The sequence below is a fragment of the Rhineura floridana genome, chromosome 4 (genome assembly GCF_030035675.1).
Source record: "Rhineura floridana isolate rRhiFlo1 chromosome 4, rRhiFlo1.hap2, whole genome shotgun sequence".
NCBI classification, from domain to species: Eukaryota; Metazoa; Chordata; class Lepidosauria; order Squamata; family Rhineuridae; genus Rhineura; species Rhineura floridana.
Window position 1 is genome coordinate 5088817 of NC_084483.1, and position 72089 is coordinate 5160905.

General features: G+C 41.7%; 1 protein-coding gene across 1 annotated transcript; it reads right to left on the reverse strand.

The window, feature by feature from the left end:
• Window positions 1-24136: 24136 nt before the first annotated feature.
• LOC133382819 (cysteine-rich venom protein helothermine-like) lies at window positions 24137-54001 on the reverse strand. Its single transcript, XM_061622297.1, has 8 exons — window positions 53982-54001; window positions 36677-36738; window positions 34272-34391; window positions 32855-32942; window positions 31384-31532; window positions 29697-29794; window positions 27078-27166; window positions 24137-24486 (listed from the first exon to the last, which is right to left on the reverse strand). Exons 2-8 carry the CDS (start codon window positions 36734-36736, stop codon window positions 24362-24364), a joined length of 729 nt encoding a protein of 242 aa, XP_061478281.1. The 5' UTR covers window positions 36737-36738; window positions 53982-54001; the 3' UTR covers window positions 24137-24361.
• Window positions 54002-72089: the final 18088 nt, after the last annotated feature.

Genomic DNA, 72089 nt, shown 5'->3' on the forward strand with positions numbered 1-72089 from the left:
TCCCAGCTCGGGTCTCCTGGGTGTCAAGGGCCAGCTAAAGATCACCCCACAGTGAGTGGCTCAGGGATTACATGCCCTGCCACCTGTGCAGCCGTGGGCAAGCTGTATAGTCCCAAGCAGCCCAGTTGCCCCCCAGCTGGCAGTTCAACTTGAAGGCAGTCCATTTCCATTTGCTACTGAGTACACAAGATTAGGATTGCAACCATAGATGGTTTTGTGATGGGCCATTGGCCGCTTTGTGTTTAAGGTATCACAAGGCCGTTTCGTGTTTTTGCTGCAAAAGACTAGCAGAGCTGCCCCTCTGAGAATTCATTAACTTTGAAAGTGAACACATAGGAAATGTATAAATTGGGAAACAAACAAAAACAACCCCCCCCAAAAAAACTTAAACCTTACCTTGTTGTTTGAGTAAGACTGGAAGTACTTTCTTTGTAGCTTTCAGGAGGTTATGGAAGTCAATTGGCAAAGGTACGCTTATATACCTCCCCTCTTTCCTGCTTTGCAGAATGACTCAGTATCCAACAGTAAATTATACGCATGCAATTTTGATCAGACAGAAGTTTGGATTTGTCATATGTTCTTTTAAAAAAGTATTATTTTCTGTAAAATACCCTCAATTTCCTGTGCAACAACAAAGCTTTGCTTATTAATGTGTTGATTTGTGCCAGCCAATGTCTTATGAAGGATTAATACTTGTGCCTCTTATTTATCTTGGGGCTTCATTTTAGTACCCATAGATCCGAAGTCCCAATTCTTTCAACGCCGCTTTGTTCAGACTGTGTTTGCAACTGTAACCTCAAGCTTGCATTCAGTGTAGCAGTAAAGTGAATGTTGCATCAGCACAAGGATTTTTTCTAGTGCAGCAGAATATTCTTCCCCTGTCTGCCCCCTAAATCTATTCTGCAGTCTTCTGGGATGATGCGCGCGGGGGGGGGGGAGTACAATAATTTAGTTGAATACTGCCCAGTGATTCTACTGTTGGTTTTCCTTAAACTTTATTTACTTATATAGTGCCATCAATGAACAAAAACCAGTAAAAAACATCCCTGCTGCAAAGGCTCACAATCTAACTCAAAATAAAAGGGGAAGATAGAGGGAAGAAAAGGGATTAAAACAGGTAACAAGCAAGACAGACACTTCAGCTACACATACTCTGGATAATATCTTATGCAACTGTATATATGAACAGAGTGAAGTACGTGACCAAGAACTGCTCAGAGAAAGCTGAATGTTAGCTCCCTATTTCATTGTAATGAAATATTAAGATATGTGTACTGTGTGTGTATGAGACAACTATGAACACTGATATGCCTACCTTTACTCTTGATTTAAAGGATCTGAGGATTTTTAATATTTAATGTGTTATCATTCATGGATGAATCTTTTCTAAGGAAGCATTGTGCCACAGGTTCTATCCTTGACTTTGCTATAAAGGTATATGTTCCTGTAACAGCCACACTAGAAGAATTTTCTAAAAGAAACCCTGCATATAAATACATATTTATTGATGAAGGATATAAAGTAAACTTAAAATTCTGCTAACAGTAGAGACTGCTAACAGTCTGGAATCACATATTTTTCAAGAGGAAGTGGAAGAAAAACACAATTTGATGTAGCAAAGCCCTAGATCAGTGGTTCTCAAACTTCTTTGGTTTGCGGCGCACTGTAAAACATATAACAATTTTCCGGCGCATTTTGTGTACAAAATTAAAAATATATTAATATACTTTAAACTATGAATAACAATAAACTATAGAAAACTATCTTACCCTATACAGATGGCTTTCTTCTCATTTTTAAAATATACTTTCACAATATTTGAGGCACACCTAGCCACCTCTTAGGGCGCACCAGTGTGCCTGGGCGCACCGTTTGAGAATCACTGCCCTAGATGATCTGGATGGTCTTCCAAAAAAGTATTATAAAATCTTTGTCGCAGAATTAATACAGAACTGCTGACTATTGCTTCCCTTCCCCCACAATATGATGCAAAGACATTCTGGGTACTTAACTTGGGTAAGGATAATGAAGAGTGATTAGATCACAGTTGCATCATGGAGCAAATTCAGTGTAGGTACTTGTCTTTATTATGAGTGTCTTAAGACTCCCAGCATCCCATCACAGCACTGATGCTGCAATTATCTACATCACCTTCTGATATCGTTCTCTTCTGAAATGATCTATGACGCCTCAGTTCTCCAGCACTCCTACGAAGTGCAGAGTTTAGTGTATTGCCATTTCTCAGGCATGAAAGTGGTGCTTCAGTCCTGACTTGGGAGTAAGCCCCATTGAACAAAGCGAGTCTTACGCCTCAGTAGACAAGCCAATGGTCTGGATAGATTGCAACCCTAGAACTCTTCAGAGCAGTTTTACATATGTGTCCTTGATGTTTGCAGGTCAGGGGGGGAGGGGTTGTAAACGACAAAGAATGCCCTTAGTCTGCAATGCGTTATTTATGAATGCTTTTTAATCCAAGACAGAAAGTGGAAAGGCATCAAATTTAAATCACACATACATTTTAATTCAGTGTAGAATGTAAGAGATGCAACAATCCCAAGCCCTTTAAGAGTAATTGTAGATAATATGCCATTCAGATACTTAGCAATTGTGTGGATGGCTTTTGAAAAGTAAATTGGCAATGCAGGGATCCCTGGCAATGCAGAGTCCCTGGTGCAGGAAGGGGGCTTTCACTTTTTGCTCCTTTCGTACTGTCCTAGGTTGGGTCCCTGGTGCCTACTGCTAGGAAGAAATATCCATATTTCAGTCAACGGAAGCAGATGTGGGTGACCTGATCCAGATCAGGCCTGCAGTGTGGGAGGGGGAGGGTTAAAGTCTTCTAGCCTGCTCCTGCCCTCCAAGCCCTGATATGGTTGGACTTCCAGCCCCTGCCATTTACTTTTTTCGAAAACTATTCATGCAGTTTCTAACTGTGTGAATTTCATCTTGTCTTGTTAGGTCTGAAGTTTGCAGTAAGTATCCTTTGCAGTATTCATCGATTCTATATGATCTGAAGGCACATGAAGCCAGCTCCCTGCTGAAGCTAAGCAGGGTCAGGTCTGGTCAGTGCCTGGATGGGAGACCGCCTGGGAACCATATATAAGCTGCCTTGGGTTTCTATCATGAAAAGAAAGGCGGGGTATAAATGCCATAAATAAATAAATATATACATGAGAGGGACATATAAGATACTGCTACTATCAAAAAGGTTTCTTCCTGTGTAGGGAGGACTGCACTGATGCATTAGTCTATTAAAATCCCTTAACTCCTTAATCTTTCACTGCAGAAGTTGAAGTGATAGGAAATCTTCCAGATTAGAAAGTCTGACCCATTGCCTTCCCCTCCATTTGCTGATTCTTGCTGGCTTGTAACTATTTATGCATTGATGCTACTCAATATCATCCCTGGAAATACCAATTACGGCACACCAACTGGCATCCCAATCTTCAGTTATTTTTTATATGGGGACAGAATTGCTGCACATATCTTTTGTTGAATATGCTTCTGTAATCATTTGCTTAGGTTGAGTAGGGCTTCATTGGTGTGTGAGAATATATCAGGAAAAGGAAAATATATTGAATAATATTGCTTTACAAGCAGAGGTGTAGTTGTCTGGGGTCTCACGGGGTCTCAGATCCCTTACTTTTTGGGGAGCTGGATCCCTACGTCTCCAGCATCCTATGAGCCAATCAGCATGAAAGGGGAGTACGGTAGCCAGTCAGAATCATCTTCTAACATGCTTCCTTGTCCTTTCCTGCTGATTGGAGCCAAAGGGTGAAAGGAGGTGAATCAGCCACTGAGAAGACTCTTCTCAATAGCTAACACACTCCTCTTTCATGTTGATTGGCTCCTAGGGACGTCTCTTGTTGCGGGAGAAGACATGTGCAGGAAGGACTGAGGAGTGTGGCGATGACAATGGAGGGCAAGCAAGCGAGTGAGGGGGCATGGCATGACTATCGTGAAGGGATCCTGCACTTCTGAATTTGCAACTACACTACTGGTTACAAGTAATCTCTGGATTGTTACAAGCTGTAATGTTCAAAATCAAAACAGCATATCATTACTCTCTTGCTACTGAAAATATTTTTTGAAAAGCGCTGGGCCAATTATATGTCACTATACATTTCCAAATTCCAAGAATTGGCTTGATGTTCTGTCTTTCATTTTGATTTTCTAATGAAACATGGGTTTTTGGAAAATGTTTAGTAGATGGGACTGGATTTAAATGTCCTCTGTGCTATGGAGTCATTGGAACGGTTGGGGATCCAATTTGCACACAGGCCTTCATCCTTCCTTCTTTTTTAAAAAAAATCCATCCCACTTAGGGGGAATGGGGATTTATTGCACAAATAAAGTACAATCATGGCCGTTTGTACCATATTAAATCCCTAGCTGGTGAGTCCATGAATTGGCCCATTGTCCATGAACCAGCCCATTGTGAACTGAGTCCATAAAGTGGTCCATTGTGTTACTTTTGGCTATGACATATATTAGTAATAGTCTTTTTTAGTGTCTCCATAAATGTTTCCAAAAAGGACTCTTCCCGATGCACTTGCATCTGAAAATTGGGGCCACTTAAGGATTTACATAACTATTCCCTCACCAGAAAGTAATGTTTAAAATTCAGATACCGATATGCATCCCAGATTTGTGAGTGGTTCAAAATTCTGTGTGTGCTCAGGTTGTTATGTTTGAAAAGCTTAAACAAAAATCTATATTTGGAATTTTTTTAAAAAATCTGTCACTTCTCTTTTATGTGGGATGCTAACTTAATGCTATTAGACCATTTTTCCCCCACGGACCACTTGAAAATTGCTGATGGTCTTGGTGGACCATTTCATGTTTTTTCTGCCTGTTGTAGCAATTGTAATGTGCCATGCTAGATGCTGTATGATTTTTAATATTATTTTTATGGCTTCTTTTCTTTCTTATTTTATTGTATTACCATCTGTATTCCACGGAATTCAAATTGTAATACAACGTAATGCAATAGGAGAAATAAAACAAGTACAAATCCAGTTAAAAATCAATATGGGTATTTAATGCAGACATGTTGCAGACCACTGAATGAGGCTCGTGGAGCACTAGCAGACTAGTGGTCCACGAACCACAGTTTGGGAACTCCTGCTATAAACGATATCCCTTCTCCTTTGCCCACCAGAGTGGCAACTCAGTTTGGGTTGCACACTGGTAGAAAGCAGTATAGTATAGAATGATCCTAACCCTCTCACCTGCCTGTGAATAAGGGTTCCTAAGATGGGTCTGATAGCAGGGGAAAATAATGAAATAAAGCATTTAGTATCCAAGCAACCTCTCTTGTACACAGTGTTGATGGCTGAAATTTTCACAGAGTTTTGCAAAGGAGAGGGGCCCACTTGAGACACTGCAAAGTGGCTTTAAACTGGCCCCCCAAAAGATGGTGAATGACCACGGTAGATTTGGCAGCAAACCAATCTGCTTCACTTGGAGCTTTTAGAGGATGATTAGCTGTTTTATTTGAGTCCTTGATTACACCCTTGTGTTCCTGGGCGGAAAAACTGATCCGATGACCGTTTGCAATAAGAAGCTGTGAAGTTTGGCTGTATTGGACCAGCATATGTGGCATGATCCAGAAAAAGATAGGCATGGGCAAGTTCCATTGAAGCCGATGGAAGAAGTTAGAGCCTGGCTACAAGTTACATTTTTCACTGGAGGTGTAGTTTGCAGTTTGGTGCTGGTTCCATTTTCATTTCAATGAACTGGCAGCTGGTTACAGTCTGTTGTAGATAGTGCTTTATTATCTTGTTTTTCCTGTTTTGACCTTTTCCATTGCTGAAAAATAACATTATTGTTTTTGTTTTTTATAATGATGCCTGCAAGTTTCTAAATACGCATGTAAATAACCCAGGTAATTACCCATCAAGAAGGTATCTTGCTTTAGGGTTATTGTCCATCTGAGGAAAGGAGATGAAAGTTCCTCCCCCATGCAATGAAATGAGGCTTGTGCAGCTGAACCCCCCCCAGCTCAGCTATGTGATGTAATTTTGAAAGTTGTAAACTGAACCCAATTTACTTTTGAGCTGTGTGTGCTGCAGTCTGCTGAGTTCTTGACCTTAAAGTTAACCTGCTTGAAGATAACCAACTTATTTTGCTTCCCTCCCTCCCTCCCCCACAGTTAATTTTTAGTGTGCTGGTGGTGAGATACTCTGCCTGGCTGAGGCAATAGACTGGTAAAGAAGTGAGAGTTTGGCTAGAGTCCTCTGGCTAAAGCTTCCTCTGCCTTGATCCTGGCCACTGCCCTGGCCCTTGCTGGTACTTGCTGCACCCTTCCCTGGGAAGCGAGATTTGCCATGCCGTGCCGGCGCAACCCTCAGGGAGCCTCGCCCAGGAAGAGAAGCCCCGACAGAGCTCAGGACTGCAAGCAGTGCGTGGAGCTCCTGGGTGGTGAAGTGGTAGCTGGGCAGGCACTGCTCGCAGTCCTGAGCTCTGTCGGGGCTTCTCTTCCTGGGCGAGGAAAACAAGATAATAAAGCACTATCTACAACAGACTGTAACCAGCTGCCAGTTCATTGAAATGAAAATGGAACCGGCACCAAACTGCAAACTACACCTCCAGTGAAAAATGTAACTTGTAGCCAGGCTACCACTTCACCACCCAGGAGCTCCACGCTGTCCTTTACGGGTCCATGCCATGCATGAGGCAGCAGCATGCCCCCTGGGGAGTCGGACATCCTCCCCGCAGCCTGGGCAGGTGGACCAGCTCACTAACAACAAAGACCGTGTGGAGGTGGAGAGATGCAACTTGGCTGATGACATTATACGTTTCCGAGAAAAGGAGTGTCTCTCCTAAGACCACGTCTGCTGTGGTAACTGTGTGCATCATTTGAAGACAAAGAAAACATTATTTTTGTTGCAATTTTTTTTTACTTTGTTCTTGTTGTGTTGTATTTTTACTGTGTATTTTTTACTGGTTATTTCTTATGTAAATATTTTTTGTAATATGTTTTCATATGTTCACCATTTTTTAAAAATATATTTTAATATGTTGCTGTTTGGGGGCCTTTTAGCCAAAAAGTGGTATATAAATAAACTATAAACTAAAAAAAACTACACTAAAATGATTCTCTTAATACAGGCAAGGCCAAGATGGTGCTCTTGAGACATTGTTGGACTCCAACTCCCATCAGCCTCAGCTAGAATGGGAAATGATGAGGGACGATGGGAGTTGGAGTTCAACAAGATGGCGGGGGTACCACATTGGCTACCTCTGCTCTAGCTAGACTTCTGCTGCAGCTGTGATCTACTGAATGTCCCAAATGGTAGAAGAAGAAAGAAAGGATTGCTGCTCAGGCATGCTGGTACAATGAAGCAGCTCTTACTAAGCATTTAGTGGAATGACTTCGATCAGTAACACGTGATTTATAAAAAGTTCAAACCAGACAGCAGGGCTAGATATAAAGGAATTTGAGAAGCTCTAAGACCAATAAGTATATTTTAGGGTCATGCAAGAAGGCACCTTTATTGCAGTGCTGTTCCTAGTACAATGGTTTGATCTCCTGCTATATTGCTGATGCCCCGGGGCTTTAGTGGAAGTGCTGGGACAGTCAGGTATAGAAAGCAAGATAAATACTATATTTTTATAAAGGAAATGGTGAAAGAAATTGATGAAGGAGAAACCAAACTGAAACCTATTACATCGTAAATATATCGGAGATGATGATTGTGCATTCCTCTTTGAACACTATTTATACATTATGGATTTGAATCTGCTAGTGCTAGTTGTGACTATCCCCCATCAGAAGCAATGACTTGAGTTAGACACAACTAAGAGTCTAGCTGTTGTTGAGAATTCTTAAGTTCCTTGAAGACAGCCTGAGAAAGCTGTCATAGGAAGAGGTCATAGACAAAAATATAAGGAAGTTTCCTGTGACAGTCTGTTCTTTAATCTCTGATTATCTTAGCTGTCCTTTAGTGGCTAATTCAAAGATATGTTACCTGCAAACCTTTGTAACTCCTGAAAACCTCAACCAATGTTTTGTGCTAATTTGTGCTACAAAATCTGATTTTTGTGCCACCTCCAGATGTGTACTTGACATCTTCTAGGTACTAGGGTTGACTGGTCAGAAGCATCCAAAACCACTAAGGGTGGGCTCTAGTGATGTCATATCATCAAGGCCTAGTTATGTCAAAGGGGTGGTCCCTAGTGATGTCACAGGGTGGCCCCTAGTGATGTCATTAATCATGATACATTAAGCATCAACCACAGTTGCTTGGAGCATAACACTCAAAAACAATTCTCTGATTGAAAATTAAGATAGAAATCTTAGCTAAATGAGGGTGCTTCCAGGTCCAGCTAAAGTTATAAGATCATTCCTTCTCACCTGCTTAGGGATCCTGGGTAGGGAACATTTAATCTAGCCTACTTACTTCTGGCAAGAAGGGTTTAAGTGCCCTCAGGCCAGCCCAGTCACCAGAAGGCCATTGTAGGAAGAAAGCCTACTGTTGTGGAGATGTTAGATGGGAGCACTCAGGTGTAAAGATGGATGCCCCTGAAGGCTACAATTCTAAGTTAACTTATTAAGGGACTAAACCCCATAGAACTCAGCAGGACTTACTTCTGAGTAGATATGGTTATGAATGTGCTGTTGGTAAGGCTTGATTAGGGATCCTCTGAAAAGATATCCACATCAAAGCAGAGTTGGCAACTCCCTGCCTGGAATGTTCTGCTTGCCTTTTAACATGGCTGCTCCAAACTTCTTTAGAGACAAACTTCTTTGAGAAATGAGTTAAGAAGATTCTATTTCTTATCTTGATTCTTGCATTAATTCCTTTTCGCTGGGATTTGTAAACCGCTTGGAGGTTTCTGTTGCAATACGAAGCAGTATATAAATTAAGCAAATGAACAAGCTTCTCTGCCCATTTCTGCCTACTATGTCGGCTGCTATAAACTCACTTTGACGGCCAACCCAACCAACAGGGTGCATCATCAGTGGGTTTAAGGAGGTTGAGCTGAGCACATGGAATCACTATTGTTGTTTCTATGGATGTAAATGAAATGCAAATAAAAAAAGAAAAGACAGTGATGATTTCCTAAATGCAATACCACACCAAGCACAACAAGATTCCTACAAGTAAGGCAGAAAACTCAGCATCCCACAACCAGTCAGGATTCATAACCAAAACTAAAAAAAAAAAAGTCCTGACAGCCAGTTAGCCAAGGTCACAGAAATCCCCATGCAGCACAACCTGACCTAGAGGCTATAGTTAGTGCAGAATACTGTGGCGTGATTGCTGACATGAGACCGTATCAGCACATAATACCTCTGCTCTGAAATCTCTACTGGTTGCCGATTTGCTACCAGGCCAAGTTCAAGGAGTGTTTTCCATGTTACGGTTTGTACATAATACTTGTAAGAAAGAGATCCTTTACCGTGGCAGCACCTATGGTTTGGAACTTCCTGCCTATTGACGTTAAGCAGACATCTTCATCGTACTCTTTTTGGCACCTGCTAAAAATATTTTTGTTTAGGCAAGCTTACCCAGGCATGTAGAAGCTATTATGCTTTTTATCTGTTTTTAACTCATTGTTGGTTTTATTAGTTTGAATGTTTTTAAATACCTGTCTCTTTTTGCCAATAACTTCTTTGTTTTAATTCCTTCTGTGAACCACTTTGAGATCTTTTACAATAAAGTGGTATACAAATGTTGTGAATAAAATACATACATAAATTTCAGAGTCACCGTGCCCCTTGGGTCTCTTTCCTCTTGTAGGAACAAAGAAACCTGCCTTATACCAAGTCAGGCCATTTGCTACCCTCTAGCTCAGTACTGGTGACATGGACTAGCACTGACTCTCCAGGCAATAGTCTTTTCCAGATATTGGATTTTGGACCTTTGATTGCAAAAGCATGTGCACTAACACTGAGCTATAGCCCTTCCCCTGTTTAAAAAATATCTTTTAAAATTGTTCTTTTCAATTCACTAATGAATGCAGAGCACACATAGGGCAGATCCACACCATTCATTTAAAGTACATTCAACACACATTTGAAGCACATGAATCCCATCACAGAATCATGGGTACTATAGTTTGTTAAGGGTGGTGGGAACTATAACTGTGAGGGGGAAACTATCCTTTCCAGGATTCTTTGCAGGAAGTCATGTTCTTTAAATGCGAGTTGGATGTGCTCTAAATGTATTGTGTGGATCCACTTCATAAACTTTGCCTTCATGTAAATAATTTTAATTAATTTTTTTAAATGGCAATCAGCTACAAAGTTTACTGGGTGACCATGGTCTACTCACCATCTCTTAGCCTACTCTGCCCCTCAGGATGAAAACAACAGAGGGGGACCATGACCACCCCAAGGAAGAAGGGCACACCTAAAATATACACTTCTTTTACATTTCTGTTCAAAAATGATTTGAAAGATAAAATTTATAAAATCTGATTTTTGTAAGTAATTTAAAAAACCCTGTATTTACACTTTTATTATAACTGAAATTGTTTACAGTAAACTGCCTACCAAGATCCTGCTGTGATTTTTTTGTTCTACATCTCCTGACATGCACACACAGAGAAAGCTATAAACCAGGAAAAGAGAACAGTTTTCTGACCTTTCAATGGTTTGCAGCTATTGCCTGGAGGTCAACAAATCCCTTGTCAATCACAACCCTACCTTCACTTGTTTGCTAAAAACCTGAAAGGGCAGGGTTAGAGCAGCCAGCTACAAGCTCATTTAACAGAAGTTGTGGGGGGACACTGACGTTTTCGTGTATATTTCTTGAACCAGACCACCTAGAAACTTGTTTTTTTTAAAAAATGAAAGCTGAGAGTCCAGAGATTAAGGTGACTCGCCCAGAGACCCAGAGAGGAGCCCAAACATCTGGAGTCTCCAGGCAAAAACTGGAGACCTGGCAACCCTAGTTCCAGAGTCTTGGGGCAGCCACTGAGAAGGCCCTCTCCCATGTTCCCACCAGACACACCTGTGAGGGAAATGAAAGCTGGGACTCTGGAGATTGGGATGACTCACCTAGACACCTGAAGAGGACCCAAAAAATCTGAAGTCTGCAGGAGAAAGCCGAAAACCTGACAACTCTAGTAGATACTGAAGTAAGTGGCTACATGAATTGTCTGGACCCAGCTAGCTCCATAGATAGAAACTTTCAGAGTTGGCATAAAGGTAGTGTGCTTGAAAATGCACAGTTGGCAGAAACTCATTCATCACATTAGAAAGGCCGCTTTTACCGGATTTGTAATCAGCAATGCCATGTCATCGGTGTAAAGGCTTAGTAAATGAGTGTCATCTCTTATGGAGATCCCAGAGATGGCATTGTTGCTCCTGAGATGTTGTGTCAGGGGTTTTATGGCTATTAAAAATAGGAGAGGAGAGAGGGGATGCTCTTGTTTTGTACCCCTACAAATAGAAATTAAATTTGAATCAATTCCATTTATTCTGACAGATGCAAAGGAGGTATTATATTCCAATTCCAAAATTTATTGCATGGTCTTAGGCCGTCGCAGACGAACAATCATTTTCATACATCTATTAAAACATACATACATCAAATATACAAACCACTTAACATGCTTAAAATAATGCAGGATATGACAGTAATACCTAGCTATCCGTCTATCCAGCACGTACCTTGTAAGGCCTAGCCTGAAATTACCCTGTCTGGTTTGCCATGTCTGAGTGTTTTACCCATAACTTTCGCGCTGCTAGGGCATAATGAGCTACCCTGTATGTGACCATATAATCATTATCAGCTAGAAGGAAGGGGATAAGACTATCGACCTGGGGATCATCCTGTAGTTTAATCATGTCTCCTAAAAAATTGTCCCTAGGATGAACATATAGGGAACATTCAAGCAGATAGTGGGGCAAATCTTCTACCACTCTGGCTCCACAGATGCAAAGGCGTTGTTCCCACGGGATCTGTTGATAACGTCCTGACAGAACTGAAGTTGGCATTGTCTGGAGCCTGAGCGCTGTAAAGGCCTGCCTCAGCTTAACTGGAATGGAGTAGGTCAGATAACTGGCCCTCAAATGGTCACGCTTAAATAAGGTGAACCTCTTAGAGAACCTGGAGTTGTCAATCGCTAATCTGTCCATCCATTCTGAATGACGGAGAATAGATTCCCAGTGCTTCTGTCTACTCTGGGTGGGAGTGGTTGAAACAGGGATATGATATCTTTGAAGAACTCTCGTTCGTTTGTTACTCCAGAAAGAATCTGATGTGGCTGACATATGACAGGCCTTCAGGATTACCTTTGCTGGTGCATTAGCTATCGCTCCCCAGAAAGTAATCAGTGTATTATGGACATGCGCACTTATAGGAGGTAAACCAGTTTCTGCACGCAAGAACGCCGCTGGCGTACCCATGGGTAGCCGCAGGAGTTTTTTAAGAAAGCCATTTTGAATACCCTCGATAGTGGATAGAAGCGAGTCTTCCCAACCCCATACTGCTGCCCCATAGAGAATCTGATTCAGCACCTTACTTTGAAACACTTTTAGTGCCGGGGCCACAAGGTTACCCCCCTTGGTCCTATAAAATTTAAGAATGGCACCGGCTATTCTTATTGCTGTGGATTTCATTGACACCAGCTGCTGTTTCCAAGAAAGCGTGTCCTGGAACTGAATCCCTAGATATTTGAAGGAACGACACTGTTCAATTGGGTGCTCCCCAATGGACCATTTACAAGGACAATGTCGTTTCCCAAAGACCATAATCTTTGTTTTTGTGTAATTAATCTGTAGATACTCCCTGTTGCAATAATCATTTAAACGCGTCAGTAGTCTCCTTAGACCTATTCGTGTGAGTGATAGCAGAACCATATCGTCAGCATATAGGAGCATTGATTTTGTCTATGATTGATAATATTGTGAGGTCAAAATTCATTCTATGTGCAGTTTCATTTTAAAAAGTCCAATTTACACAATCAAACACTTTTAAAATGTCGAGATGAAAAGCAAGGGGTAATTTATTATCTTTACAATGTTTAATCAAATTTAAAATGCGTCAAATAGGGTCAGCAATTTGATTCATTAGAATGAAGCCTGATTGGTCAGGATGGATTAATTTTGTGATAATTGCATTCATTTGTTTAGTTAAAATAGCTGTAAAATTTTATAATCAGAGTTCAATAATGAAATTGTTCTGTATGATTCCACATATAGAGGATTTTTAAAAGGTTTTGGTAAAACCACTATCTTGGAATATTTCCAGGTTTCCAGAAAGGCATCACCACCTAATATTTCATTAAATAAACGCACCGACCTTGGAGTGAGAAGCTCCTTATAATGTTTATAAAACTCATTAGTGTACCGATCTGGTCCTGGAGATTTATTGGTCTTTAAGTTGCTTATGATGTCATCAATTTCTTCAGACTGAATAGGGGCTATCAGTGCTGCTCTCTCCTCCCCTGTTAGAGCTGCCAATTGCACATTTGATAAATAGTCCTGCCTCTATCCTTATATAGTTTGCTATAAAAATTAGTAAATTCTCTATTAATTGCCTTAGCTTCCCATATTAGTCCCCCCTCTTTTTGTTGTAGTTTGTGTACCACCCTTTTGGGTTTTTTTTTCCTTCATCCAATTCGCCAATAATCTGGAGCCTTTATTTGCATATTCATAAAAATGTTGTTTCTCATATAGCAGACTGACCATTGTTTTGTTTACCTCTAGTAAACCCAATTCCTGTCCTTTTATTTCCATGGAGTGTAGTATTTTTCTAGATCCCGTTCTCCCATATTCAGCTGTCAATATTTCTCTTTTGCTATAGTGTCTGTCTGTGACCTGCTTATTTTTTAAATATTGGCTAATTCTTTTATACAGATGCCGCACACCACTGCCTTCATGGCCTCCCACTGGGTAGTGATGGAGGTGTCTGGGGTTTCATTTTCTGTGAAATAATTTTTTAAAGTGTCTTTTATAGTATTTGCGCTGCCTGGGGTGGTAAGAAAGGTTGGGCTAAACCTCCAAACTGGTGAGTTTCGTTGAGTGCTCAAGACAGGATGCTATGACAGGGGCATGATTGGTGATTCTGATAGCCCCTACGGTGGCACTTGCCACCCATGTCAGTAATGTCTCTGATACTAGGATGCTATCCAGGTGTGTCTGAGTTTGATGGGTCATTGAAGAAAAAGTGAAACTATGGTCCTGGGTGCAGTTCCACCCAAACTTCTTTTAGTCCAGATTTATGCAGCATTTGTAGAATTGTAGTTTTTTCTTTAATGTTTTATGTTTGCCTTTAATAATTGATTTTTGCAGTTTGGATTTAACAAGCAATTCTGGCATGGGGAGAAGGAAATGCTGGGATCATTCTCGAACGATCAAGAGAAGTGAAAGAACTGTCTCCCTCCCACACTCTTGCTCTCTCTATTGCCTATGAACTCTGGCTCTCTCTTAAGTGTTCTGTTGGGTTTAGGGGAGAACCCACTAAAAAAATATGTTGCGAGAAGCAGATGACTGTTCAGTATAAAGAGAATATACCTGCAGTGGTGCTCACCATTGGCTCCGAAAGCTTAAGAAGAAGAATGCCAGATTGCATCTTAAAAACAGCTGAAGCTTTCAGAGCTAGCAGTCAAGAGTGTCACCTAGTGGCTAAAGCAGGAACAATGGAGTCTCTCCCTGTTGAGGGAGCATTCCTACAGGAAGTGACACACACACAAAGGTTTCAGAGTGCTCTCAGTGAGAATGTGGTCTGCTGCAACTTTGAACAAGTTTTAGGGGGATTTTCCTGGGACGGTGTAAAAGCCAGAACAGATCGGAACAGGCCGGAATGGGCCCTTCATAAAAGAAATTGATGCCAAAAACACTGAGATGTGTTAGAGACACTTGAGAACAACATTTAGGAACAAAAACCATTCTGATAGGATTTTTATTAACCCTTTAACAACCAAAATGCCCTCCGGAACGGAATGAAACAGCCTGGAACGGCGACTTCCCAGCGAGCCACACCTCCAAAATTCACCAGTCCCACATGACTACATGGGATTCATGCAGTAAGCCACAAAACCTCCACGCAAACCACGTTCCAATACCTGTTCCAGGCTATAATATGCTTTTACGTAAAACAGCCCGGAACGGCTACTTCCCAATGATCCAGACCTACCAAATTCACCAACCACACATGTTGCTGCCTCTCCTTGTGTTGGGAAATGGGAGATAACACAGGATGACCCAGGAACCTCTGGGGTGATCAGCAATACCTTTTCTTGCTGTTTGTAGGTCCACTAAGCAGGACTATTGATGCTGCTACCAGGTTGTGAATGGCTGGTGAATTGGGGAGAAAGACAGAAAGAGAGATTGGAGGGGCAAGTTGGCTGGCAGAAGGGGGAGAAAAATAGAGTTTGCCTTCTGTGAAATAGATGTGCTATCACAGGAAAAAACTGGGTTCAAAGAAGTGCTCTTATGTGCTTGGGCTCAGACTCCACCTCTGCCATGTATTCAAGTTCTGGGCCAAACCTCACCAGTTTGCTTTCTGTGAAATGAGTTTCTGACATAACTACTTTCAAAATCAAGGTTATTAATGTCTGGAACCTGTGGGAGGGACTCCCACTCATTGGGCAGAGCGCATGAGGTGGAGGCAGAAGAACTTTCCAGTCAAAAGGCTCTCAGGCAAGAAGGCTGGAGAACAGGACCTTGGACAGCCACTGCCAGTCTGAGAGCCAAACTAGATGAGATACCAATCATGCAATAAGCAATTGCACAATGAGGTTTGCAACACTAAATTGAAGGTGCAGGGCAGCTGATCCCTAGTGGGGTCCTGACATGGGTGCTTCAGTCCCTGCACCTGCTATTTACACTGGGGAATAATAATAATAATAATAATAATAATAATAATAATAATAATAATAATAATAATAATAATAATAATAATAGACTCATACAGTTATGCATGACTGGTGCATTTGTTTGACTTGGCTGGTTCAGATGTTGTTCTGGGCTCTGTTCAGAAAGATGTATTGTTGCATGGAACGTGGTTTGCGTGGAAGTTTTGTGACTTTTTGCATGCATCCCATCGAGTCATGTTGGACTGGTGAATTTGGTGGGTCTGGCTCATTGGGAAGTCGCCGTTCCGGGCTGTTTTACGTAAAAGCATATTATAGCCCAGAATGGGTATCAGAACGTGGTTTTCGTGGAAGTTTTGTGTCTTATTGCATGCATCCCATGTAGTCATGTGGGACTGGTGAATTTTGGAGGTGTGGCTCACTGGGAAGTCGCTGTTCCAGGCTGTTTCATTCTGTTCCGGGCTGTTTCATTCTGTTCTGGAGGGCATTTTGGTTGTTAAAGGGTTAATAAAAATCCTATCGGAATGGTTTTTGTTCCTAAATGTTGTTCTCAAGTGTCTCTAACACATCCCAGTGTTTTTGGCATCAATTTCTTTTATGAATGGCCCATTCCGGCCTGTTCTGTTCCGTTCCGGCTTTTACACCATCCCGATTTTCCTCCCTCCAAAACCATAGACAGAAACGTGAAGGCTCCCAAAACCCAGAAAAATGGGGGGAACAGTCCCCCAATTTTCCTTGAAACATTTGTAGTTTTCTTCTCAAAAAATTGGGAAAAAACTGAAAAAAACTGGTTTTCCTGAATTTTTCTGGCCTTCATACTTCTTACCATAGTTTCATCAAGAACACCTTAAACAACTGAGGGGGGGGGACAAAACCCTTCTGGGGTTATTAATTTGTGGGTCCAGTCACGCTTTGTTCTTACCCTGCCAATACAGGAAAGCTAAGTGGATTCTCTAAATCAGGGTTCAAATTTGCCCACAATTTAATTATTTGATTTATATCCCGCCCTTTCTCCCAGTAGGAGCCAAGAGCGGCAATTAACAACTAGAGATGGGGGAGAAACATGATTCACTTTGCATTTAAAGCTAAATTTGCACTTTCTGAAACAATATGAGAACCAAGCCATAGGCATTCTTAAAAATTCACACTTGAATTTTGCAATGCACTTCTCCAAGCAAACATTTGAGGAAGCCTGGCCTCAGGCTTCCTCAGGGATTAATGGGAAATGCCTGAATCTCATATAATAAATGCTTGGAGTGGCTTGGGTTTGCTTAGCACAGAAAGAAGAAGTATGCAAACAGCATGACTGAGAACCACTGTGTACCCAGAAAGCAGAATTGGTTAGAGAAAGATTTACAATAGTGGAAGGTTTTACAGTAAGAAGTGGAGTCATCAGATTATGCTGAAAAATGTGTTTGTGACTTGTGACTGGTACCTTAACTCATTTTATGGAGACCCCACCTTAAATTATGGGTGTGGTTCTTGTAAGGGAATATTTACATTGTTGTGATAAAAACCACAGGATCAGGATTGCAACTAAAACAAAGCACTCAGTTTATTGGCGTAAAACACTTCATTTAGAGCATACAGAAGATAATGATACTTGCAGAAAATTAAACAACTTAAAGCTTAATACTTAATGTATGAGGATTCTTACCTTACTTCCATGTGGGTCCCAAGCACATTCCAAACTCCAGTGTGTTCAAAGCCACCTTGAGAGCCCTTCCTCCTTTCAAGGTTAGGACTCTTCTCTTCAGTAGGCACACCCACAGATAGGCTTAGCTCATCCCCAGGGCATGCTGTCTTAAACCTCCTTCCTCTCTTTTCTGTTTTTTCCCTCTTTGGCAACGCTTGCTATCCAGTTTTACCCAGCTGAAATCTCTCCTCTTATTCATCACAGGTGACTCCCTGTTCCCTTATTCCTGCTTTAGTCCCTATCTTACTCCTTTCCCTTGTCACTTTCCCCAGTTTTTATGTGCTTACTACCTGGCGCTCTCCTTGTTCCTTGTTTAGGGTGTGTTTGTTAACTCCTCCTTGAAAGGCCTTCTTTCTGGTCTTGTTCTTGGCCTTTGGATTTTCCTTCCTGTTGGACAATTAAGGGAAAGCTTTTTAACTGGCTGCTATACAAAGGACTAACTAAGCAACTGGAAAATAATTGTGGAAAGCAATTGGATTTTTTTTACTAATTACTGGATTGATTTTTCTGTCCACAAACCCTGAAAAGGCCTCATGCTGAGCTGCACATATTGGAAAAATCAGAAATTAGGCCTGCATTATAGCCTAGGTGGACAGCAAGCTAGATAGCTAGATAACTTTAGTGTACACAGCAATATTTCTATTTCTCTAGGCTGTTTTCATCCTTTGCCATCAAGCACTCATGAAAAAGAAGAAAAAATAGCCACTATGATTGTGAGCATAGTGAGTGCTTTAAAAGAGTAAAGGGTAGCCATTTTTCAGACCACTATTGTTGTTGTTGTTGTTGTTTATAATAATAATAATAATATTTATATCCCACCGTTTCTCCCAGTAGGAGCCCAGGGCGGCAAACAAAAGCACTAAAAACAATTTTAACACATCATAAAATCAGACTTTAAAATATATTACAACAAAACCACCATTAAAAACATATTAAAACAAAACATCTTTAAAAACATTTTAAAAAAGCTTTAAAACATCTATTTTTAAAAAAGGGTTAAAACATATTAAAAAGCATTTCCAACGCAGTTGTAATGTATGTCTTTATTTCACCCTTTAGCAATAAGCACCCAATCCAGCTCTACTCATTATAATAACTGCAGAATAAGCAAACATTTACTTCTTACTGCAGGCAAGCAAACGTGCTTCTTTATTGCTGGCTGGGTAGAGAACACAAATGAAAATGAAAAGCAGAGAAAAGCAAAGTCCAAGAGGTGGAGTCTAAGTGTAGCCCATAATATAAAGTTCTAATATTTAAATCTTCAAGGGCATGTCACTATAAGGGCTATTTTTTCCCCACTTAAGTAATTATAGAGTGATTGTGATCATGAAAAATCCATCCTTGGTCAGGGGAAATCTTGAGTGAGCAGCTTTGGAGGCTCTTCCAAATGAGGCTTTTGTTGTGCACTCGCCCTGCCTTATGCACTGAATTTTTCAGAGGGTCCTATTCTTAAATTGCCCCTCTTCTTAAAACAAGCTGTCATTCTTTAAATGGAAGTTGCCATTGTCTGTCACAAATTAAAAATTAAAAAGACAATTTCCCCTGAAAATCTGGGGGAGGAAGCAAAGCACAGTTCTGGGGTGTGGGTGCCCCCATTTGCCCTCCCCCCAGCTGCAGGCCTGGTTCCACATTTGTTTTAGCTCCATGGTTGTTGTTGTTGTTGTTATTATTATTATTATTATTATTAGACTTTTATACCGCCCGACTAGCAGAAGCTCTCTGGGCGGTGAACAACAAAAATACTGTTGTTGTCTTATTGCCATCTCATTAGGCTGAGAGCATAACTTTTCCTTCTAATGTTATCACCCAGGATGACAAGGTCTCACATAACAGTCAGTGAAAATGAGCACAAAGTTCCAAGCAGCTTGCACAGAAATGGCATAGGGCTGAACTTTTCATGCATTTTGGTCCATTATGGCTGCTCTGCTGTGCACTTGAAGTTTGCTGTAGTTGCTGGTTCTGCCAGCCTAGCAGGGTCCAGATTAACAGGGGTAGTGTATGGCCCACAGGTCGTGGGTCAGCCACTCCTGCCTAACTTCAATATCCCTTCTCCAAAGCACTGGGATTAGAGAACTCTTCTTCTTGTTAGGTTTAATGGCGAATGAAGGCCAAGGTAGAGAGTCTTGGTGAAAGCATCCCCTCTTATTACAAGCTACAGTTGTCAATAACAATGAAGCTATCTTTCCCGCTTCTCTTTGCTCTGCATTTTCCTTATAGGGTATGGTAAATTTAGAGACACTTGGACTGCAATCCAACACACATTTACCTGAAAGTAAATCCCACTGAACTCAGTGGAGCTTACTTCTGTGGAGATATGTATTGGATTGCAGCCTTAGTTTCATCTTCTGTAGACACAATGTCTGCTGCAGTGGTTTTTTCCATGTCTGAGTCCCTGAAGTGCATGAGGTGGGGGGCGATCCCTGTGTCAACCTAGGGTGTCTTGCAGATATACACATTTTGCCTAAGGCCAGCACAGAGTTCTTCTGAGTCCCTCTCTGATTCAACTCAGGCTCTGGGCCACTATATACAGTATACCCTCTACTTTGTAGGTATCAAACCTATTGAACGAAATAGGTCCTATGGTTTCCAGGCTGGACGTTCTAGCCAAAGTTCCTGTAATATGAAAGAATTCTGATAAAATTAGCTGAGGAAACCTTCCTACAGTTCCAGTACTCAGAGCTTGGAAGTAACTGGCTACAAGTAATGAATTACTTGTAATTCATTACTTTTTTCAGTAACAAGTGGATAATTCCTTTACATTTTGATTGTAATTGAACTAGGAGTAATTTCACTACTTTCGCGAATTGTAATGTTTCCAGAATTACTTTTGGGCATTACTTTGGGGGGGGGAGCAGGGGAAGTCTTCTGCTCCTCTGATTTGTGGATGAAAATCACGTGCCTCAAACTGGGCTCCTGTGCAGTGTCGCTCTGTCCTCATGCTCTGTGGATGGGTAGGAGGCGACGAGGGAGGAGGCGGAGAGTGAGACAGGTTGGAGTGGAGAAAACAATTATTTAAAAAAATGGATAGTGGTGGTAAAGAATGGAGTGGAGAGAAAAAGGATCCGGAGGTCAAGAACGTGGATAAAGGAGGAGAAGGAGGCAGCAGCAGAATGGAGATAAAGAACTGTGGAGGTGAAAGATGACAACATGTGTATGTGTGTGTGTGTGAATACTGTGTTTGCACTTGGCACACAAAGTGGCCTCCACCACCCTCTGTGGCTACTGTGCTGCATTTGTAATATTTTAACATTTTTGCATCTCAGGGGAAAATGTTTGCTTGAATGAGTGTCCCTTAGTTGGTGGCAGGGCAGGGTCTGGGAAAGTGAGACAGATTATGCTTGCTGGCTGAGTGGGTTTTTTTTGCAAAGATCTGAGTAGTGGCCTCAGCCTCCCTCCCCACCACCCTTACTAGTGGAGAGACCAGCATTGCTATCTTATGAATAAAAATAATTATTCTACTACCTCTGTATGTGTTTGTTTATTTTTAATGTTGTTTTAGGCTACTTAGATGTGCACCAGCCAAGGCCAGCACCTTGTAGGCGTAACTGAAATGTAATTGTAGTGATTACTTTGGAGGAAAAGTAAAGTACAGGAATACCCCGCATTAACATACGCAATGGGTGCAGAGCGAGTACGTAAACTGAAAATGTACTTAAAGTGAAGCACTACCTTTTTTCACTTATCAATGCATATACTGCACTGCAAACGTCATATACGGGCATAACTGATGTAAATAACGCATTTATAACTAAAATAAACACAGTAGGCCTTATTTTAACAAAAAGTTTGTAGTTGGAAGCTGATTGGGTGGTGGCGTCATGCCGTTAAGTGTCTGTTATTGTGAAGCGAGCGTATGTAAACAGGGGAATGGTGCTATTGTAAATATGTCCGTACTCGTGAGTGTCCGTAAAGTGAAGGTCCGTATAGCGGGGTATTCTTGTAATCAGTTACTTTCAGAGCAATTGTAATTGTAACAGTAATTACTACGTTTTTGGGCCATGTAACTGTAACTGTAATTTATTAGTTTTTAAGAGTAATCTTCCAAGCTCTGAGAATACTGAATTTACTACCAGCACATGCAAAAGGAGGCTGCCTATTATTTTAAATTTCCCAAACTGTTCTGGGTTGCTTGGGGCATTCTGGGAAATTTACAGTGGTGGGTGGGTATCTTGAAAGATGCAACTGCTTCTGCTGAATAAGCTAGCAACCAGAGGATTCCTCCCAAAATGTTCAGCTTCCTTTCAAAATGGAAGTTTCTACTGCTTGTAGTTGTGGAGAGAGAGAGAAGCAAACTCCTTACTCCCAGGTATGGTCTGAACTGAAGGCACACGAGACCACCACCTTGCTGAAGCTAAGTAAGTCTGAATCTGGCCAGTACTGGGATGAGATACTGCCTGGGAATCCCATGTATGCCTCTTAGGGTTTCCAAATAAAGAAAGGTGGGAACGAAATGGAAGTTGATAAATAAATACATAATAGAGGAAACATGCTGGTCCTTCCAGACTGTCACTATTTTATGAGAAGGATTCAAGTGCATACTGGACATTTAGGTTTGTGTAATTAAAGTGGATTAAAACACTGTAGTTCTAGCACAAAAAAAACATTAAAAAGACTTTTTGTGGTTAGAAATATGACAGGCAACTAACTGCACTGAAAAGTGTGGGAGGACCGAATAATTAATGGAAGATGTGTAAACGCCTCTCAGGCAAATTGGGATGAGTGGTCATTGTCATATTACCACACAGTAAACAAATCAGAATGAACGCTCAGTAAAGACTGTACATAGTCCGACCACTATGTAAGCTCTGTGGAAGCAAATCATGATGAATCAACATATATATTCAAGATCCTACTTAACTGTAATACAAGTAAATAGCAAAACATATTAGACTCTGGCTGTTCAGCCGTAATTCCTTAACGCCCTTGGGTATCCTCATCATAAGATTTCTGCACTTAGGCTAGTTTAAACTCCATTCAGAAGTTCAGTTGAAGGCGTTGTACAGCATCCCCTAGGTCCTTGGTGTGGAAGAATAGTTCTTGCTTCATGGGACACATATTTCATATCACTGCTGAGTCTCATGTGATTTTCCAGAGTACATGTCACATTTTCAAGACAACAAACCAGTTGAATTTCATGCTGACAGTACCATGTGAAGGATCAGGCTTCTTGCATGCCACTACAAGCCACCTGAAGGACACTGGGAAGAGACCATGGACGGTATATGGGGACTGAAATAGTGCTTCCATTGATATAGTAAATTCTTCCGAGACTCTGAAGAGCCCTACAATTGTTCACAGATTATGATGTTCCATTTTAAAGCTTTGAGTTGCAGCTATGAGTTGAACCTCAGCATGGGACTAAATATAATACTTGCAGAGCTGCGGGGCAGTTTTGGAAACACCTTCACCATTCTCAGTATAAACATAGCTTTTCTTCAAGAGCAGTTCTGTTTGTATGGACATCAGGAACTCTGGGATAATTAGATTTCCCCAGGGCTGGGCATCTGGAATGGTGTAGCAATGTTCTAGGTTCCAGGGAAAGGGAAAGGAGAAGAGTGGTAGGATGAGAGAAAGGGTGGGGGAGAAGGAGACGAGAAAAGGGATCAGAGGCACAGACTTCTCTCTGATTGCCACAGAAGCGTTTGCAGCAGATGCAGGAACAATAAAGATGTTTTGGAGGGGTTCATGGACTGCAGAGTTCTCCAAAGTCTAATAATTGTTTGACTCCATCCAACTGGGTGTGGTATCTGTCCATCACTACAAATGATTCATTGTGTAAAGGAGTTGTTAATAAACCAACAGGCATCCCTTACCAGGAACCCTTAGCAGTGCCACATGCATCATGAAGTGATGGGAGTAGGAGGGCTAGGCAGGCCCAGTGATATGACTAGTGGTAATCTGTGGTTTAGCCACACCATGGCCCATGGCTGTGCCCCAGGAGCCTGCAGGCTACAGGGAGAACCTCCCTCCTCTGGTCTGTGTCTGAGCTATAAATTATGAGACCTGGCCCAAGCCTTGACATCACCACACTGACTCAAACTTCCCTCCCCTCACCCTTGTAGCACTCACTCTTTACTCTGGACAAAGGTTGCCGCTGGTGGATGGGGCTGGGATTGGCTTAAGCATTGTGGGGGTTTTGCCTTCCCCATAGCACTGTTCTTTGTGGCATGTTGAGTTATGTCTAATGATAACGTTGTCATAATTTTCTGGTAGCTGCTGGAGACACTGGAGAGGATCCATAGCTCAGGACTCTGGGGGTGGTTCCCTGTTCACCTTTGGGATCCCTCTTAAGGGTTTTTGTGTGTGTTGCTTCAAGGCTTCGAACCAGCTTTGGCACTGGAATGCCTCTGACATGCAAGATGGCCCATGGAACTGGGCCAGGCTGGACTAGGGCTCTTCTCCCTCCCACTAACATTTCCCAGCATGCAGGCTGGGTAGCATCTGTTTGTAGTTAGGCTGTCTGATACTCGGATTCTAGCTCTGTGCTAAGCCAAACAGTATAAGCTGCAATCAATGACATTCTGGCCATTTTAAACCATTTCCAGTCCTAGTATGATTGTTGCTCTCCATGCTAAGGGCACAATAGTCAAACTGCAATTTGCTACATTTTGTAGTTAAAGACAATAAGAAGGTTAATAAGAAAGAAAAGCTTTATTAGTTTGACTACCGATCACAAGGAGAGAGGAAAAATCTAATGTAAAACTCATTTTTGTAATAATTAGAAATAATTACTTGCATCTGTTAGAAACAATTTGCTTACAAAATGGTTTTGTCTGTAGTAGTATACAATCTTTGTTCAGTGACAATCAAAAATATATGATAGTCTAATTTAGTAAAGGATGTTACACTTTTAATACAAACAGATGTCTGGCGTCAGGAAGTGAATCTGGAGCCTTATTGAATTTCTGTGGTACATGTGCAACTAGCCTTACAGTCTTGCATTATAGGTTTGCCGCAGCCCCATTGATTCTTTAAGTCCGCACAGTTTGTATATTTATCATTTTCCTTGCATGGATTGGCTAAAAATGAAATAGAGAGAGAGTCACATATAGGAGAAAATGAAAACAAAACAAAAACAGTTCATTAGAAGACCCTTGCTAGATCAGAATGAAAGTCCAGCGTCCTGTTTTCCAGTGTAGCAAGGTTTGGGGCCAAACTGATGTTTCTGTGTAGCCTATAACCTGAGCATGAAGACCTAAGTACCGTCTCTCAAATCCAGAGCTTGGAAAAGTTACTTTTTTGAACTACAACTCCCATCAGCCCCAGCCAGCGGGCTGGGGCTGATGGGAGTTGTAGTTCAAAAAAGTAACTTTTCCAAGGTCTGCTCAGATCTCTAGAGAAAAGAATTAGGCAGGAACTAGTGACCTGGAAGCAGGGATGGAAAGCCTGTCATTTGCATTTCTCTCCATTCCTCATTTCCCCCCAGTCTGAAATTCAGTTTGGCAACATTTCCCACATCAGTTTGCAATGATGTAAAGAAGGTCCTTTTGTAAATTCATCAGTATTTGCATTTCTCCAAATATTATATGATTATTTTAATTTATTGCCAGCTCTTCACTTTAAGGTCTCATGGCAGGTTACAACAGTTTAAGATAGAACATTAAAAACAGTTTAAAACAAATTACAATTACAAAAGTAGTTTGGGCCCTAATACACGCACACACACACACGGCCAGGGTGAGGAGGAGCTTTATACAAAAGCTGTATAAAGAAGGTGACACATGTCCTTCTGCATGGAGGGAATGCCACAGCTTAGGAGCTGCCACAGAGAATTTAAATCACAATTTAAAAATTTAAACAGTATAAAACACATGCTAAAATGCCTGGGAAAAGAGGAAAGTCTTGACCTGGCACCGAAAAGGCAACAGTGTTGGCGCAAAATGCAGCGTCCAGATTGGTAACAGGGACCAGACGGTCCGAACATATAAAACCGATTCTGGCCTGCTTGCATTGGCTGCCTGTATGTTTCTGGCCTCAATTCAAGGTGCTGGTTTTGACCTATAAAGCCTTACACGGCTTGGGACCACAATACCTGATGGAACGCCTCTCCCAATACGAACCCACCCGTACACTACGCTCAACATCCAAGGCCCTCCTCCAGGTGCCTACTCCGAGGGAAGCTTGGAGGGTGGCAACAAGGGAGAGGGCCTTCTCAGTGGTGGCCCCCAAATTATGGAACGATCTCATTGACGAGGTGAACCTGGCGCCGACACTGTTACCTTTTCGGCACCAAGTCAAGACTTTCCTCTTCTCCCAGGCATTTTAGCATGTGTTTTACATTGTTTTTATATTGCTTTAAAGTTTAAAATTGTGTTTTAAATTCTTTTTAAAATATGTGTTTTAAATTGTATATTTGTTTTAATGTTTTTGATTGCTGTAAACCACCCAGAGAGCTTCGGCTATGGGGCTGTATACAAGTGCAATCAATCAATCAATCAATCAATCAGGGGAGGAATTTTACCAAAAGTGGTTTCCTGGGGAGGGGAAGGAAAGTTGAGAGTACCAAGTGAGACCAGAGCATTATAGTAGGACCCATGATAGGGGTGGGTAAGAAGTAAGGTGTACCAGAAGAGAAGGGAAAGGAGGGAGAAAAGGGAAAGTGGGGTATACCAAAATATCATTGGGGGCAGATAATAGGCATGTACCAAAGAGGAAATTGGGGGAGTGTCCCAAATAGCAGGGAAACACTGGGATATAGTGTCTCATTGGGGGAATCTGGGGGGAGGAGAGAGAAAAGACAGACGGAAAGTGGAAGGTACTAAAGATATCAGTCACGGAGCGGTGGAAAAAATACAGTGGGGAAAGAAAGGCAGTCTTCACACATTCAGAGGAGCCTCTTTTGCCTTGCAGGGTTTCTTGGGCAGGGGTTTGGCAATCAGAGTGAGCAGGGGCTCTGCCCATACTATATTAATATTTACATTTTACATAGTTATATGTATTGTTGTACGCATATATTTATGTGGTGGTTACTTTAGAAAACCTAGATTGTATGTGCATATAATCAGAGCTTGGAAAAGTTACTTTTTTGAACTACACCTCCCATCAGCCCAATCCAGTGGCCATGCTGGCTGGGGCTGATGGGAGTTGTAGTTCAAAAAAGTAACTTTTCCAAGCTCTGCATATAATATGCACGCAAAATCACATGTATAATGATGCAAGAATTGTTCAGTTTTAGCAGGGGGGAAAATAGCTTCTAATTAAGATTAACAAGCCAGATGGAAATTAGAAAAAAATCTGTGAAGATAAACATAGCATGGAGATTTTCAGAAAATACCATCCCTACATGAAATATACAAATTTGAAAACAGTCATCAAAGAGGTACATTCAGGAAGAAGCCAACATTGGCTGTGGGTCACTATTGCTTGTACACAATAGTGAATATATGTTTGTCACTTGTTGTGTCCTGTGTAATTTGTGTTTGTCCTGTGTAATGTGCAAAGTAGCCCTCCCAAATGGGAGACTGAAACAGAATGTGTGTGATTTGCCTATAACCAGTCAAGAGACAGCCAAGGTCAACTTAGTCTAATAGATGGTACGGGATAACATTATTTTCATTATTGGATAATTTCAAAAACCTCTCTAAGGGCACTTGATTTTTCTCAAACTTACTGCACAATCCATTGTTGCAATTATTCGGGCAGTCCCCACACGGTTGTCCTGTTGAATAGGGGGTGGCCATCTTGTCTGCATAGTTACCTCTGGAATGTTAAATGAAAATATGAAACACTAAATCAGCAGTCCGTATCTATTTATCAATTAGCAAAGATGATTTGTTGAGAGATGGCTTCATCAAATTGCTTCAGTTGCCCAATCTTTTACACTACTTTAAGCGTATTATGAAAAGAAAGGAAACCAGGAAGGGGCCAGTTGGGTAGGGAGGAGGAGGAGACCAAAAGGTGTGTTGGCCATATGGTCTGCAGCAAGTGTTCAGGACCTTTTTCAGCCCAAGGGCCACATTCCCATCTGGGCAACCTTCCAGGGGCCACATTACAGGGACGGAAAATGCCCAGGGCAAAAGCAGGAGGAACAATGAATGTAAAGGCTAGTATAAAATACCTGGATGAATGAGGTTCTCTCATTGTGACACATTTAAATGTTTCTTTATAATGTTATTTATTTAATTTTGAGAATTGCATTATTTTACTGATGTATGTATTGCTATATTTGTGTTTTTGTAAGCCGCCTTGAGGGCCTTTTGGCCGTAAGGCGGGGTATAAATTTAATAAATAAACAAACACACACACACACACACACACACACACACCTCTATCCTCCATCTAGGCATGCAAGAGGCATCACCAGATTTCAAGGACACATTCCAGCCAGGCAAAAACACTGGAGGAGGGTGTGAAACAAGACCAGTGAGGGGTGTGGCTGAGGAGAGTCCCAAGGGCCAGACAGAGAGCCAAGGAGGGCTGTGTTTGGACCCTGGAACTGAGGTCCCCCACCACTGGTCTGCAGAAAACCCCCACTCCCTGGCTAGGTTGTTTGGCGAGGCGTTGGTCAGACATTTGACCATCTCCCTTTGGTCCTCCTCTAGCTTATAAAAGGGAAGTCGAAGTCTTCTCAGAATCCTCAGTTCTTGCCAATCTCTCTCTGACTTGCCGTTGAACATTTGCTGTCCTTGGGGCTCAGGTATTTTTCTATGGAACATGGATCTATTGCTGGTCAACAGAGCTGGAAAAGAAGGTTTTGCTGGGTCATTAGACTGACCCCAGTGGCCCAGAAATGTTTGCCTACCAAGTCTTCTGAATGTTTGTTTTCCCCCTTCCAATGTTGGTTCTGCTGTACTATTTTCGGTTCCAATATGCATAATGTGGTGGCAGGGTTGGAGAAGCCCTCAGAATCTCTTTGGGGAGCCTCCTTCAGAGGCACTGGAGAACACCAAGCAGTCTAATTCAATTAAAGTTGTTGCCCGCTTTAAGCAAACATTGTATAATGGACTTTGTGGGTGTAAAGACATATGCCAAATATGGTTCTTTATACCTGCCTAAGCAGAAGGATTTGGTGCCTGCTCCATTCCATACATCCCCCCCCCAGTACCATATGAGAAACACTACCTAGTACCTAGGAGAGTCTAATGTATTAAGTCTACTAACTTGTCTTTACACCATCTTAAGACTAAGAACAAGGGCTGTGCATAGCCCCCCCGTTCTGACTTGCATTGGGAAACTAAAACGACCATATTTGCTGACATGTTAGCTCCTACAGAGGGGATCAACCCCAACAAATTGTAGACATATAGCTTTGGGATTTTTCATATTAGCCGTCTGTAAAGTTAAAATGTTTTAAAATTAAAATGGCTAAAACTTTTGTTTCTTTCCCATTCTGGCATGACATTTGGAGGTGCAGAAGCCCCTCAAGAGGGGATTAACTCTGCCAGATTGCAAACAGTGGGCTTGTGCTAGCCACCTTTAAAGTTTGCTTTTTTTATTTAAAAAGCTTCTTTAAAAAAATAATGCACTGATATATGTAATATAACACTGTATGCATACTGCTTGTACAATGTACTCACAAGACTTACTGACATACACACATTACAAGGTACTAATAAGGACAGACACAGAAAACAGGACACAGTTGTAAATAAACCTTGCTTAGAACCTGGAGCCAAAATTGTGTGTCTGTGTGTATGGAATACTAAGACACAGACAACAGACATTGATTGGGAAAGGATGGAAAACAAACAGGTCTAAGTCTGGTTAGGGTACCGTGAAGGAAACAAAACACCCGCTGAAAAAATGCCATCAGTGTTTTTTTTTTTAAAGAGAAAGAACTTATGTGCTGTTGGCTGGCAACATGCAGTTGCTCCCTCCCCAGCCACAAGGAACCATGTCATGGAGAAGCAACGCCCATGTGGCTGCAGCCAAGAAAGAAGGCGGAGGGGAGTGGGATGCGTTTCTAGATGCGCCAGAAAAGAATCCTTGTATTTTCACATTGACATAACATATTCATGGCATGAAGCAGAACCTGGCGGGTCACAGGCAGAGAGGCTGGAGGAAACTGGAAGAAGCAGGGTGGAATTTGGCATGTAGGGGTGGAGTCTGGCTGAATATGTTTTTCAGTCTCCCGTAATGATTTCTGAGCAAAGCACAATGCCATTGGTAAATTCTAGAAAATACAGTTTGTCTGACAATCCTAAGCTTAAACATTTATATCTCAGGAGTATGTGTGTGTATGTGGGAATAGCATTGCAAAGTGGCAGTAAATTCCTCAGTTAATACATACGCAGGGCAGTACTGGCAAACATAGAAGTACTTGAAGATTGGCTGGGCAGAACAGTAGGCAAGAGCACATCCCACTTCATTAGATTTGTACCAAACCACCTGCAGATACACAAATGAATATGAATGTGAACACACTGTATACTGGTGCACATCAAAGAAAACGTTAAGGAGAATTGGATTGGACAGTTATATAGACCCTGCACCTCCTCTCTGTCAGTGTTGCAGTTATGTTGCAGAGATCCTGTATTTTCCCAATATGCACAGTGCAATATTTTGTTTTCTCTAGCAACACGTGGTATTTTCCTCAGCACTGCTGCTGCCTTTGCAGAAGGCATGTGCTTGAATGATGGTTGGAGGCAGTGTGCTCCTCCTCCTGCAATGGCAATGCACATCCTTTTGCAAAATTGTATCTGTGTTTCAAACACCAGAGGTTTCAAGCATCAGAGCTGTCCTCCTGTAAGGCTGCCTCTGTTTCCATCTGTTACACATCTATGGGATATCGCTCTATCGTCACTGAAAAGGAACTTACACCAAGGAAGTTGAGGCAGTCTTTGACCGATCATATGGAAGGGTTCCCAAGTGCTCATATTAAGCTCTGTTCTAAATTCATAACTAATTGTCTCCATTTTCATCCCATTCTTCTGCCAAGGACCTTGATGCGTGTTGGCATGTGTTGGCATTATTCGGTTGTTCTTCACAATAATTACATGGCATAGGATAGATAGCTCCTGTGCTACAACATGGTCGATATTTCAGAATGACTGATCCATTTTCAGAATGTGGAGCCTGAAATATTGTGTGTGACCCCTTTGTATTTGGCAAGAGAGAAAGAGATGAGACTACAAGCTGGCAGGACAAGTTTAAATGTGATCAGATGAGATCTATGTCTCAGGCTCTTGTGTAGCGATCACTTTTCAAAGTGTGCTCTTCTATAGTCAGATGAAGTGAGGAGTTAAAAAAGATTCAGCATGTGAAAACAAATACAGTGCTATGTCTCTCTGTTTCTTGGGTACATGTTGAACCATGAGGATGATTTATTACTAATCAATCTAACAGACATGAACTATTCTGTTCGTGCAAACCTATTTTATAGAATCGGCAGGGTATGTCACGTCTTGAGAATTTACTCCCAAACAGTTCTTCATGGGAAATAATTCTCAAGACATGCAGAGCTTGGAAAAGTTACTTTTTTGAACTACAACTCCCATCAGCCCCAGCCAGCATGGCCACTCAGAGAATCTGCCTTGCGAAAGGAGAGGATATGTGGCATTTAGTTTGATGTCACTTGTTTTAAATGCTGTTGTGAACTGCTTTGAGCACCTAATGGTAGCAAAATAACTGTTTAAAAAAATTAATAGGAAAGCAAAACAAGGATGAAGATATGAATGAGACACTTAGTCAGTGCGCATTTCCTTCAGCATATGACAACACTGAATGATGTAGCTGAATTTTGAGCTTAACTGTCAAGTTTAGACTGACACTTTCAGATGATTTTGAAATGTCTTGACATATTGTGCAGCAACATTAGGCCATGAAACCTAGTGTAATAGTTTGCCATAGTTGTCTTCATTTATTCTGTTGTAATAATTTATATCTCTGCCTGCTAGCCTGCCCTTTCCAAACACTTTTGAAATAGCCAGCTAAATAAATAGTCCAACCTTGAGGACCTGTGAACAATGTTATTGTACCTGAGTATAATGCCCAATCACTGCTCCTCTTGTCTTTGCTCCAGAGCCATATGCAAAGTCTTTAACTTCATTATACCAAGCTTGAATTGCATCAGACCATGAGTTAGGGGCGCTTGACATGTAGAGATTTTCACCGCAGCCTGTGCCATCTGCAAATGGGAAAACAATTACAAAAACTTAAAGGCTTGGCTCCTTCTGCTGTTGACTGGAATTGTCTAAAGCTTTGGGATAAGTAGCATTAATACATGCTAGGACCTTATCTCTTTCCTTTAATATCCTATATTGATATTACCGCTAATACTAGTATCTCATTTTGAGACAAAATACTGCTACTGGATGTTAAACTTTGGAAATTTGGCACAAATTGCTCTCTGATTTATGCTAACTGCAGTTTCTGGGTCAAGTGCAAGAGAAGCCCACATAGACCACTTTGCAATAATCCAACCCTGGAGTCACCACTCTCTGAACTACTGTGGTCAGGCTCTTGCAATCCAGGAATAGCTGTAGCTGTCATACAAGATGCAGTTGGTAAAACATGCTTCCAGTTGCTGAGGCTACCTAGGCCTCCAGTGACAAAGATGGATCCAGAAGCACCTTCAGATTTCATAGCTTCAGGGGGAGTGCAATCCTGTCCAGGGCAGGTAATTGACCAGTTTCTCGGGCATGAGAACCACTCGCCCACAATGCCTCTGTCTTGCCAGGATTCAAGCTCAACTTAATTTTCTCATCCACCTCACCACTGTGTCCAGGCACATGTGCAACCTATTTGGGGAATAGGGTTCAGCACCTTGGACAGTTCATTGAAGATTCAGACTAAAACCCAGAGTGGATTCACTGCCACACTGACATCAGAGCCACCAGTTTCCACTGCTTGGAAGGTTGTCCAGAATGGAATGCGGCCCTTGGCCTGAAAATGGAAGACTTCTTGAAGTATATGCGAGAAATTTCAGGGAGCACAGTCTTAGGCTTGGACAAAAGAGAACTATGGTAGATCCAGAGGTTGGAAAAGTTACTTTTTTGAACTACAACTCCCATCAGCCCAATCCAGTGGCCATGCTGGCTGGGGCTGATGGGAGTTGTAGTTCAAAAAAGTAACTTTTCCAAGCTCTGGGTAGATCTCTATGTACGGAGCAGCTTCTGAGGCTCCAGTTCCGAAACCACACACCCACTTCCCTCAGACTTTAGAAGCAGCTTCCAAGGCCTGCACATATTGCCTCAACTGTGGTGTGAAGACACAAAACATTCAGCTGCACAGGCCAATTGTCATAACTGAAATGAGCCAGTTAACACTTCTGTGTTTTTAGTTTGGATTGAATTGAAATAAAAGTATAAAATATATTTTCTGAAGGGTAAATATTGCATTAAATATTTAACATTCCTTTGATTAGCAAAGAATTTTGATCCCTTTAAGTATCCACTTTAAGTAATCTATTTGAAGTTATTTTTGCTGGAAGATGGCTCCCTTACTTACCTATTAGTCTGCTTTGTTGTGAACTGTGCTTTAAATTACACTGGTTTGCCCATCTTTGTGCATTTTGTGCAATCACATTGTTCCAGTTCTACATGAGATACAAAAATACATGAGTGAGTTGTGAGTTGGTGGAACTGTGAGCATTATCAAGCTGCTGGATATAATGTAATTACATTTGAAACAGAATTTTAAATTTGGTTTTGGCTTATGCCCTTTGGTAGCTTTATTGGGATTTATAAAGGGTGTAGTTGCCCAGAAATAGATCAGTTACTAGTGAACTTTGTAATCATGGTGGAGTTGATTTTGTAGCTAAACATTGGAAGACAATTTCTCAGCTGTTGGAGGAAGCCTGGCTCAGTAAATCACGGCCAGTGGTGGAAATTGAACCAATTTTTATGTTTGAAAGCACATTATATTCCCAGGATTTCTTTTGATGATTGCCTTACTCATCTAGAAGAATCAGATGCATTCTCTTTACTGTACTTGATCATAGTCTATTTTTGTCAGCTAAATGGTTTTTAGGATGATTTATTTGGCAACATTTAACATGTTTCATTTACAGGTGGTCTGCTGTAATCAGAAAAGCCATGTTGCAAAATTCATTCACATTATTCAGGGCAGGAGACATGGTTCTCTTTCCTATTTTATCCTCACTACAATCGCGTAAGGTCAATTAGGCTAAGAACCAGAGGCTACCCAAGGTTCAAAAGACTGGCCCAGTGGGATTTGAACCAAGGATCTTCCCAGGTATAGTTTGACACTCTAGCCGCTACACCACACTGGCTTCACTTGTGTAGTGGTTTATAAAGCTATCATTGTCTAATGGAGATTGTTAATATGTGACAATATGTGTTAATATGTGACCCCTATGAGGAGAGACTGAAAGAACTGGGCATGTTTAGCCTGGAGAAGAGAAGACTGAGGGGAGATATGATAGCACTCTTCAAGTACATGAAAGGTTGTCACATAGAGGAGGGCTGCGATCTCTTCTTGATTGTCCCAGAGTGCAGGACACGGAATAATGGGCTTAAGTTGCAGGAAGCCAGATTTCGACTGGACATCAGGAAAAACTTCCTAACTGTTAGAGCCATATGACAATGGAACCAACTACCTAGAGAGGTAGTGGGCTCTCTGACACCGGAGGCATTCAAGAGGCAGCTGGACAGCCATATGTCGGGAATGCTTTGATTTGGCTTCCTGCATTGAGCAGGGGGTTGGACTTGATGGCCTTATAGGCCCCTTCCAACTCTACTATCCTGTGATTCTATGACAATATTTGCCCCCCATCTTGCTCTGATTTTGTCATTGTCCTGTCATGACAAGTACTGTGTTCTTTAGCAATAAAAATACTTTTGAAATGTCAGTATTACTAATAGTCCTGCATATGTTTCTATTAGTTTTTCTGAATGTGTCTTACCATTTTTAGCATATTTTTAGCAGATGGTTGCACTCTTCTCCTTAGATCATTATGCTTGTTAACAATTTCATTTTGCTGATTTACATTGGTGGTCATCAGACTAGCAGAACTGTCAGAGGCCTGAAATAAAAAAGGAGATGCCTGTAATCAAAAAGGCATTGCCCTCATTCAGGCACAATAGTCTCAGGCCAGCAACCTGTAGAAGGAGAACAAGCACTGTGTCTGTGTGCTCCCTCCTCCTCTATCGTCCTCCCTTCTTTCTCCCTCCTTTGTATGTTTTCTGGGGTTTTGTTAAACCACAGTTTCCCATTACATCAGAACCAGGAAACTGAATTTAACTCTGACTAAATCCTCTTTTGCAAACCAGGACCTAACCATGTTTGCAAGTCAGTTTTCTGGTTCAGGCATAATGGGAAACTATGGTTTTGCAAACCCCAGAAATCTTGCACTAAGGCACACAAGAGAAGGGAGGAGGGAGTGGGCAGGGGCAATGCTTGATTTTAGTCCAGTTACCATGGATTGACAAAATGAGCCATTTGTGTGTGTGTGTGTGTGTGAGTGGGCGACTTTATAGACATGCTTTTAAAATGTGACACGTGTACACTGTATCAGAATAAAAAAATAAACTGAAACAAAAATAAAAGAAATGGAGATTCAGTGTTCTATATTCTGAATGCAACCTAACAGAGAGGCAAGCTATTTTCTTATTGGGCTCAACCGTGAAGTTGGTTCTACTCTGAATTCTTCTCTGATAGGTTTTATGCGCTGGAGAATCTCAATCAGGATCTAGTCTGCTGGCAAAGAAAAGGCCTGTGGATTCTTTCTGCAATCACCAGCAGCAAAGGATATTGGGCCTAGTTGCTGCCAGGGCAGGGCTTTGCTCTCTGGGAGACAAAGATATCCCTTACATCAAGGGTGGCTAACCATAAATTTATGTTCATGTTCAGGAAGTAAGCCATTCAACAATAATGAGCATCTGTGGGGAATTTAGTTGAGTGCTAAGGGAACCTCTTCTCATTCCTGCTTGAAGATAGGCTGCTATCAATCTGGTGTAGCTTGCTCAGAAACTAGCATGGTTGCTGAATTAACAGAAACACAGAGTGGATAACTCAGGGTTTTTTTTGGTAATGAATCCCCATAAGGTTCCTTGGAGGGTAAACAGTGCCAAGACTTCAGAATATAAGCCAGGAAAGGGTGTTTTATTAAATGATAATAATAGACAAAGCCAAGTTACTAAAGGCAACCCCAGATATGAGGGGGGAAGAGCAGAGGACTGGTAGGAAGCATGGCTGTATGGTGGGGAAGAGTGAGAAATTTGATGCAGTTCACATTTCAAGCCAAATAGATCAAATCCACACTTTCCAAAACAATACAGAAACCAATACATAGCCATCTTTCAAAATTCATACTTATACGAATTTTGCAATGTAGTTCTCCCACCAATGTTTACAAAGATGTCTATGTTAGGGGAAAGTGTTCATAAAAAGTGAAAATAACATACAGGAATGCATTATAAGATGAGAAATTGCTTGCAAAAATGAGTGCATTAGTCAAAACTGCCTAAAAATGTGTTTATTAGGAGTAATTCACACTAACATTTTAATGTGTTTTTTTTAAAAAAAAATTGCTGCAGAAGTGTGGAGAACTGAATTTAAGACTGGAGAAATTAGAAACTGAAACAACCAAAATTGGCAGATCTTTCTATCCCTACCTGGATGGCTGCATTAAGATGGCAGAAGAGAGAAGCAGAGTAAGAATGGGGAAGAGTGAGAGAAGTGAGCTGAAGAAATGGAACCAGTGAATGCGAGAGCGTTCCCCCCCCATCTTGAGTCTGCTGAGACACATGAAGGAAGGGCAGGGGAGTCTTCAGTGGTAGATTTAGTACAAGCATGGAAATCAGGCTTCTTAAGACATGCGCTGAGCAGGTGTGCAAGGAATCAGGGGGAATCTGCATTCCCAGGTCAAATCAGAGGTGCCAATAGGCAGAAATGTGAAGGAAAGGGTGCGTATTGGGCATCTGCCTGCCAGCTTCAAAACTGAGCCATGAGAAGCCTAGATGGCAGTAAGGTACCAAAAAGTACACAGTTCAGGGGCCAAAACCCAGCTCATAGTCTTAGGACATAGAGAGACCAGGATGTCTACTGAGAGGGAATTTTCTGGAGTACGAAAAAGGTGGGAACACTAGGGCTATTTTGCACAGACACGTTCTTGTAGACATGCTTGTGATTTGCAAGCTGGGTTAACAGAGACCTGAAGGAGCCCTGCAGGGTGGGTGTGGAGGAAGTTTTCCATTCCCTGTTAATATTTCCTTGGATTTGATCCATATAGGTGACCTTAGCAAATCATCAGGAACCAGTCTGTGTTCCAAGAATATCCTTTTTGGTACAAATTCACAAAGATCTTACCTGAACAGTAGGCTGGTACAACACTGCAGCCAGGCACACATTCAAAATGAGCAGGATCATGGCTGAAAGGCAAAGAGACTGAGACTGATTTGCCATCAATTTATCTACAGCACTGAAACAATTTCCTTAATTGTGCTCCTTCTGTAACCCTGTTCATGTGTTTGGGATCTGAGTCAAATAATTAGGTGAAGGGGGCCCATGAGCATGCTCGCCCTGTCTCTCCTTGTAACTGTCTATGAGTTGGAGGGTAGCCCTCTGAAGCAAAGCCTCCTCTAGCCATGAAGGCTCCTCATGTGTTTAAGAAACCTAGTTGCAGGCTCCTCATTTCAGAAGGTTGCCCTCCACCTTAAGGAGGGTGATGAAAATGGTGTGTGGGTGCATGTGTGGTGGGGAGAGAGGTGGGCTTGTCCCTGCAGCCTGCTGCATGAGGACTTGACACAGATTCTGAATGCCCAGAGAGGGTCTGAATATACTTGTGCACGCATAACATGACTGTGGTGTAACACTTTGCAAAGAACTCCCAGTTTTCAAGGCTTAAATCTGGGCTATTTTGTCATCTAAAACAGGGGGTCTGAGATGCCATCCTCACACCTTTATTGATTGATTGATTCAATTCAATTCAATTCATTTATTACAGTCATAGACCAGCATAAAAAGTGTACAAGATAAAAACAGAGATAATTCCGTACAACACAGCACACTTAGCATAAGAGCTCATTAAAATCGGATCCTCGTCATCAAATTAGCTATCGGTTTAACAAAGTTCTTCTGCAACGCATAGCAGCTGCACAGAAACTGGCAACCTTTGCTGATATCCGTGGGGTTTGGTCAGATAGGAGATAATCAACATAAAAAGATTCATTTCTGCCTGGAATGTTTTTTAAGGTTGGAACAATTAACACAGTTCGAAGCTCCCGATAGAATGAGCAATATAGTAGTACATGACCCATCGATTGATCATATTTGTACCCCCCTCTTCAGCCAACAAGGGTCCCAGAATGGCTTAGATAAATCAGTTACAAACTAAAAAACATAACACGCAAGGGGAAAAGGGCAGGGAGGGAAGAGGAAAAAAGCAAATTCAGGCACCAGTTCTTAAATTCTTAAAGCTCAACGACAGCAGTTTCCAAGATGTTATTCCTAACACTGTTCCTAACAGGGAAAAGCCCCTATTTGGTACTTTAATGTGTAAAGTTGTTGGTGATTATCTCAGAATCTCTCTGTAGTGAAATTTCTTTGTCCACTTATTTAGGCTATTCACAATTGAGGTCTAACTGGCTGAGACGGGTGGCTGTGGTTTCTCAGCCATGGGGTTTCACTTGGCATTGTGCTTTTGTCAGTCACGCGCTTGCAATATTGCTGGCAGAATGCCTGGTGTTTGACCTCAAATGCACCATTGACAGTCTGAATTTTAAGACGGCAATTTTCCTGCAGGAGTGGTGAACATCTTCATAACTATCTGCTTATACCATATACTTTTTATTATGCCATTGTTACTAAAGCATTTGCACCATAATCTATCAATTAGAAACAGTTAGAAGTTGTTGTATTAATAATATCCTTTGCATTTATTCAGTTGCTGTTGAGTATATATGTATGCCATTTGTATATATTTTTGTGGGTGTATCTATTGTATAATACTGTTGTGAAGATGTGTAATACTCATCCACTACTGACAAATTTTTATTAAATGTACAGAAATTCTTTAACTTCCCTCAAAAATCCCTGCAGATGCCCCACTCCACAAAAGCAGGATGTTCCAAAAGCATGGCAAGTCTACTTGGTTGATCTATAAGAGCATCAGTTGTGAATTATCAGAAAACATTTACAAATTCTTATTCTTAATATTATTATTACTTGATACCACTGCACTTGGCACTTCAACAACATAAGCAAAAAAAAGAGGACAGGTTCCTGTATCAGGGATTCTTCAGCTTAAATTTCAAGAGTGGAGGAAGAAGGCAAGGCAAGGGCAATTGGATGTGTTATGAACTCGATTTACATTGATTATGATTGCCAATGTTTAATTTTTTATTTATTTATGGCTTAAATGCTAGCTTGCTTTTAGGCAGAAACACGGTTAATCGGCTATGTAGTGCCAAACTCTAATTAGCTGTGGGGCCTGCGACAATTAGAACGAGACATGTAGATTTTAAAAGAGATCAAACTAGAACATCCCCTCTCTTTTTCTTTCTCTGTGTGCTAGATTCCCAGACCCAGAAGCCTAGAATTCTTGCTGTCAGAACCATCTGGCCCTTGTGAACTGGCCTGAAAAAAATGATTTTTGAACTATATACGTTTACCTGGTATGCTGATCAATCCTGTGGAGGTGGGAGGTGGCGATGGTGGTGGTGGGGAGCAGGAAGTAATTCCTTATTGTTTTGTGCCTTGCCATGTCTGTACAAGCCCTGAGATATGCACTCAAGGCCTTCCTCTTCACGGCTGCATTTAATGGACAGTGTATTTACTTTGGATGTTAAGAGCAGCTTCTTAAATTATTCCATATGTTTGATAATGTGGCTATTAAAGCTTTACAACTTGCACTGCTCTTGTTTGTATAGCGTAGCCTTAAAAAGTGACGAACCAATGTTTTAAACTATCCCATGGCACAGCTAATGCCACTTCCTCTGCCCTGCTGCCTCAGTGTGGTCCCAGGCCTTAAAGCAGTTCTTCTCCATGACTAATATTTATTTGGAAGTATCTAAGTATCATTTAGGAACTTGGTAGTGGCAGCAGTGGAAAAATGGTCCTTGCTATTAAAGGACAGTTAGAACCTTGGATGGAGAGATTTTACTCCTATGCCCTCAAGAGTTTAAATGAACTCAAGAGTTTAAAGGCAGTTACAAACGACGACCCAAAGTCACTACATGGCACTGATTGGTCCATAGGACAGCATATCATGATATGGCCTGTAAGCCCCACCTGAGAACAGATGGCATTATGTTAGTCTATGTGGAAGGACAGAGACCTTTTGGGTCAACGTCCAGAGACTTCTGGGTCATTGCTCAGACGTTGTAAGATGTGCTGTGTATGTGCCAAGGTAGAGGGGTGGGGAACGATATACGCCACAAAGGTATTCTGAGCTTGCTATAACAGTCTGCCCTTTACTGCAATAACTGCAAGCTTCCTGTAGAAAGAGACAAACATGTTCTGTACTGGTAATGGTAATTTTCCACTGTTCAGATAAAAGAGGAAATGAAATTAAGCTTGCAAAAGCTTATTGGTAGAAGCTATAAAACACTGGTAGAGATCCTATGATGTCAGAACCTTCTATGCAGCAGCTACACACTGCCGTCATTTGGAGGCTTCTCCATGCATGCATGTTTTCTAATTAACTTGAATTTCAATAAAGAAATTCTTGCTTGACCTGGTCTCCAAATTTTTCTGGTGGATTTTCCACCACAATTTCCTGGTGCCGTGACTTGGACCCTACACCCTCTTGTGTCTGGAGGACCGCAGATCGCTTTCCACCGAACCCTTGGCACGCCAACTATTAAGGTAAGAGACCTGTTAAATCTCTGAAGTGGGGTTTTTGAGGAAGGCTTCCTGTAGGTTTTGTACCCATGTGGGAGAGCTGGGATGTGACTTTTATATAGACAGGTCAGTGTAAGCCTGAGGTGCCTATAATTAAATCTGTCTGACTGTTAAAGCAACTGCTACTCTGTAGAACTGCTTCTGAATTCGGCCTATCTGGGAGAATAAGTCTGCACAAACAGCCCCGATTATGTGGTTATCTGGCATTGGTCCAGTGCAAATTTTGAAACCCTTTGCAGCCACCCTGAGCCCGTTGCTAGGCCCACCAGCTGTTGACCAATGGTTTTTAAACTGCAAGGGCAAATGGTGAACAAAAAGTACTGGAAGACTGAGAGGTTCCAGTACATGAGCCCATAGCTCCACTGTCCAAGGATACCTAGTCTTGGTTGAAAGACGGGTGACTTCTGTGACTTTGGGAACTTCCTTGTGTGGCTATCACCTTTCCTCCCCTTGTCTCTGAATGTTCCTGGCCTCGGTCGAAAGATGGGCCCAGGACACATGAGTCTGGCCTTGGTCGACAGATGTGCCCAAGACAATTATACCCCTATCTTCAATAAGCCAATCCTTTGTTTGTTAGAATGGTCTGGTCTAACAATGACCTGTAAATTTCTGGAAAAATTGAAGTGGTATACCCGGGATGACCCTCCTAAGAAGTTTCTGACTGAAGGGTCCTTTTGATTTGGATAACACTTGCAAGGTGCATTGGAATCCCGTGGTACCAAGACACCTCAAACTCAGTGGACATGTTTTTACTGGTACTAAGAAGCTTCCAAAAGACGCACAGACTCATGGATGTGTAGCCTTGGAGACTCCCAAGAAAAGTTAAAATTGCAATGGAAACTAGTATGGGAGTAATTGGCCTCTCCCCTAAATTTAAATTGTAATCAACTATGCCCATCCCTGATGGGGCCCCCATTGGTTGTTCCTTCAGATCCAGAGGACATCCTTGATTTGTGCACTAACTTGGCTGCCATAGGACCTCACCCTTGTATTCAGACTCCACCCTAATCTCAGCCAGCACTCGCCGTCCCTCCTATTCCACCACCTCCACACCTGGGAACTCCGGCTACCCCAAGCACACCCTCCCCCGATCTCTTTACTGTGAGCTCCATTTCAACTCCTGCCAATTCTGTTTATTCCCAGGATGACCCATTTGCAAAGATCCTTTGGAAGGTACAATTATGAATTACTTCCACCTTGATAGTACTTTGTCAACAACAACAACAACCCCAAGCTTCAGAGCTGGCTTTTGGACATTCCTGTAATTTCAGATCTAGGACAGCCCCATTGTTCTCCTCATGAGAATTGCCTGGTAATGGTCCAGATGGGGCAAATGTTATCACTGTCCATGCTCCATGGACCCCAGAAGATCTATTAAATTTGGCCCACCATTTTCCAAAGATTCGAGAAGATCCTGATAAGTTTGAGGAATTAGAGATTGTTATAAATTGTTACAATCCTACATGGCCAGATATCAATCAACTCCTCCATTCTATATTACCCCAAGAGACTGTTCAACACCTTTGTACTGCTGCCCAGTGGCCAGAACATGATCCCTGTACATGGCAACCATTGATTACTCATAGAGAACGTTTACTCCAGTCCATTGCCACTGTTTGCTCCAGAAAGGCAGACTGGACCAAAATTAAGGCTTGGAAGCAAAATAAGGACGAACACCTTGTTGATTATTTGCATTGCCTCAAGGACACCTTTGAGAGACATTTTGGCAGGATCATTTGCAAAATGCACAGCCTGCCTTTGCTTCATGCTTTGTAGAAGGATTGCTGCCTAAAGTTTCTGATGAAATTAAAAATGTGGTCATCACTTGGGAAGGCAAAACTTTGGATGAATTATTAGCTGCAGCCATCCACTACCACAAGAAATTTGAAAAAGCTGAGGAAGATGCTGAATGTAATTTGGTGCTTAATGGGATACAACTGCCCCTAAGAGACCACATCCGGAGTTTGGGGGTCATTCTTGACTCCCAGCTATCCATGGAGGCACAGGTAGCAGCTGTTAGTAGGGCGGCGCTTTACCAACTTCACCTCATTCGTACGATGCGCCCTTACCTCCCGAGCCACCTGCTCCCTAATGTGGTACATGCTCTGGTTCTGTCCCGGCTGGACTATTGTAATGCGTTATATGTGGGTCTTCCCTGGAGAATGGTCTGTAAGCTGCAGCTAGTGCAGAATGCGGCAGCTCACCTGATTAGGGACTGCCACCGCCGTGATCATATTTCCCCAGTACTTAAGGAACTGCACTGGCTACCGGTGGTTGCTAGGGCCAAATTTAAGATCCTGGCTTTAACTTTCAAGGCGCTCCACGAGGGTGACCCACTTTACCTAAAAAGTCGCCTCCATTTGCACCAGGGGCGCCGGCTTACAAGATCGTCCTTGAATGGTTCGTTTCTTATTCCTCCAACAAAAGCAGTGAGATTGGGGAGGACACGGTCCAGAGCTTTTTCAGTAGTGGCTCCCTCACTTTGGAATTCTTTGCCGACTGACCTCCGTCAGGCCCCTTCCTTGTTATGCTTTCGTCGGGCCTTGAAAACCTGGCTCTTTAACCAGGCTTGGGAAAGGGGTTAGGGTGGCAGAGGGTAGTTCTGTGGGGATTTATTCAGTTTTTAAATTTTATACTGTTTGCTTTTTGAATTGTTTTTACATAGATTGTATTGTATTTTGTTGTACGTTGCCCAGAGTGGCAGATTAACCTCTGCCAGATGGGCATCTAACAAATCTAATAAATAAATAAATAAAATAAATAAAGCCATCTGCTCAGTATCAAGATTAGGATTGCCCTAAAGGGATGCAACATTATTACTCTGCTTCTGCTGCTTGACAGGATTTGTAATCTGCTCTATTAATAATCAAACTGTCTTGTAGACTCCTGTGGTGTAGACGCTGCTGTTTCTTGCTCTGTGTGCTGCTGAATTTCCTTCTATTTCTGAACAGCATGCCTTTCTTCTTAGCCCTTCCTCCCCGTTAGTCTTCTTGGGAAGGATTTGTTGTGTAAATTGGGCTGCACGATCTATTGCTTCCCTGATGGCATCTATTTGGATGTGCCTGAGCAGTGGAGTGTTTTGGCTGCTTTAACAGAATCTGATGAGCCTCCACCCGATACTTCCTTGTTGCAACAGGAACTGTTGGATAAGGTTCCTCCACAACTCTGGTCTGCACATGTCAGTTGAGCGGGCCAGGTCTTAAGCATGGAAACTGCGCATATTACTGTTGACCCAACCAAACCGCTCCCATGTGTGCCTCAGTATCCCATTTCTAAGGAGGCTGAGGCTGGCATTAAACCAGTTGTGGCTTCTCTACTTGAACAAGCCCACTCGCAGCCCATGTAAAAAACCTGTCCTCCCTGTGAAAAAGCCAGAGCATGATACTACAGGGCTTGCTCTGGGCATCCTCACATAGAAACATATTGACCTATAGCTTATTACAGCTTTCCTCTGGATCCTGAAGCTTCTGGACTGCCACCCTGTCTGCGTCCTGTAGCCCCTGCTGCTCTCCTAGTCAAAAAGGCAGAGACCCTTGTTTTAGGTCAGCTGTGACTGGTCTATTGCTCTGAAGCAAAACTCAGCACATTTCCAATCCTAGGCTCAACCGATATGAAAAATTGTTTCTATCTGCTGCTAATGTGACTTTAACCTATTGCTCAGTGTTCAACCCAGCTTCACTGGTACCTGCTCTCATGGACGGAGAATCCGTGACTGTCTTACTCTTACTGAGCAACTGCTAACCCCTCGCCTGGACTTAAAAGATTTATCGTTGCAGGATCCTGATCTAATTCTCTACACAGATGGCTCTTGCTTGGGAGATGAGAAGGGACAATTGGTTGCAGTCTGTACCCAATACCAGGTCTTAGAGGCTTACTAACTGCCAGATGTTAACTCTGCTCAGATGGGAAATCTTTTCGCCCTCGCTGAAGCCTATATCCTTGCAAAGGACCAGACTGCCATCATCTACACTGACTCTAGATATGCCTTTGGTGTAGATGTGCCTTTGGTGTAGGATTCCTCACTTCAGCAGGAACACAGATTAGTATTGATTATTATATGAATGCTCTTTTGCAAGCTCTCTTTCTGCCCTCTGCTCTTGCCGTACCTTTGCTCATCTGATCCATTCGGTGGCCCACATGAGCAAAGAGGGGGGATGATGGCTGCAGTACAGCATGATTGGTTTGCCCCCAATTTTTCCTCTATGGCACAGCAGTACTGTAGCACATGCCCTACTTGTGCATCCCCCCCCCAATGGGGACTGTTTCTGAATCTTCAAATAGATTTTGTACAGATGCCTAAGTGTTGCTCCTCTGAGTATATTTTATATATTATTGACATGTTTTCAGGTTGGGTTGAAGCATACCCCTCTGTCCATGCTGTAGCTAAGAAAGATCTTTAAGAAATTCATCCCTCGGTTTGGGTTGCCTTTGATATTGGACAGTGACTGTGGAATGCACTTCACAAGCCAAGTAGTTCAACATCTTTGTAAGGCCCTTGATATACAGCATCTTCGGCATAGTGTATTGAATGATGAAATTCAGCCCTTAAAAACAGGCTGTCAAAAATCTGTGCTGAAACTGGTTTGAAATGGCCTGACACACATCAGCTCTACTGTGAATTGTAAAAATGCCCTAACACTACATGAAATCTTGACAGGATGCCCTATGCATATGCCAGTCACAACCCCATGTGCACAATTTGATTTACAACTCACTGATGAACTCATGTTAATTTATTATAGAGCCCTAATGAAATGTGTCAGATCTATTCACTCACAGGTCTAGGAAGCCTTGCCAAGCCCTGTGGAAGGTCCATGCCATTCCCTGGAGCCAGGAGATAGGGTGTAAGTAAAGGTCCTCTTCTCGATCGTCCCAGAGTGCAGGACACGGAATAATGGGCTCAAGTTGCAGGAAGCCAGATTTCGACTAAACATCAGGAAAAACTTCCTAACTGTTAGAGCCATACGACAATGGAACCAATTACCTAGAGAGGTAGTGGGCTCTCTGACACTGGAGGCATTCAAGAGGCAGCTGGACAGCCATCTGTTGGGAATGCTTTAATTTGGCTTCCTGCATTGAGCAGGGGGTTGGACTTGATGGCCTTATAGGCCCCTTCCAACTCTACTATTCTATGATTCTATGATCAGTAAAAGAATGCGCTTCAGCCCAGATGGAGGGGTCCCTTTCAGGTGCTGCTAACAACGCTGTTAAGTGTCAAGGACACCAGACATGGGTTCATGCATTGCACTGCAAGAAGGTTTTACCACCATTGGACCCAAGAGCAGCAGAATTTCGGCCCAGACCTACACTCCCTGAGGGCCAGAATAAAGACCCTCAAGACCTCCCACTGGATAGTGAGGAGGAGCATAAAGGCACACCTCGTTACAATCCCTGACCCAGGCAGAATAGCACCAAAGCACCATAGCACACACCAAAGTCCAGCAGCAAGCCTAGCATCAGCTGGTGAAGGTGAAACTCAGGATGAAGATACCCATGAGATCATCCACTACCCCAGCCCACACAAAGAGAAGCCGACCACCTAGATGCTACTCCCTTGGGTGGTGTGACCCATCATTTGTGGTTCCTGGGTTGGAACTCTTGTTGTTATTCCAACCTAGGGACACTCCAAACATGGAATAGGACAAGGAAAGAGGAAGAATACAACAATATTCAGGAACCGATGGAAATCAAAGGACAGGAGGAGGGTTGTGCTTAGAGGCATGAAAGGGGGAATTATTGTGGAGGGACAGAGACCTTTTGGGTCAATGTCCAGAAACTTCTGGGTCATTGCTCAGATGTTGTAAGATGTGCTGAGTATGTGACAAGGTAGAGGGGTGGGGAACGATATACGCCACAAAGGTATTCTGAGCTTTCTACAGCAGTTTGCCCTTTACTGCAGTAACCGGAAGGTTCCTGTAGAAAGAGACAAACATGTTGTGTATTGGTAATGGTGATTTTTCTCTGTTCAGATAAAAGAGGAAATGAAATTAAGCTTGCAAAAGCTGATTGCTAGACGCTATAAAACACTGGTAGAGATCCTATGATGTCAGAACCCTCTATGCAGCAGCTACACACTGCCGTCATTTGGAAGCTTCTCCATGCATGCATTTTTTCTAATTAACTTGATTTTCAATAAATAAATTCTTGCTTGAAGTGGTCCCCAAATTTCTCTGATGGCTTCCCACCACATCTGTTAGAAATCAGGAGTTGCCATATAAGGGGGGGGGCAGATGCAATTCCAAAGACCCGGCAGGTCCCTCTTCTTCCCAAGAATGACAGAATTATAGTACTTCAAGGGACCTCATGCTGCAGCAGCAGAAATCCCAATTCTATAGCAGAAGACTGGGTATTGCAGACAGAGTTGAGCTGAGATTTCCCTCAGGGATTCATTAAAGTGATTTGAATTCAGCAACCTCCATATTTTGCTGTTTTAGGAGGGCAGGAATTAAAATTATGATCGTTTAAGTCAATGGCAAAATCGGTTGTTAAAAGATAGTGTTAATACTTGAATGTGGTAGTGACTTACAGCACCATCCTTGCAGCAAAACCATGACTACTCACATGAAGGATTGTGCTCTTGTGTCTTACCTTGTGTCTCTTGTTTAGTACCTTGTGTCTTAGCGTGAGAAGTACAGAGCCCACTTTACAGTTATTATGATCCGAGTGAGAGAACAATTGTGTTATATTTCTATATAGAAGGATGTAGTTATGATTTTGGGAAATCACACATATATAATAAATCCCTCTGGTAGAAACTGGCTATTCTAGACTGAGTGATGAATTCCCCAGAGAGTAGCACACCAGAATGATTTGAAGCCTGTTCAATAAGCCCTGTGTCTTGCTTTTTCAGATCTGCAGACAAGAAGGGCAAAAAGCGACTGCAACCAGCAATTATCAGAGAACCTGTACTTTTGAATGGTTAATATTTGTTTTGCTGATGACATGTTTCATTAACTGAACCTGCTCTCCTTTTGCAGCTGCTGATTTGGAATTCTTGTATAAATACCACATTTGAAAAAGAAGGGTTACAATCGGAATCATTGGTATTAGTATTTAGGATTTTTTTCCTTTTTAATATGTGTCTACTGCTGTTGAGGCTCTGGATACTTTACAAATATTTTTAAGAGATACAAATATTTAAAACAAGGTACTAAAAACAGAGAATCATTTCCTAAGATCTTTGTTACCTTAGGGTCTCTAAGTGGCCCTTGACAAGCTGTGGAGAAATAAATCTTGCTAGCATGTTAAAACATTGGACTGAGAGGTTTTACTCCAGTGCTGAATGCACCCAGGAGTTTAAAGGCATATTTAAAAAATGACATGGGCTGGCTTGATGTAAGCACAGAGGAATTGGATCTTTTTTTTAATGTCTTGTTCTTAATTTGTTTCCGTCACAGAAAAATATTTCTGATATATCCAGAGGCTTGTAAGTTGTAGACACACTTTATTAAAAAGGAGAAAGACCTAATAATTAATATCAGTTGTTCCACTGGCACAATCTACTACGATAATCTTCTAAGATAAGGAATTGCTTATGATTGGTTTGTGCCATTGGCTTACATTAGTACATTATGCTAAGGGAACCAATGGCTTAGCACAAATGTGCAAACATGCTGGCTTCCAGGGAGGAGATCGCAGCCACTTTCCTTCCTGGGCTTTTTAGATCAGTATGGTGTGGCAGCTAAGCCAAGGTCTGCCTTAGTATTTTGCCTGAACCCAGGGTTGTGGTTAAGCACTCTCCTTCTTAAACACAATCTGTAGCCAAGTTTTCCTATCTTTACATGTTTTGGTTACTGAGGAGAAACCTTAACCATGATTACAGATTAGACAATTTATTAAGCCAAACCTTGGCTTAGCTGCCACACTACTCTAAACTAAATAGCTTGGAGAGGAGTAAACGGGGTGCAATCTCCTCTCTGGAAGCCAGCACATTCACACAGCCGTACAGAATGTTAACTGGAGCACAGTGCAGGGAGCATATCACCCCTGTGCCTTATCGACTCCACTGGCTCCCAATTTGCTTCTGGGCCCAATTCAAAGTGCTGGTTCTGACCTTTAAAGCCCCAAACGGCCTTGGACCAATATACCTGAGGGACCGCTTACACCCATATGTACCTGCCCGGGATTTAAAATCATCTGCCTCTGGTCTCCTCTGTGTGCCTGAAATAAAAGATGTTAGACTGACAGGCACGCAGGAGAGAGCTTTTTCAGCTGTGCCCCCCAAGCTTTGGAATACCCTACTCCAAAAAGTCCACTCTGCTCCCTCCCTGGTGGTTTTCCGGAGACTTCTGACAATGATCTTGTTCCGGAGAGCCTTTGGGAGGGACTGAAGGTAGAGCCTGACACTGGTTTTATGCCTTCTACATTAAATTTTACCTTTGTAGTCCCTTTAGTACCACTCCCTATATATATGTATATATATATTGTATTTTATGTATTTTAATTGTATTTTAATTTATTTTAATGTTTTTGTGATTTTACTGTTTACAATTTTATTATGTACGTGTTTGATTTTATTTTTGTAAGCTGCCCTGAGTGCCCTATTATAGGGTAGAAGGGGGGGATAGAAATATTTTAAAATAAAAATGAATAAATAAATACTCTGGCTTACCACGATATGTGAACCTAGTGCACTGTGTTGGTTTTGATTCATAACCCACTTCAAGGAGTTCTTGTCAACATTACTACATTGGCCAGCCACACCAAGTCCAGCTGTGACAAAACTACCAAACAATGCAGAACTGCTGAAGATCAGAACTGAAGGCAGAGGACTAGCAGGCACCTACCTCCAAGGCATCTTAAGGTCAGTTGACTACAAGCTATATATGTGCAACCACATGCAGCTGATACTTGGTTACTAACCTTTTAATAAGGTGATAGGCACCACAGTGCGACAGACTTGCATTATGGATAAATTCAGAATGATGCAGCAGCAGCAATCTCAGTTCAAGTCACATAGTTCATTTCCATAGCCATGCACAGCTCTTACATCAGAATATTAATGGTCAATTAGAGACATATACTTCGAGCCTGGGAGGCTCAATACTCACCATTTATTACGCAATGGTCTGAAGACATTAACACCCTTAGTATATTTGAACGTGCTTTCTGTAAACACCAATTTCGTTTGGATATCTATTTGATCATTTGGATGGCATATATCGATTTGTATATATCAAGTAAGATAGATATATTGATTTTTGTCGTATTGTTGTTGATGGGTTTCTTTCATTCTCCTCTTCTGTTTGTAATAAATTTGTAGTAAAAATCAATTTAAAAAATATTACTCTGCAGAAAGGTTTAGAATCCATCTCTTTATTTGCATAAGAACCCCTCCCCCTACCACTGAGGAACATCCTCCATATCATTTCTCAGTGATTGCTGAGGGAATCTTTGATATCTGCTGTGCAACCTGTGAGTGTTGCAGACGATTTGAGAAAGTGTAGTAATGTAAGGCACGTTCTCCAATCACATGGAGTGTTTACCAGGCCCATAGTGACTCACTATTGCTCTTTAGGGTTAGAGAGCAGGTCCTAGAGTACACCCAACAATCCCCTTTACATGGCAAGAGATGGATCCATATTGATGGGTAAGTTTTCTTTCAGGGATGCTTGACTGTCATTGTTGAACTTCTTAGGCAGGGAATTCCTGGCAAGCTTCCCAAGAGTATAGTTTGAAAATGAGAAGACTAGTCCTTCTCATTTCCAATTATATGATGATGAAATTGTACATGTGCCAAAGGCCATCTTTGAGATGGAGACGGTTTTAACACATTCAGAAAATGGACCTTCTATGGACTGTGCTCAACCAATTGCAAATCTACCCACAGCATTAAGACAGAGGGGCATGACAGTTCTCAGCCCATTCAAACTAATAGGCTCAAGCAGATTCTGGGAACTGTCCATAAAGTATAATATATATTTCCAAAAATATCTAACACTCTGTCCTTTTCTCTTGCTGTGATTTATCATTATAGAACAGACTGCCTCTTTCTTGCTGGACAAATAACACCTGTTTTGAAAGATTGGTACTGGCTTCCTGTGCGTTTCTGGAGTCAGGTTGATGGTTTTAACCTATAATGCAGGGGTGGTTAACCTGTGCCCCTTCAGATGTTGCTGAACTACAACTCCCATCAGTTCCAGCCATCATCACCAATGGTCAGGAATGATGGGAGATGTAGTTCAGCAACACATGGAGAATCACAGATTCTCCATCCCTGCTGGACAGCCCTGAATAACTTGGGACTAGGAGACTTAAAGTATTGTCTTTTGCCATATGCATCTGGCTGAACTTCAAGATCTGCATATCAAAGGCCTTCCTCTAGGTGCCCCCACCAGGTAAGATCAGGCGAGTGGTGACTGGGAAAGGGGGCGGCTTTTCAGTAGTTATTACTTGACTGTAGGATGCCCCAATGACTGAAGGAAGACCCAATCCTTTTATCCTTTAGAAAACAACTCTCTTGTTCTCTGAGTTGTTTGGTGGTTTTATTTATTTATATCACAAAACATATTTTGACTCTAATAGGGTCAAAGGTAGAACACAAAATGGAACAGTAAACTAAAATAAAAAAAATAAACTAGATTAAGAACACAGCAGAAAATATCTCAAAACTAGGAAGAGCAGAATGACGCTTTCACATATTAAAAAAAAAACTTTAAAAGCCATGCAGAATATAACTATTTTTAAACCCCGCCTGCAAAGTAAGTGGAAATGGAGCCAGTCTAATCTTCCTTAGGAGAGAATTTACCAGTGAGAGCATGTTATACAGATGTTAAAACCCAAAGGGGATAAAACAGAGGCCGGAGGAGCCCCTTAGGCCAATGGCCAAGGGGTGGAACAATAATCTGTCAGCATCACTTTCTGGGAACATTCAGCCAAATAGGACTAGAACCAGTGCCCCCAAATTTCATATCAGCCTAATGTACCTGAAAGATATTTTCATCAATGGTGTTGAATGCCACTAAGAGATCCAGGAGAACCAACAGAGATGCAAAACCACAACCTACCTCTTACCTCAAAGTGACCCAGGCTGTTTCCATGTTCAAACATGCCCGATAATTATCTAGGATTGGTGGCATCCAATGATGCTTTTAAAAACTAAATTCTTACAACAGTTTTTTTTTTTTTAAGGAGAGAGGAACATAGTCCTCTTTCAAAGAAGCATTTATGATCTCCCATTCCCTGGCAGCTTTTTTCAGTCAGTATGGGCATGGGTCCAACAAGCAGATGGTTGGCCTCACCTCACCAAGCAACTTATCCACATCCTCAGAGTGAAGAAGTTAAAATTCCTCAGTTGCCAGTTGCCACCACAGACCCTGCTGTTAATGTGGAGTCAAATCAGAGCAAAAGCAAATGGTTTTATCAGCAAAGTGTTTTGAAAACTCTGTACGCTACTTTGAGGTCTAGAATCTAAACAGTCCCTTCACCACCTGGAACAACTTGACTTGATGGCAGTATGCTGATGCAATGGTGTCAGAGAAATATAATTTCTTTAGTGCCATTGCTGTGATAGAGTAAGTCTTGAAATTAGTGCTTGTTAGTTGGATTCATATACAGCACAATAGCTGTCCACCCATGTACGTCATTGCTATATGACAGGCATGAGGAACTGGATCTGCATGATGGGCCAGATCCTTATATTCCCCATCCCTCATGAGGGTCACTCACCTGTCAATCACCTGATGGCACAGTGATGTCAGGTGACCTGTTGTACTGTTTTTAAACCTAGTATCCAGTGTTTTGCCAGCCAATGATGGTTGGGGCTTGCAAAGCACAGTACACAGGGCTTTGTAGATTCCACCTATGAGATGACTGTTGGTCCCACCCACCCCTCTTTTGGCTCAGTCATGTCTTTACTTGCTCTACACCTGGCATCATATAAGGCTAGGGCAGCTGGGCATGGCATGGCCAAAATGGCCTCATGGGCCAAATGGGGAGGCCTGACTGGCAGAGGGTCCCCACTGCTGCCCTAAAATCTTCAGAAAATCAAGAAGTCCAAACTCTATCAAATACAAGAGGGTACTTAGAATTAGGGATGGGCAAATCTGTTAATTTCAGTTTCTCTCTGTTTCTTATTTTTCCAGTTTTTACATACTGTTCTCCATGTTTCCGGTTTTTTTTAAAAAAAGTCCTCATGAAAGTTCATCAGTAATTCATCTTCTACTATACCTGTGCTTTTATGCAATTTTGCCTCATATAGACAGTTTTGCAAAACAATTTTGCCAAATATATATAAATTTTGCCAATGTCACACATTCTTGTATGTTACTTTCACATGTATATGCATTTTTAGGGACACTTTACCTAGTATATATATTTTTGTGTACATTGCTTGGCTGGACAACCACATTGCATAAACTGAAGTGTGGATTTAAAATTGAACTTCTCTCCGATTCCTACTTAACTGTGATCGCATCAACCTCTCATGTAATTTTCCAATTTCACAAATTAACCATTCTTCAACAAGATTGTCTAATGTAGCGGCTGGAAAATCCCCCAGAACCAACTAGGAATCCTCCAGAACATTCAGTAGTTTTTGAGGAGTTTTAGTGATCTTTCCTGGTTATCATGTACTGTTACTGATTTTATATGAGTTTATATTTTATTGCTCATATTTGATTGATCCCATGAGAACCAGTATGGTGTAGTGGTTAAGGTGCTGGACTATGACCTGGGAGACCAGGGTTCGAATCCCCACACAGCCATGAAGCTCACTGTGTGACCTTGGGCCAGTCACTGCCTCTCAGCCTCAGAGGGAGGCAATGGTAAACCACCTCTGAATACTGCTTACCATGAAAACCCTATTCATAGGGCCGCCATAATTCAGAATCGACTTGAAGGCAGGCCATTTCCATTTCCATCATCCTCCACAGCAGATTTTTGAGGGCATGCAGGGAAGAGGAAAGGAAGGTAAAATCCCATTGTACAAGTGGAAGTTGGTTCTGCTTGTGCACACACAGTGCTAGATATCACACTCGGGTTCAATTGCACTTGCTCTTAGGAAAGCGTTTATGTAGTTGCAAGGGAACATGCTGTATGTATGATCCTGTCTCCAAAGAACTTTCTGTTGTGTTAGATGTGATATAGGTGCATTGTGAGTTGCGTAGTTCCCTATGTAGTCTATGATACTTTATACATACCATACTTTATATATACAAAATACTTTAAATTTATATTGATTAATTCATCCATTAATGTTTCCAGATTAGATATTTTGGAATTAACTTTTCAAATAAAAAGCAAAGATTTTCATTATCCCCTTCTCTCCTTTTTAATGTTTATAACTTCCTAGTATGTATGACTTGACATTAACAATGAGAATTCGCAACTCAGAAATGCTATCTTGTTTTCATTTAGATTTATAAAGCCAATGCAATGGTACAGTTAGAGTATTCAGTTAAGGCCAAGGAGACCCCAGGTTCAGATTCACATTTGGCCACAAAACCTGCTGGATCCCACATCCTAACCTACTTTATAAGGTTATTTTGAGGATAAAATGAGCGGAGAAAACCATATATGCTCTCTAGAGCTCCTAGGAAAAATGAAATATTAAAAATGTAATAACAATTATAGAATGCTGTCTGAGTTAACTGTAAAAAATGATTTGTTCCTTAGCAATATGACTTTGGAGATACCCCCAACGTTTTAGATAAAAGTGTGTTTGTGTGTGCGTGTGTGTACATTTATGGTGTTACCCAGTTAAATAAAGTTGATGACCTTCTTCATAACAGGAGGCATATAAAATGACTTGTAAAAGATGTGCAAATCTTACCTTTATTTTTCCAGGAACAATTCTTTGTACCTTTAGGCAGTTTCTTTCTTTACAAAATGAGTGGATTTTCTTGCTTCAGTGAATCGTTTTATATATGTATACACACACACATGCTCCGACCTCAGTTGCTTCCTGCTTTGCAAGGTGAGTCACACAAAAGGGGCTGTGTGAAGTAGCATGTGAGATTTTGTCACACAGTCCTCGGCCAATTTCTTTCTTTCTTTCTTTCTTTCTTTCTTTCTTTCTTTCTTTCTTTCTTTCTTTCTTTCTTTCTTTCTTTCTTTCTTTCTTTCTTTCTTTCTTTCTTTCTTTCTTTCTTTCTTTCTTTCTTTCTTTCTTTCAATAGATCTGATTTCCTGATATTTTCCTAGCCCTACTGCTGTAAAAATATTGCATCTGTTTTCACCCTACAGTTGTGAAGCATCAGAAACAACTTTTTCCTCCTCTGAAAAAGACAATTAGGAAAAGACATCAGTGGTCCATAAAGAGAGGTTGAATTTTCACAAAATTGATCTGAAGGCTATTTTAACACAACCAATCACAATTTTAATACAGACTGGATTATTAACAATATCAAAATAATCCCTTTTTTTGGGGGGGGAAGTTAACACTGATATCAGGAATTCTTCACACAATGGATGCTGCAAGGCTTGAGGAACTGGGTGCAGACTTCTTGTACATGATGATGGCTGACTTCATGTCTTCCAAGGAGAATCTGAAATAGTTCTCCATTTGGCTGATGTCCATTCTACTACCGTCAAACACAGTTTTACGGGAACACTATTTATAAAAGCATACATTACTTTTATACAAGCATAATGGACCAAGGAAAGCATGCAGAACTTTTTTGTCTTGTCTAATATGGCAAATGTAACTTAGCATGCACTGCACAAGCAAAAAGGATTATACTGTATAAATGAGCCTCATGCATGACTTCCTCCATCCTGCTATGGTTCATAATTATAGAACAGCAATTGTGTATGATTTAATCACTCTTTCCTTTTTCGCTCTTTGATTTTCTTCCCCCTCTCGTCTTCTGCAGTTGTTTACGGTCTGGAAGCAGAGGGAACCTTTGTTTTTCTGCTTGCTATAGCTGGATCCATCAGCTGTGGCTTCTCACATTTTGGGTGGCATTTAATGCTAGTTACTACCCAGAGTAGACCCACTGAAGTTAATGACATGACTAACTTGCATTCATTAATTTCAGTTGAGTAGGACTTACTTGAATACAACCCTTCATCGGGATACTTGAAATACTTCATACCACAAAATAACACCTGTATGCAGTTCCTGAGGTGGGCAGCTGAGTCCATGGACTGAGGCCTTCCTGGTGCAATGGAGAAAAGTGTTGCCAGCATCATTGCACCCCTGACAGTTCTCTGCAGGCAGTGGGACTACAAACAGGTGTGTGTCAGGTAAGGCCCTGGGACCACTGGATCCAAAGCCACAATATTCACCCAACTTACCTCCAAAAGGGCCCAAAAATGTATCTTCCCTAGAGCTGGGATATTTTATTTTATTTTACATTACTGTCAGTGGGAAGGATTTTTTGTTAAAAATAAAGGGAGGGGGGAAGGCTTAACAGGGAAAATAAAATATGACAGATAAGCTTCCCGCACCCTAGCCAGCAAGAGCTAGAAGGGCTTAAGACACAATTGGCTAAACTGTGGCCCTCCAGATGGTGCTGGACTACAACTCCCACCAGCCCCAGCCAGGGTGGCCACTGCTCAAGAATGATGGGTTGTATTTGCAACACCAGGTGGAGGGTCACAGATTCCCCAGCCAGGCTTACAAAGTAAAGGTTCTTTGCCATGGAATATCATCCTTCCCCAACTTAGACTGTTTCCTAGGTAATGGAATTGTCAGGACAATCCCATACATGTTTACTTAGATATAAGTTTCATTCTTTTAATTGGCGCCTACTTTCTAATAAGTGAGTTTACGGTTATTATGTAAATGGGCCAGAACAGCCACAAACATCTATTTTTCTGCTTCATGAAGGGAATCTATTTCAAATTTGGGAATTTCCCTTAACCTTGCTCCCCACAGTGGGAAGAGTATGACTTTACAACTAATTCTTAGTGCAGAAAATGGGAGAAAGATTTCTTCCTTAAAATTTGACAATTATTGCCTGGCAGATGACTTTTTAGGGGCTTAAAGATGCCTCACATTTTCTTCCTCTATAGCTGTGTGTTAGACCCTGTTTTTAACGCAATGAGGAATTCAGGCATACGCCAGCATTTTATATTGCTCACAGCCATTCAGGGCTGCGGGGTTCAGAAAGGTATAGCTGCTGCACTTATGTGGGGTGCCTTCAGTGTGCTCATTTGTGTGAGTATGGGACATACTTGAGACTGCTCTGGGACTTACAAGGCTTTAGTGGCACAACAGGACCAGAGTCCATGTTATCATGCAATGTGCTCATGGCTTTTAGGTGCACGTGACTTGTACCTTTTTCTGCCCTTTAGATAGAAGGTCAGTGCATTTCTGTGTATAGTCAATATTTTACACAATGGTTCTGTCTGTTCAATGCTTCTCAGCCTATTCATTTCCCTCTCAGATGTTGGGACTAAAGGTCACTCTTCAAAGATGTCTTTGCTGAAGATCATGCTCTTCGATGCAAGTCACTTCAGCCTTAAACTTCTTAAGCTCCTCGTTTTTAAACTTGGGGGTATTTTTTGCTAACCTTGCTATCCTTGCACATTGGCATAGAATCATAGAGTTGGAAGGGGCCTATAAGGCCATCAAGTCCAACCCCCTGCTCAATGCAGGAAGCCAAATTAAAGCATTCCCGACAGATGGCTGTCCAGCTGCCTCTTGAATGCCTCCAGTGTCAGAGAGCCCAAACTTCTCTAGATAATTGATTCCATTGTCGTATGGCTCTAACAGTTAGGAAGTTTTTCCTGATGTCCAGCTGAAATCTGGCTTCCTGTAACTTGAGACCATTATTCTGTGTCCTGCTCTCTGGGACGATTGAGAAGACATCCTGACCCTCCTTTGTGTGACAACCTTTAAAGTACTTGAAGAGTACTATCGTATCTCCCCTCAGTCTTCTCTTCTCCAGGCTAAACCTGCCCAGTTCCTTCAGTCTCTCCTCATAGGGCTTTGTTTCTAGTGCCCTGATCATCCTCATTGTCCTCCTCTGAACCTGTTCCAGTTTGTCTGCATCCTTCTTAAAGTGCAGTGTCCAGAACTGGATGCAGTACTCAAAATGAGGCCTAACCAGTGTCAAATAGAGGGGAGCCAATACTTCACGTGATTTGGAAACTATGCTTCTGTTGTTATTGTTGTTATGTGCATTCAGGTTGATTACGACTTATGGCAACCCTATGAATCAGTGACCTCCAAGAGCAACTGTCATCAACCACCATGTTCAGCTCCTGTAAGTTCAGGTTTGTGGCTTCCTTTATGGAATAAATCCATCTCTTATTTGGCCTTCCTTTTTTTCTACTCCCTTCTGTTTTTCCCAGCATTATTGTCTTTTCTAGTGATTCATGTCTTCTCATTATGTGTCCAAAGTATGATAACCTCAGTTTCATCATTTCTGTTAATGTAGCCTAAAATAGTATTTGTATATTTTGCAGTCACATCACACTATTGGCTCATAGTCATATTCAGCTTGTGATCAACAAGAATCCCAAGATCCTTCTCACACATAGTATTGCTGAGCCACCTATCCCCCATCTTATAACTGTGCATTTGGTTTCTTGTTCCTAGGTGTAGAACTTTGCATGTATCCCTGTTAAATTTCATTCTGTTGTTTTCAGCCCAATGCTCCAGCCTATCAAGATCACTTTGAATTTTGTTTCTGTCTTCCAAGGTATTAGCTACTCCCAATTTTGTATCATCTGCAAATTTGATAAGCATTCCCTGCATGTCCTCATCCAAGTCATTAACAAAAATGTTGAAGAGCAATGGGCCCAGGATCGAGCCCTACAGTACCCCGCTCATTACCTCCCACCAGTTTGAGAAGGACCCATTGATAAGCACTCTTTGAGTATGATTTTGCAGCCAACTGTGGATCCACCTGATAGTTGTTCCATCCAGCCCACATTTAGCTAGCCTGACAATCAGAATATCATGGGGCACTTCTCAAAAGCTTTGCTGAAGTCAAGATATATTATATCCACAGCATGACAGTGAGGTCTGAGTAAAAGCCCAGACATCTAAACCAGAACTGGGACTCCTCTGCTACTATTTAGGACTTCCACTATCATCTCCAGAAATGTTGTTTGGTCCATGTGTTTTGCTCAGCAGAGGATATGTTTCCTCTCGAAGGCTTGTGCTCATTTCAGGAAATGCTACAATTGTTTCCTGCCTCAGTGGAAATGAGTGATACATCTCCAGAGAGTATTATTTGCAGTTCACACTTTTGTACATAGGTGTATATTGTACACCCATGTGCTTGAGAAGCACCTTAAGAAGATAAAAAGAGCCCTGCTGGATCAGGTCAGTGGCCCATCCAGCAGAGCATCCTGTACCAACACCTATGGAAAGCCTACAAGCAGGACACAAGTGCAACAGCATCTTCCTGCCCCCACTGCCTGTGAACTTGACTGAGAGTGATTCTTACCATTATTTTACAGCAGTAAACTTCAGACAGTGAATATAATACAGTTATTATTATTATTATTATTTATTAATTTATATCCTGTCTTTCCTCCCGATAGGAGCCCAGGGTGGCACAATCTTACTACAAGTTGCATTATTAATACAGATCCCTGTCTTTATATGTATGACAATACACACATATACTCAAATGACACATTGGAGGATCTTTAACCAGCAATGACAGTGCTCTGTGACAAAAGCAGGTGTTTTACTAGCCAAAGCTGGTAAAAGGCACTCCTAGCCACGGAGGTCACCTGGGCCTCTAGTGACAAAGATGAATCCAGGAGCACCCCCAGGCTACAGACCTGCTCTTTCAGAGGGAGTACGACCCCATTCAAAGCCGGCAACTGACCAATTATCCAAACTTGGGAACGACCAACCCATAGCACCTCCATCTTGCTAGGATTCAGACTCAGTTTATTGGCCCTCATCTAGTCTACCACCAAGTCCAGGCACCAGTCCAAGGCTTGCATGACCTCTACCGATTCAGATGTTACAGAGAGATAGAGCTGGGTATCATCAATGTACTGCTGACACCTTGCCCCAAATATCCTGATGACCACTCCCAAGGGCTTTATGTAGATGTTAAACAGCAAGACTGTATCCTGTGACACCCCACAGCACAACTGTCAGGGGGCTGAAAAACAATCACCCAATGCTATTCTCTGAAAATGACCCTGGAGGTAGGATCGGAACACCTGTAAAACAGTGCCTTCGATACCCATCTCATTAAGTCAGCTCTGAAGGATACCATGGTCAGTAGTATCAAACAATCAAGTAGGAATAACAGGGTCTCATTCCCCCTGTCCTCCTGATAAAGGTTGTCCATCAAGGCGACCAAGGCTGATTCAGTCCCGTAACCAGGCCTGAACCCAGACTGGAATGGGTCAAGATAATCTGTTTCATCCAAGAGTCCTTGCAATTGCTGCACCAGAACCCTCTCAATCACCTTCCCTAAAAAGGGGGTATTTGCAACTGGTCGGTAGTTGTCACAAACCGATGGGTCAGGGTAGGCTTTTTCAGGAGCAGTCGGATCACTGCCTGTTTCAGGACAGCTGGAACCACTCCCTCCTGCAACGATGCATTGAGCACTGCCTGGATCCACTTAGTCAATTTCCCTTGGCAAGCTTTAATAAGCTGAGAAGGGCAAGGGTCAAGAGGACATGTTTTGCTGGCCACATTGTTGCAAGCACCTTGTCCACATCACCAGGCCGCATCAACTGAAACTGATCCCAAGAAGTTGCAGCAGGGGGTAGATGATGGGGAATGTTATATATACATACATGTATGGCTAATGGGGAATTCAATATACATAATAAGCAAAATATATTCTTTCATAAAGCTATAAAGGTTCATAACATTTTAATAGTTTAGTAGGAAGCCAGGTCCTTTTCTCTTTGGAGCTGTCTCCCTTTACTGTACTGGTTTGTTTGGCACTATTTGTACTCAAAATAATAGATAACACTGTGTAGAACATCTCAGTATAAACTGAAGCTTAATCCGGACAAGATTGAGACACTGTTAGTGGGTTGTTTCCTAGACCAGATGGGTGGGGCATGGCCTGGTCTGCATGGGGTTCCACTCCCTCTGAAGGACCAGGTACAAAGCTTGGGGGTACTCCTGGATCTATTTCTGTTGCTTGAGGCTCAAGTGGCCTCAGTGACATGAAGTGTCTTTCATCAGCTTAAACTGGCAGCCCAGCTGCACCTCTACCTGGATAGGGGCAGCCTACCTTCAGTTGTCTACACTCTGGTAACCTCTAGGTTGGACTACTGTAATGTGTTATATGTGGGGCTGCCTTTGAAGATGGTTTGGAAACTGCAGCTGGTGCAGAATTCAGCAGCCAGATTGTTAACCGACATAGGACAGTCAAAACATAGAACACCTATTCTGGTATGACTGCACTGGCTACCAGTTAGTTTCTGGGCTCAATTCAAAGTGCTGGTTTTGACCTATGAAGCCTTATGCAGTTCGGGACCCCAGTACCTCAAGGACCACTTCTCTCCACATGAACCAGCCCAGACCTTGCATTCTTCATCTGAGGCTATGTAACCCTTCTGAGGGAGGTGTGGAGGGTGGCAACACAAGAACGGGCCTTTTCCGTGGTGGCTCCCCACTTGTGGAATGCTTTCCCCAGGAAGGTACCCCTGGCGCCATCACTATAGATTTTTAGGCGCTAGGCAAAAACCTTTTTTATCTGGGCTTTTGGTCCTGAATTTAAAATGCTTTATGTATCAAATGCTTCTTTTAATGTGGCAGGTTTTGCAAGACCTGCCTTTATTTGTACTGATCTGGTTTTAGGTTCTGTTGCGTTTGTTGTTTTAATGAGTTTATTTGTATAATTGGTTTTAATCTTATTGTTGTAAGTTGCTTTGGGTTCCTTTGCAGGGAATGTGATGAAATTAATAATAATAATAATAATAATTCATGCTAACATTTACAATAATATAACAAAATGTAAATAGTCATAAACAATGAACTAATGAAAACATCTCAATAAATGTACAACAACATTAAGCAATCCCCACACACTTCACAATAAGGTCTAACACTAAAAATATAAAGCTATAGCCTCCATAACAGCAAAATAAATGCATCTCTGAAATTACATCTTGACCCCCAACAAGGACCCCATCCACCTAAACAAGTGAAGTTTAACTCCCAGTTTAGTCAGCTTCTGTACATGGATCAGGCGGGGGGAAATCTTGTCTTTTGCCTCAGGCAACAAGGTGTCTTGAGCCAGCCTTGACGTGACCCTTGAGAACATGAAAAATACAACTCTTGGGAGAGGTATCCTTTGGATCTCTTTTTTGCTAAGCTGTTTGGAGCATTTTGGTGATGTTATAGCTAGCCAAGTGTGTTGGCATATACATAGCGTTCTGAATGGCTGTACAGGGGCTTTTTCCCCAGTTGTGCCTTCAAGTGGCATTTCAGTTTCCTTATTTGTATTATGGGGAGGAGGTGGAGTGGAAGGGGAGTGGTACTGATGTCCATGTGAACTAATGTGTAGCTGACATTACTCAACAATATCTTGATTGTATGTCTTCAGGTAGGGCTCTGGTGTTTTGTTCTGTGTTTTTATTAATTCTATGGTTGGGGGTCTTATTCGTTTATAAAAAAAAAGGTTAAGGGGGACATGAGACATTTAAAATTATACATGGTGTGGATGAAGCCGACAGATGTTTTGATCTCTCATAATATTAGAAATTGGGACTGCCCAATGAAGCTCATTGGAAGTAAATTTAGGACAGATAAATGCAGTGGAAACTTATGGAATTTGCAGGCAGATGATGACTGCTCATCATGTGCCATCTGGCTTTAAAAGGGTTTTAAACAAATCCATGGAGGACTGGGCTATCAGTGGGTATTAATGATGAGAGCTAAGTGAAATGTTCATGTTCAGAGCAGTGAGTACTACCAGTTGCCTGGGGGTCGAGTGCTGCTGGGTCCAAGCCTTGCTTATGGCTTCCCTGGAGACATCTGGTTGGCTAACGGTAGGGTGGATTAACTCTGATCTGTTCTAGCAGGGCTCTTCTCTAAGCACAATATACAAAGACACCAATTGTTATGTAGCAATATCACAACCAATGTCTAAAAAACCTTCCCACTTGATTTTCTGTATGCAACAGTGTGTACTCTGCCTAATTGATCTTTGGATTTGCATTTCTTGACTCTTTTCCATTACAAAAGAGCAAACACAGAACAGTGGAGGCTCTATGCATCAAACACTTTTTAAAAAGGTTAAAATCCCACCAATCAGCTGTTCTGTGAGAAAGACTAAATTTCCCCGTTGTAGCTCCCAAACAGCTACTTAGCAGAATTGCAGTCCTTTTGAAAGGGCTCTGTTTGTACAGCTCCCATGATTGCTGAGCGGGAGAAGGGCACCATGCATGCAGGGCTCATTGTATACACTTCCCCATCTAGCTGGACACGCATGCCTTGAATCCTGTTTTTGCAAACATAATAGCCTTAGGCTGGTCAATGTCTTGCCTCATAATCAATGATGCAATAACAATTTTCCCCAACAAGAGATCATTTGTGAGAAACAGCTCTTCCTTAAACTTACCTTTTGGCAAGAATAACAAGAAGGTGTTCATTAAGCAGCCTCTGTCAATAACGTGATGAACTATTACTTTCCAGGAAGAGTGAATATTGTCACAGTAAAAAGAACAGGATGTCTTCATTATGTTGCAGGGGTGAGACAAGAGCCCAAAGTAGGCAGGACTGGAGCCACCTCCCCTTTCTCTCTCACACACACCATCATCCCTAAACCCCATTTATCCACCTCCAACCGCACCTACCTCCCCTCTCTCTTTCATTTCCGAGCTAACACCAACCCTCAGTTCCCTCCCTTCTCCATTGGCACCAGTAGACATGCCCCCCCAGAAGGGATAATTGCCATAATGGGCAATTGGGGGACTGCAATGAGTTGGGAAGGAAGCAATAGCCCTCTCCTGTGCTGTGACCTCCCCATCACACCTATGGGGGGAATTTATCTTTAAAAAAGGGCTTGCATTGAGTCCAAGGGAAGATTGCCCCCTTGAAGCTGTTACTGTGCAGAGGACAGGTGTATGTGTGTAGGTCACACATTAAAAATCATCCCACATGGCAACAAGGCTTAGGAAAAGTATTTTCTTTGAACCAATGGGAATTTTCCCCCTAAGCCTCATTGTCATGCAGAGGGGATGCTGGCCCTTGGGCTTCCAATTCCCTATCCCTCTTTTAAAGTAATAACATAAAAAGTGTCGCTACCTGGATGTTTGCCAGTAATGTTCTGCTATCCTGTCCTTCTGGAGCTTACAACTTGCAGATGAAGTTGACAGGTCTGTTCCAATCCGGTATCTTCCCAGCAGTCAAATCCTGACAGGAATCAGAACCCTGGACAGCTCCCAGTGGGCCTTCTGCATGAGCTCTGATGGATATTGCCTTACCAAGCGTCTGAAGCCACAGGAGGCCTTTTAAAGGCAAGCAAGACCAGTTCCGCATTAGACCTCTCTTCCTTGTTCCTTAAAGGGCTTTCCCCTGATTCTGTATTCTTTGGCTTCTGCAAGGTCTAGGACAATGATGGGGATCAAATCAAATCAAATCTTTATTTTTACAGTCAAAGACCAGCTACACATAAAATAACACCAACAGCCAGGAAAAATCAAACTGCACAGAGTACAGAAATTGAATTTTAAAAATGTTTAAAAATATTTATTTAAAAGGAACACTTAATAGACTGTCACACATAACTTTCTCCAATGAATTGCAGCAGTTGTGTATTTGGCAACTGCAAGAGTAACCTGGGGAAAAAAGTCCCCTAACAAGTAATCTACACAAAATCTTTCTGATCTATCAGGTATTGACTTTAAAATGGGCACAAGTATTTGCTGTCTTAAGTCATAATAAAAGGAACAACGAAGAAGCACATGTTCATTGGTCTCAATCTCATCAGCTCCGCATGGACATAGTCTTTCGGAATAGGGTATTTTGTTATATCTACCCATTAACAAAGCAGAGGGAAGTATATTTAACCTAACTAGCGTAAAGGCTCTCCTATATTTGGGTAATTCCAAAGTCGATAAATAAGTTATTAAAGTACAAAACTTAGAATTATGTCTTTGGTTTTTCATTTGCATTAAATGATGTTGGAAGTCATTGCCACTAATACGCTGTTTAATTGCTGTACTTGCTAAATCTAGGCCCATGTGTAAAATAGTGGCAAGGGAAAATCCTAATTTGGATACTTTATCAAGAACAGATTTAACCCAAGGGGAATGAAAGGAATCTAGTAAAACATGCGGGGCCAATCCATTCGGATTGAATAACAATTTCAGCCATAGTAATATTTTCATTTTCCAAGCAAGCGATTCAATAGACTGAAGGCCAACTTCTAACCTCAATATAAAGCTGGGCACACAGGTAGGTACTCCAAGGATAGCTCTAAGAAATGAATTCTGGATAGATTCTAAGCTTGAAATATTCTCACTTATGAATAGTTGAGTGCCATAAAGTAGTTGTGGAATAACTTTTGCTACAAAAACTTTTATAATGGGTGAGACAAGTTGGCCTCCCTTCTTATAGAAAAATGATAATAAAGCCTTAGTTGTTCGCTTTGCATTTAACATTGAATATTTAAAGTGCATTTGCTGGGAACCAACTGATTGAAAAACGATTCCTAAGTATCTAAAGGTTTTGACCTGATCTATACAATAATTATTAATTCTCCAAACATGGTGTATTCTTCTCCTTGTAAATACGAGGACCTTTGTTTTCTCGTAATTTATTACAAGTTCTTCCTTTGAACAAAAAGAGGCAAATGCCCTCAGGAGTCTTTTCAGTCCAATCGATGTTAGAGATAGGAGAACTATATCATCAGCATAAAGGAGACAGAATCTCGAGGAGCCAGCCAATTTCGGAGAATGAGAGGAGATAGAGGCAAGGCTTCTACTACAGCATTAATATAAATATTAAACAATAAGGGCGCCAATATACATCCTTCCTTTAGTCCTTTAAATGTAGGAATTGGATTTGTTAAATGCCCCTTGTTATTACAATGAATTTGCAAATATGTGTTATCATAAAGACCCTGTATGAGTAATAGTAAGCGCCTATCTATATTCAAGTCTGACAATTTCACCCATAGTCTTGTTCTTGATATCAAATCGAATGCCGATTTGAGATCGATAAAGGCCACATACATGGCTCCTCTCTTTTTGCAACTATACCTGGTTACCAAGTGTTGCAAAACCAGGGCATGATCAAGAGTTGAACGTCCTAGACGAAACCCGGCTTGTTCTGGGGCCAAAATTTCATTTTGATTTATCCACTGTAATAATTTTTTATAAAGATAACTCGTATACAGTTTGTTTATTATATTAAGCAAATGTATTGGCCTATAATTAGCCGGGTCTAGAAGAGAGCCTTTCTTATAGATGGGTAGAGTAATTGCGGTTCCCCAACCCTCAGGAATTTGCATCGTAGAGTTTATTGTAGTAAACAATGCGGCAAGGATTGGGGCCCACCACTTGGCATTTGCCTTGAAAACTTCCGGAGGTATACTGTCAGGTCCAGGGGCCTTATTAGACTTCAAGCCCGCTATAAGTTCTAAAATCTCTTCCATTAAGACAGGTGGCCAAGAAGGGATTTCAGTTGGTAAGTACGTGAGATTCAAAGAACTAGAATTAGTATTTTGAAACAAATTGGCATAGTAATCTTCCCATACAGTTGGAGCAATTGTACACTCAAATCTAAAAGATTGTTTGGGCCATTGTTGGGCTATTTGTCGCCAGAAAATAGTCGAGTTTTTTTTAATTTAGATGCCTGCAAGAGGCTTTGCCAAGATTGTTTTACAGCTAGCTGTTTTTTCTTTTTTATTACTCGTTTAAATTGCCTTCTTGTTTCACAAAATTTCGCCAAGTTTTGCTGAGTTCTAGAATTCCTATAGTCTAAGTGTCTAGCATTGAGGTCTCTTTTATATGCTAGACATTCTTGGTCAAACCAGGGCTTCGTCTTAAGATCTCTTCCTTTCAGTTTAATCTTAGATTTAGCAATAGGGGGTTCTCGGACTTTAGATAGTATTAGATAAAAGCAACTGTAAACCTCTGGAGTTTGAGCTGTAGACATTAGTTGAGCTTTTATAATTGATAGATCAGAGGAAATTAATCTACTTTGAATCTCCTCCTCCAGTTTAGGTAACCACTTTACTTGTGTTGGGTGTATTATTACATCTTCTATGTCAAAACCTTGCTGATCTATAAATAAAGGCCCATTATTCAAAGCAAGGGTTAAAGTAAGTGGAGAGTGATCACTTTTGGGTCGAAGCATAACCTTATAGCTGGCGACCAGGGGGAAAAGCTCTTGTGAGACAAATATCATGTCTATTAGAGAAGCTCCTCTAATTGATAAATAGGTCAGCTCACCCTCCAGATCTTCTCTCACACGACCATTTAATAACAAAAAGTTTTGTTTTAATGTTAATTGCATTAGACATAAACCAGCATAATTTATAAATTGAATGCTGTTCCGAGTAAGAAGGGGGGGAGACCTAAAGGGGGTATTTGTATTTTTATTACAACTAAAATTAAGGCTAGGCTTATTACTCTGAAATCTTTACCTGAATTAGCATTGGCAGTAATATTAAAATTTATGCATATTTCTCTGCTTCTTATAAATGTTTATATTTCGCCCAGTCGAGATAAAAATTTAGCCGCAAAAAACTCAAAAAATTAGAAGTTTATTTAGACAAATTAATAAAATCCCATCCTGAAGCCATGCTGATTTTAGCTGGAGATTTTAATGCAAGGATGGGTATAACTGATCACGCATTGTTCTCTAAATTTCAATTAGAGGTCCCACTATTTGATGGCCCTTCGACCATCCCTTCTAGACAATCTAAAGATAAGGGTAAATGATGGGGAATAGAATCCAGCTGGCAGGCTGGATCCCTCAGTCCCCTACCCTCTGTGGGTCAAATCTGGCACATGGGAGAACCAACCACTTGTCAATCACCTGATGTCATAATGATGTCAGGTGATTAATACCTATCAAAGTTAAAAGGAGATCATTGTAACTGCTGATCAACAGATAGGTTGTTACAGCAACCTCTTTTGGAGGGATGCTACCAGCACCAATCAGTTAACGTGGTGGGAGTGCACCTTCAGACAGGCTTGCTCCATTAGAGCGAAGTGGTTTGTACTGAAACGGCTTGCTAAAATGGAAAACATTTCAATGCAAAATGAGCCCCCTCAGCAACACTAGGAACTCCCAATAGTGTAGTCAATCTGTCTAGTGCAGCTAATCCCTGTGGGCATCCCTGTCAGTGCATTTAGCTGGTAGGGGCTAACACAGAGTCCCACTTGCAAAGGAACAGTTAAGACCTCACTTTAAGCTCCTGATTGTTCCTTTGTAGCTACATCCTTACATGCCCCATGCACATATGATATCAGGTGCAGGGCAGGTGGAAGTGATTTGTGAGGAATAGCCTTGTGTTCCAAGTTGGGACCCATGCTGGGCTGAATTAGGGCCTTGGGTCAGAGGCTTCTCAATGCTAGTCCAGGATATGGAGGGAACGCTAGGGACCCATCCTTTCTGTAAGATGGTAGGGCTACATACACCACCTAGGAGGGCACTGGAGAATCTAGTGAAGGTTCTCGCCTGGGGAAAGTGGCCTGAAACTCATCCACATTTGAGTCCTCCTCAGAGCACTGTGGACCCCTGAGTCAAGGGCTATGACATTTGAAAGCTGCACTCTACGAAGCTCAACTGTGAAGAAAATGGAATGTCTTGACTCTTCTATTCTTAATATGTGTGTTTCTCTACAAGCCCACTAAAGTCCATCTGATGGCTCCAAATACTACATATTTGTATTTGCAGCCTCCTGTGTGCTTGTCTACAAGAAGCCTGACAAGAATTTGCTCCCTTACTGTGCCTGCCTCTACGCACCTTCCAATACCTGATTCACACATTGGGGTATGGTCTGAAGGCACTTGAGCTCACTGCCTTGCCAATCCTAAGAAGGGCTTGGTAATGAGTGCCTTGGGTTTCATGATGGAAGAAATGTGGGAAATAAATATTAGGGGGGAGGGAAAATATTCTTGATTTGATCAAGATCATTTCCCAGTTTTCTAGGTAGACAAACAACCTCTTGGCTTCCTTGGTAGCTATCATAAAAAGTTTGAAGTTTAAATACTTTCCTTTGTTTTGCTCTAAAATTAGCTCCAACCATACAGTCTTGGCTGCCTGAAGCAGCCAGTCTCCATGTCTGTCTGGTTTTGATGTTTGAAGAACCAAACCTGTGGAAACATGTCCCTCAATTTGGAATTCCCAATTAATGGACCCTGGTGATCACAAGATGCTCCTGGTATAGAGCAGATTGTGCACCATCCACCCAGTAATCTTTCTAAACCCCAGATCCTTCCAAAGCTGAAGCCCATTCCCTTCTCTATTGCTCACATACCCATTCAATGCATTTCCTCACATTTACAGACACTGGGTGATATTCATTGATAGTACTACTCAGAATAGGTGCTTTGAAACGAATAGGCATTTCTAACTTCAATGGGCCTTCTCTGAGCAGGGCTTAGTTGAATACAACCTACTCTGGACTCTATCTCTTGTGCTGCCCAGTCATTTGTTGCCAGCACAGCTTGTCACAATGATACCTATGGTCCCATCCCTGTCTCCAGGGATAAAACAAAAGATTTTAAACAATAAATTAAAACCCTTCCTGTAGCAGTGGTTTAGGAAGGGTGTTGGGCCTCTTTGAGCTTGGGAGGCCAGAAAGTGCAGTGTGAGGTCAATCATTTTTTTTAAAAACTGTTTTTATTAGATTTTTAAGAAACATACATAAAATATCCATAGTATATTTAACAGTAGAGTAGAAAAAAAGGAAGGCCAAACAAGAGATGGATTGACTCCATAAAGGAAGCCACAGACCTGAACTTACAAGATCTGAACAGGGTGGTTCATGACAGTTGTTCTTGGAGGTCACTGATTCATAGGGTCACCATAAGTCGTAGTCGACTTGAAGGCACATAACAACAACAATTCAGGTCCAAGCGATATGTTTACAAATGACTTTTATCTGCTTGTTTTACAGGATTCAAGCCAGTGTAGTCAGCCAAAGCTGTCCATGGGTGACTGGAGGGTTGCAGTTGCCATCTTTTGTGCATACATGCATAAAAAGAATGCCATGTTTCATGAAACTTATCTGTGTCAGCTCCCTTTCTTAATGCCCTAAGTCTTTGGATTCATTTCTCCATTAGTACAGTTTCCATACTTCTTGATACAGTCTTTGGAGAAAATGGGGATCAAGTATCTTCCAATATGAAGCAATCACTTAAGCGGGCAGCAATAAAAAAAGAAGCTCCCTAACTCTTTATGTAGTGCTAGTTTAGCTTGCCCATCAAAAGTAAGCTACAGGAGCAGGTAGTCTTTCAGGTAACCTGATCCTGAAGTTGTTCAGGGCTTTATATGTTAACAAGAAGACATTGAACATGACTTGGTAGCTGTTTGGCAGCCAGTGTAATTCCCTCAGCACAGGTGAAATATATGCATGGGCAGGTGCCTCTGCTCAACGACCTGTCTGCAGCTTTCTATGAGCTGCAGCTTCCGGACAAATCCCAAGAGAAGCCCCACGTACAGCACATTACATGAGCCCAGTTGTGAGGTCACCAATGCATGAATCATAATGGCTAAGCTATACCTGTCCAGGAAAGGGCATAGTCGGTGCACCAGCGTAATCTGATAATAGGCACTCCTTGCCACAGAGGACTCTTCAGTGACAAAGATGGGTCTAGGAGCACCCCCAAACTATTATTTATTCCTTTAGAGGAGGTGCACTCTTGTCCGGAACAGGTGAACTCCCCAACTCCCAGATCTTGGAAGTGTTTGCCGGCTAGGTCTGGAACTTTGTATATGAACTTTTTAAAAGTATATTATTAATTTTAAATATATTGATCAAAGTTTCTTACTACACTTCTCTGGATCAAATATATTGATAAATGTTTCTGACCCTGTTTCTCTGATAGAAACTCAGGTTAATCCCCAGTTGTGCATGCACCTCTCTCTGACTCGCTTAACATGAATTGCTTAACATCCGCTCATATTTATTTATGATCGTGTTCACTATTTAAGTGGCAAACTCAGTCACATCCACACCTCTACCTGCCTTAAATTGTGTGTCTTCACATGAGACACACACATGTTTGTGCTGCTGCTGGGAAACCACATGGTGTTCTATCTCCCAGGGCCATTGCGGGTGGAGAGGTATCAGCACTAGCAATATTGTTGGAAGTGGGGCAAAAGCAACTCCTGTTTGGGTTCTTTTGTTTGTATTCCAGAAGAAAAATAGAGTTAGGGTCTTCCAGCTGGCTAGGCTTGCCTACCTTTACCTGTGCTCTTCTATACCTAGCTTCCTTCCATTGTAAACTGATATGCTCAGGGAAGCTTATCTGCCCCTCATTCCTTTGTCTTCTTTTTCAACTGTCTGAGGAGAGAGGAGACATCTCTGTCTTTGTTCTCTCTCCTGAACCATGGGCATTGCACCTCCAACTTAGAACTAGGTATGCCTTTCCTATCTACTATGTATTTCTATAAATAAAGTAGCCTTTTCTGATTTTACTAAGTCTTAAGTCTCAGCAATTTAAATGCAGGGTAAAAGCCTGCTTCTTTGGTATATAAGCACACTGGCACACACAGTTCAGATCACTGAGTTACTCTGCATATCCATAATGCAGCCCAATAAGCTAAACTGAATTGAGAGTTGTGCCTGAAAGCTAAAAAGCGAAGTACTGTGTGTGATTTACAAAAGAGATCAAAAGGAGACTTTAGGTTAGAGAAAGAAAAGCAGGAAAAAAAATAGGAAATCATGGCTGAAGAATCAACACTTAAGACAAGCTTCCCAAGGCTGGAGAAAGACAATTATATAATTTGGAGTCTTCAAATGATGGTACTTTTGGAGGGGAGGATCTGCATGGAGTCCTGACTGTTCCTGAACCCTCAGCAGTGGATCAAGCGGCCACTGCCTCCTGGAAGTGCAAGCAAGCCAAGATTAAGTCTCTTTTCATTTCTGCTTTATCAGATGAGGCACTAAATGTTTGCATGGGCTGTAAAAATGCTAAGCAAATATGAGAAATGCTTCAGTAAGTGCATCAGAGAAAATCTAAAACCCATGTAATGTTTCTCTATAAATCACTGTACATGCTGAGCCAATCTTACACACAGAGTCTCAGTCAACATCTGGAGAGATTTACTAGTCTGCTCTGAGAATTAGAAAGTTGTGGGAAGTGTTTAGATGAGGATTTGCAGAAAGCTATACTATTGGCCTCTCTAAGCGAACATCATCGTATCATGGCTTGCATACTAGAGCCTCCACAGTCACGGACCCACTGTTAAAGACCTTATCTTGGAAGACAATCTTTCTCGGCCACAAGTGATCACCAATGCTAAAAAGACTAGAGCAATCAGATCAGAATTTGGATCAGATGATGGCATAAGATCAGGACTATAAAGAAAGACAAGAACAGGCTCTGTCTGAAAAAGCAAATTTTACTGTAGGCAGAAACAGCAACCAAAGGCAGGATACAGAGATGAGTCATGCCCCGAAGCCACAGCAGGGCACAGATAAAGAAAAAAATTGCTTCAAATGCAAATCTCCTAATCACCTTCAAAGAGATTGTACTAGAAAGGAGAGAGGAGAAAGAGTTGATTTTAAAGAGAAGCAAGCTGAAAGGAAAACAAAATAAAGTAAAGCATTCCAGTTACCATGTATCTGATGGAAAGGATGATTATTATAAAACCAGATTTTTAATTGATACTGGGGTGACTGCACATTTAATAAATAATAACAATCTGTTTAAGAACTTTAGTCCCCATATACGAATGTAACTGTAGCATCAAGAGACATTTTCTGTTATCGAGGAATAGGCACTGTGGAGCTACTTTGCAAAATGCCAGAGGGTGACAGAGAGCTTGAACTGAAAAATTACCTGTTTGTTCCAGCTTTTTAAGATA

Coding starts and splice junctions, on each gene's coding strand:
- LOC133382819 (XM_061622297.1), bottom strand. CDS start 36,736: ATGATCCTGCTCATTTTGAATGTGTGCCTGGCTGCAGTGTTGTACCAG. Junction 34,392..36,676: donor TGTACCAGCCTACTGTTCAG/GTAAGATCTTTG, acceptor TTTTTATTTCAG/GCCTCTGACAGTTCTGCTAG. Junction 24,487..27,077: donor TTGCAACAATGGATTGTGCA/GTAAGTTTGAGA, acceptor TTTCATTTTTAG/CCAATCCATGCAAGGAAAAT.